General features: G+C 36.9%; 3 protein-coding genes and 1 long non-coding RNA gene across 8 annotated transcripts; 3 read left to right on the forward strand and 1 right to left on the reverse strand.

The window, feature by feature from the left end:
- The first annotated feature begins 11070 nt into the window (after window positions 1-11070).
- LOC122319341 (brefeldin A-inhibited guanine nucleotide-exchange protein 5) lies at window positions 11071-49277 on the forward strand. Of its 3 annotated transcripts, none has more exons than XM_043137364.1 (33): window positions 11072-11550; window positions 11687-11768; window positions 12100-12328; window positions 12846-12967; window positions 13047-13105; window positions 19725-19782; window positions 19882-19966; window positions 20151-20357; window positions 20544-20602; window positions 20713-20782; window positions 20891-20959; window positions 24385-24507; window positions 24604-24657; window positions 24769-24857; window positions 25042-25138; window positions 25254-25349; window positions 25453-25653; window positions 25923-26033; window positions 26191-26375; window positions 33364-33990; window positions 34187-34604; window positions 36150-36389; window positions 36505-36628; window positions 38063-38211; window positions 39445-39801; window positions 40379-40545; window positions 40618-40865; window positions 41122-41297; window positions 43400-43516; window positions 44418-44551; window positions 44653-44959; window positions 45724-45819; window positions 48905-49277. In XM_043137364.1, exons 1-33 carry the CDS (start codon window positions 11439-11441, stop codon window positions 48965-48967), a joined length of 5331 nt encoding a protein of 1776 aa, XP_042993298.1. In that variant the 5' UTR covers window positions 11072-11438; the 3' UTR covers window positions 48968-49277. The 3 variants fall into 3 exon arrangements, with proteins under 3 accessions (XP_042993297.1, XP_042993298.1, XP_042993299.1); XM_043137365.1 differs by having other exon boundaries at window positions 20160-20357; XM_043137363.1 differs by having other exon boundaries at window positions 11071-11550; window positions 20160-20357; window positions 24604-24857.
- Window positions 49278-51426: 2149 nt separating this feature from the next.
- On the forward strand, window positions 51427-52225 carry LOC122319342. Its single transcript, XR_006245062.1, has 3 exons — window positions 51427-51625; window positions 51719-51780; window positions 51997-52225. It is a non-coding gene; the product is annotated as an uncharacterized LOC122319342 (long non-coding RNA).
- Window positions 52226-55773: 3548 nt separating this feature from the next.
- Window positions 55774-60097, reverse strand: LOC122318094. 2 transcript variants are annotated; one of them, XM_043135231.1, is made up of 3 exons: window positions 59570-60097; window positions 59362-59478; window positions 55774-56542 (listed from the first exon to the last, which is right to left on the reverse strand). In XM_043135231.1, the coding sequence occupies exon 3, from the start codon at window positions 56489-56491 to the stop codon at window positions 56000-56002; it is 492 nt and encodes a 163-aa protein (XP_042991165.1). In that variant the 5' UTR covers window positions 56492-56542; window positions 59362-59478; window positions 59570-60097; the 3' UTR covers window positions 55774-55999. The 2 variants fall into 2 exon arrangements, with proteins under 2 accessions (XP_042991165.1, XP_042991164.1); XM_043135230.1 differs by having other exon boundaries at window positions 59362-59482.
- Window positions 60098-61652: 1555 nt separating this feature from the next.
- Window positions 61653-66922, forward strand: LOC122319202 (probable protein phosphatase 2C 44). Of its 2 annotated transcripts, XM_043137158.1 has the most exons (6): window positions 61653-61844; window positions 61949-62055; window positions 62972-63223; window positions 63564-63840; window positions 64047-64201; window positions 66424-66852. In XM_043137158.1, the coding sequence occupies exons 2-6, from the start codon at window positions 61987-61989 to the stop codon at window positions 66559-66561; spliced, it is 891 nt and encodes a 296-aa protein (XP_042993092.1). In that variant the 5' UTR covers window positions 61653-61844; window positions 61949-61986; the 3' UTR covers window positions 66562-66852. The 2 variants fall into 2 exon arrangements, with proteins under 2 accessions (XP_042993092.1, XP_042993093.1); XM_043137159.1 differs by lacking the exon at window positions 61653-61844 and having other exon boundaries at window positions 61984-62055; window positions 66424-66922.
- Window positions 66923-72089: the final 5167 nt, after the last annotated feature.

A 72089-nucleotide genomic window follows, 5' to 3' on the forward strand; every position in this document is an offset into this window, starting at 1 on the left:
CCTGACCGGCCTACCGCTGGAAACTCAAGTAAGGACCTTAACTCACAACAAGATGGTGAGTTAAATGCTTAAAACTCTGAAACTCCTGTTTATATACTTGCTCCATTTCCTTAAAGATTGATTTCCTTGCATAAAGAAAGATAAAGTTCCAAGATTTTAGAAATTTTCAAACAAGTTAGAATAAACATTCCTCTTTTGGATGCCATCAAACAAATCTCTGCTTATGCAAAATTTTTGAAAGATTTGTGCACTATCAAAAGAAAGTTAAATGTTCAAAAAAATGGCTTTTCTCACTGAACAAGTTAGTGCCATCATTCAAAATCACACACCCCCTAAATACAAAGACCCTAGCACACCCACTATCTCTTATATCATAGGAAATTCCAAAATTGACCAGGCTTTACTTTGTTTAGATTCAGGGGTAAATCTACCATCCTATAGTGTGTATGAACAGCTATGATTGGGTGAGTTAAAACCAACTTCCATAATTTTATAGTTGGCTGATAGGTCCATAAAAACTCCTAAGGGAGTTGTAGAAGATGTATTAGTACAAGTAGACAGATTTTACTATCCTGTCAATTTTGTGGTATTGGATATGAAACTGATTGCTCAAACTAACGTCTCTTCTGCACCAGTGATTTTAGGAAGACCATTTTTAGCAACTTCTAATGTCATTATGAATTGTAAGAGTTTAAAACTGAGTTTTGGCAACATGACTTTAGAATTGAACATCTTCAACTTGTGCAAGCAACCTCAAGAACTAGAGGAAGTGCAAGAAGTCAATGATTTGGAAGCAATTCTCTCTGAAGATTTTTTATTTAATACTGATCCTTTTGAGAATTTTCTGACAAATGATGCTAATGATGTCTCTACTGTCCTTGTTGTAGGAAGCCCAAGTCGCACCTAGTAAAGGCCTAAATTTGAACCTTTGTCCCCTATTTTATAGTCAACTAAGCCCTCAAGTGAGGAAAATCCAACACTAAAATTAAAAACCCTGCTAGTGGAGTTGAAGTATGCTTATGTGGGTCCTAAGAACTCTTTCCCAATCATAATCTCACCTCAGCTCACTGTTGAGCAAGAGGGTAAGCTACTTGAGGTTCTAGTGTAGCACAAGTCTGCCATTGGGTGGACCATTGTTAACATGAGAGGTATAAACTTACTGACTTGCTCTTATAGAATTTATTAGGAAGAAGGGACTAAACTCTCTAGAGAGATGCAAAGGAGATTGAATTCTAAACTAAAAGAAGTAGTAAAAAAGGAAGTCCTAGAACTGTTAGATATAGGTATTATTCCCTATAGAAAATAGTCAATGGGTAAGTCTCATTCAAGTGGTACCAAAAAGATCTGGTGTCACTATGGTAAAAAATGACAAAAGAATTAATACCTACTAAAATGACAACTGATTGGAGAATGTGCATAGACTATAGGAAGTTAAATGCAGCTTCTAGAAAAGACCATACTCCTTTGCTTTTCTTCGACCAGATCTTAGAAAATGTGGCTAAGCATGAGTTTTATTGTTTTTTAGATGGCTATTCTAGGTATTACCAAATCGAAATTGCCCGTGAGGACCAAGAAAAGACCACTTTTACTTGCCCTTTTGGGACTTTTACCTTTAAAAGGATCTTAGAAAATGTGGCTAAGCATGAGTTTTATTGTTTTTTAGATGGCTATTCTAGGTATTACCAAATCGAAATTGCCCATGAGGACCAAGAAAAGACCACCTTTACTTGCCCTTTTGGGACTTTTACCTTTAAAAGAATGCTTTTTGGTCTATGCAATGACACTGCCACTTTTCAGATATGTATGTTAAGCATTTTCAGTGACTTGATTAATGACACGGTTGAAGTCTTTATGGATGACTTTTCAGTATTTGAAAAAAGTTTTGATTCATGTTTGACTAAGCTTAAAGTTGTTTGGGCTAGGTGTGAGGAAAAGCAATAACTACTAAATTGGGAAAAGTATCATGTCATGGTACAAGAAGGAAAACTCCTTTGGTACATTATGTCTGCAAGGGGTATTGAGGTTGACAAATCTAAGGTGGAACTGATTTCAAACCTACCTGTGCCTAAAAGTGTAAAAGACATCAGATAATTTTTAGTCCATGCTGGTTTTTATAGGAGATTCATTAGAAATTTCAGTTTAATCTCCAAACCCCTATGCCATTTGTTGATGCATGATGTTAATTTTACATGGACCAAAGAATGTCAAAATGCTTTTACTCAGTTAAAAACTTTTCTCACTACTGCCCCTATAATTCAACCTCCTGATTGGACATTACCCTTTGAAATAATGTGTGATACCAATGATTTTACGGTTAGGGCTACACTGGGCCAAAGAAAGAAGAAACTGCCTTATGTTATATACTATGCTAGCAAAACTTTGAATAGTGCTCAGAAAAAATACTCTACTACAGAGATGGAACTACTAGTTATAGTATTTGCATTAGAAAAGTTTAGGGCTTATTTGCTTGTTCCCCTTTCATTATCTTAACTGACCATGCTACACTGAAATTTTTGTTAACTAAGAAGGATGCAAAACCGAGGCTCATAAGATGTATCCTCTTATTACAAGAGTTCAACATCACAATAAAGGATAAGAAAGGGGTAGAATATGTTGGAGCAGATCATCTGTCTCGGCTTACATTGAACTCAACTATTCAAACTCCCCAAATTTCTGAATTTTTCCTTGATGAGCATTTGTTTTCAATCCATGTATTACCTTGGTATGCTGACTTAGTAAATTTTCTAACAACAGGTCAAACTCTAGCCCACTGGACAGCTCAGGACATCAGAAGAATGAAAGTTAAGGCTAGGGGTGGCAACATGTGACACGACCCATTAACCCAACACGAACACAACACGATAATAGCAATTTTAGGTTTAGTCTTAATTGGTTCGAATCAAAACGGGTTGATAACGGGTTAACCAGTTTTGACACGTTATAACTCGTTATGACTCGTTAAGAAAGTTAAAATTATAATTATACCCTTATACCTAAATATAACATTTTTAGAATTTTAATTTCGATATTTTTATGGTTTGGATTGTAATTTTAAACCTGTAGTTAGTTTTATAATTTTTATAAATATTGTGATTTTAATATTTATATAAACGGGTTGACATAACACGGCTCGTTAGGTTAATGGGTCGTGTTAAGGTTTGATATTTAAACACGATAAGCTTAACGGGTCAGGTTCAGGTTTACCATATGATATAATATATATGCCTTGACATGACTCAAATACAATCCGTTAACACGATTTTACACCCTTAGCTGAGGCTAAGTTTTTTTTTTACGATGACCCTTACCTTTTTAAGTGTTGTTCTGACCAAATAATTAGAAAATGTGTTCCTAATGATGAGTTTTATGCCATTCTTGCTTTTTGTCACTCTCAGACTTGTGGTGTGCATTTTTCAGCTCACAAAACTATAGCAAAAAGTTTACAAGTGGGTTTTATTGGCTAGCAATGTTCAAAGACACTTACATCTTTTACAAATCTTGTAAACTTTGTCAAAAACTAGGGGGGATTACCAAAAGAAACATGATGTCAATGCAACTCATTCTAGTTTTAGAAATCTTTGATTGTTGGGGCATAGACTTTATGGGACCATTCCCCTTCTCTTTTGGATACCTCTACATTTTGCTTCCTGTTGACTATGTGTCAAAATGGGTTGAAGCTATACCTTCCAGAAATTGTAACCATCGATTTATTTTAAAATTTCTCAAAGAAAATATTTGTGCACGGTTTGGTATGCTTAAAGCCATAATCAGTGATAATGGAATCCATTTTTACAATAAACCTTTTGCTATTTTAATGAAAAAGTATGGGATCCATCATAAAGTTTCCACACCCTACCATTCTCAGACCAATGGTCAAGTGGAATTAGCCAATAGGGAAATAAAACATATTATTAAGAAAACAATTAGCCCTAATAAAAAAAAGACTGGTCTGTAAGGTTATCTTATGCACTTTGGGCATATAAAATTGCTTATAAAACAATTTTAGGAATGTCACCATATAGGTTGGTCTATGGTAAAACATGTCACTTGCCTGTGGAATTAGAGCATAAAGCGTACTGGGCCATTAAATAGTTTAACTTCGACACTGACCAAGCTTGTTCAACAAGGAAATTGCAGATTGTTGAACTTGAGGAACTCAGAAGAGATGCCTATGACAATTCTAAATTGTCTTAAAGATTGTATGAAACATTTTCATGACAAACATATCCAAATGAAGTCCTTCCACCCAGACCAGCAGGTGCTGCTATATAAATCCAGGCTACATTTCTTTCCTGGAAAGCTAAAATCTCGATGGAGTGGACCATATTTGGTAAAATCTATTTTTCCTCATGGAGCTGTGGAACTTCTTAACCCTCAGAATGGTAACACCTTTAAAGTTAATGGCCAATGACTCGAACCATTTTTCTCAACCTTTTCACCTGAAGAAACCACCTTGAACTTCCTTGATCCCATTTCTTTTCTAGATGATTAAAGTTTTCCATTACCTAAACGTATTAATAAGGCTGTTTTGTTTAGTTGTAGTTATTTTCTGTGCATTCTTTTCTTTCTTCATTCCTCCTCACTCAAGTAATGCCCTTACTTTGCTTATCTTCAATTCTACTTACATTGCTTATTCTACACCATTGAGGACAATGCTTATTTTTCATTGGGTGGTAGGACTCAACTTCAGTCTTACATGCAACTAATGATTGTGTTACATGCCATAATGAACCACCAGAAGCATTGTCAATAATTAATTTACAGATAGTAGAATTGGCTCATTCTTTTCCCTTTTGGATGCCTAATCAGACTTGATGAAATTTGGAAGCTTGCATAAATTTGGGTCAAGATAGGAGTTTATTTATTTTAGCATGTCTTTTAAACTAAAAATAGTTTGTATCTCATTTAAGGGTTTTTTACTGAGTATTGCCACCATTTACACTTAGACCACTTGGAACAACACTTCATAGTTCTTAAACTAATCAGACTAAGCAGTTGTTTAAGTCTATAATGAACTATATCCTATTGGTTTTGGAAGAATGTTGATGAAGTACTTAATGATACTTGAGAAAATGGATAAGCCAAGGATCTAAACGAGAGAGAGAGAGAGAGAGAGAGAGAGAGAGAGAGAGAGAGAGAGAGAGAGAGAGAGAGAGAGAGAGAGAGAGAGAGAAAGTAAGTGTCTGAGTATAATAAACTTAGTGTAATAGAAAAGGCTACTTGCTTCTGGGATTTGTTGTACAAAAATCTTTTAAAGTGTAGTAGCATGAAAGCCACTATTATAATGGTTTTGAATTAGAGCAAAATCTCAGAGTCCCACTTGAACAGTTTTATAAGTGAGATTAAAAGTTATATATTGAGGAAAAGGGCATTGCCTTTTGGACTATAAGTTTAGAACATAATTTTGATATTTACCTATCTATTCATGGGCTAACAATTTTGTCTTATATAGGTACTAAGGCCCAACCCTACACTAAAGCCCAACTTCACCAGGTAATAGACCAACTACTCGGCCCAACCTTGAAAGGCCTATTTCACTGTCCTACTCAAACCTACACTGCATCAAATAGTGAGGAGAAGCCGCAGTATCACAAAGGGAAAATTTGAGAAGGGCTTTCTTCTAGAGGGCATAATCACGAAATAGAAAGGAAACGGTTAGAAAAGAGAGAAAGAGAGATGAAGGAGAGGGAATAAAAGGAGTGAGGTACGATAGTAAGGGGGATCTATTTAGCATCATTTTTTGGGTTTTTCATTTGTAATTACAAGATGATTAAACGCTAATTTCTGCAACTAGGGTTGGAGGGGACAAGGTTTTCCTTCACTCTTTTCGAAAGTTGTTTATTGCTACGACACTTAGCTTATACTTGTTGTTGTATTTTCATTCACTATTCACTGTCGATTTGGAGGGATTTCTTGTTCTTAACTTGTTGTAGACTCACGGCTCAATAGGACCTTGAAATAATCAAGGATCCATCAGCTTAAGAGTCTTTAAATGAAAGAGGGTGTCAATATAGTGGGGGTTTTATTTCTTTCGATGCTTTAATCTTAGTATGAATGTTTGTATGGATTTAAGTGTTAATGTCTTGATTGATTTAGCACAAACATATGCGCCCAATGACCAACAACTTGATGGTAGAGGAAACCCTAACCCTACATCCCTAGTGTTTACTTTCTTAACAATTGCAGTTTCGATCTTTAATGTTTAAAATTTCTTTGTGTCACTTGCCTTCCCATATACTCATTTTTTGAGTATTAAAGTGGCAAACTTTATTTTATGATAATATTTTTAGAGTAACTACAACCCCTCATTTCAGATGAAAAATCACCAAATTATCCTACATTTTGTATAATTCAGTGCACATAGCTCACTCTCTTCCCTTAGTAAATTGCACCAAACTCGCTCAACAAAGGAAAATTTATTTTACCATATACTTCTTTTCTTTAATTGTTTTGCATTTGAACTTTGCTTGATTGACTATGTTGATATAGTTGTCCATGTGGAAATGACCTTGGACACTCCCTTTACATTTTAAATCCGCTTTTATACTTGGCAGCATTATTTGGTGAGTAATAGGCATAAATGGCAATTAGGATTTCGGATGGGGGAGCCACACGCCACTCATCATGAGAAAGGTGAAGAGACATTCGACCAAGATGCCAAGTGGCATCCATCCGGCATAACTTTTGTCTTTCCAAATATATAGGAGACGCCTATAAGAAGGGAGAAGCCGAAAAAGGGAAATCCTTTGGTCACTTTTTTTTTCTCGTGTCACACAGCTAACCATTCCCTTACTTTCAAACAATTTTCTCTCCATCCAAACATCACACACGCATTTACCGTATTCCTCTAACCAACATTTCAAGTACACCAAGGAGTAGAAATGCCATCCAAGGGGGAGGAGCACACGAGGTAAGGATCCGTCACTTGTTCCATACAAACAAACACACATGGCCAAAGAGATGAACAAGAATGTGATTTCGGATTCATGAGTTCTTTCACCTATACACGTAGACACACACCCTCGAGAAGGCTAGGGTTTCTCCTCAAGAGAGAGAGAGAGGCCCAAACCACCATTTGCCTTAAGGACATGAATATGAGACTTTGGAAAGGAAGGAAAGCCACAACCATCATTCTTAGTTGAGCTAGGGTTTCTTTCTTCATGAAGTTTCGGTTTTGAGAGTGAAATCCGAATGCTAAGGAGCCCTTCTTGCCATGGGAGTGGATTTCATAAGCCATATACACGACACACACACACGAATGAGATTACGGTTTTCGTATGTCCATGTCTAATGATTTTTAATATGCATTTTCAACTTGCTATTTGTAATCGTTGTATTTTTGTAAGTAAACATTCAACCTACCCTCCGATAATATGTGTATATGACATGTGAACTTGCATTTGCTTGTTATTTGATTGGATGAAATCTCTTTTCATGTCATATATTCGGTTTTACCTAAATATGTGATTGCCATGTTGATCGTTGGTTGAATAAAATCTTGTATGACACCATGTTTTGTATTCGGATCTATATAATTATGTTACCATGTTGTTTGATGATATTATACCGAATATGTTAGAAGTCATAAGGTCATGTTAAATTTAAAAAGTCATGCTTACAAGTGGTATGTGTTTAGGCCAAGGATAGTGAATCATGTTGTGAATCTGTTTTACCCTTTTGTTAATTGTTGAATGCCATTGTTCGTATGTGCAAACCAAGTATTCACATGTTTTAATCTTTTCAAACCATAATGTGAGATGTATATTGGTTATGTATGATTGCATGATTTTCGATGCACATGATCACATGATGTATGATTGCATGAATCTCAGCATATATGATTACATGATTCATGAAAATAACAAAGCATCATAAGTCCATGTTGCATGCATTGAGTTTGTGCACTATTTTCAAGAAAATGAGTCAGTAAACGTTTTGTCACGTCTCCAAATGCTAAGATGGGGGAAGCTCTAGTGGAACTCCTTTGTCCACTCTAGAGTGTTTAAAATAGAATGGTAGGCCTTGAATCGACGAACTACAATTGACGGATCTCGAATGGATCCTTGTGGAAAGCTAATGGGTGTCATGCAGTGAAGGCGAAATGTACAAATTGTCATAATAAGTAAGTTAAAGAATATGACGTAATCACCACGATCAAGTGGGCTGTTGGATAATGCGATAACTAGCGATGAACATATGGTGCATATGGGAGCCGTGAGGTATTTAACCGTATGTTATAAGAAATGATTAAGGTAATGAGCTCAAAGACATGATATGTGAATGACCAAGAACCCGAACTCAAATGATAAGTTATATGTTTAAGAACCAAATATGAAAAGATGGAAAAATATGTTTTCTTAAAAAGGTTAAAAGGTTTCTGCTACATGTTATTTTGAAAAAGTCAATATTGCATAAGTCAAGTTTTATGTCAAAATACAAATACATGTCCATGCATTCATTATGGTTTTCTCTTATATGCTTATATTATTTTTTGTATGTTGTTTATTTATTTACTAAGATTTCTCGAAATCTCACTGTGGTAGTTTTCACAACTATTTCCCACCTAGAATGGTAGAAGTTGTGGCAGGTACACAAGACCCCTTAGAACTATGAACGAAATTAACAAGTTGGTAGATGATAAGTTTACAGTAGACATTACAACTTTGTTGTCGTTATTTTGGAGTCTACAGCACAGCGCCTTAAGGAAATTTTTGTGATTTTTAGTGAGACTGACAATGGGACCTTACTACTTGACTCCGAAAAGATTTCTAAATGGAAGAGGGATATGGACTTCATGATGGGTTATCTCAAACAAGTTAGAGATTACTCAGTTGAGGCTTAGAAAATCGTTGCCAGCTTGGGACTTCTAGAGCCGGAGCCCCAGCAGATAAGGGGAATCTTTTTAAGTTTGACTAGTGATGGGACCTTGGTACTAGTGAGGTTTCCCGAAGTTTTTGTGGAATCAACTTTTGATGGTCCCTTGTTTTGGGAGACTTTTGAAAATAATATCTATTTTGGAAGTAATTTAATAGAGTAAAACTTTTGGGATGCTTACACTTTGGTACCATGTTATTACATTACCACCAGTCTTAAGTAGTAAAGAAAAATTTTCTGCTGTGATTTATTGCATACTACTAGATTATTAGGTGCATTGCATGTTATCTGTTATGTACAAGGGGTATGTAACCTTGATTTACATGTCTCAATGCTTCAGTCATCGTCTAATTCCAAACGTGGGCTACGGGCACCATAGAGCTTGTAACGCCCCAATAGAAAACCCAAACCACATGGCCTATACTCCAAAAGAACTAGTCAATGATACAATTGGAGTCCCATTAGAACATTATAAAAAACAAGAACTTCTACTTCCCAAGCATTGCGGGATGACATACACCACCTACTCTTATCTTTATCATATGAGGTATTACAATCTTTCCCTCTTAAATTCTCAACGTTCTTGTTGGGTCCTTTCGTCGTAAGTGACACGGTTCAAATCCCATATTTTTTGTTGGGATAGACTATGATATAATTTATAACGCTCCAGTGGAAGATCCAAATCACATGGCTTATACTCCGAAAAGACTAGTCAATGATACAATTAGAGCCTTATTGAAACTTTATAAAAAGCAAAAACTTCTCATTCCCAAACAATATGAGATCTTATACAACACATTCTTTTATCTTTATCAGTATTACATCTCTACTTCCATCCCTTTAAAAACCCACTTTCTCCCTCCCTCTCCTTCGATTGTTGGCCCCTCAACGAGAGACGAGACTTATTTTTCCATTTCTTCTTGGTTGGACAATGTATTTGCCTTGCATAAATAGTCTCAATCATTTTTTGAATTAATTTCTTTGTGATGTATATTTTAATTAGAAATTCAAATATTTTGAATAGACCCACATCTATTTCATATTGGCAGATGGAAATGGTGAATTTCAAACATGTGCCATTATTTATGGCATCTCAATTGGTATATCCAAGGGATTGGAATATCTCCATACAAGATTTGAGAAGCCTATAATCCATGGAAACCTTAAGTCAAAAAACATATTTTTGGATCGCAATTACCAATCTTACATCTTGACTTCGGCCTTCATCTTCTGTTGAATGTTACTACTAGCCAAGAAATGCTTGAAGCTTTAGCAGCTGAGTGTTACAAGGCTCCAAAGCTAATCAAAACGAAATATTCGAGTAAAAAGAATGATATATACAGCCTTGGGGTGATTTTACTTGAGCTAATTTCAGGGAGGGAGCCTATTAATAAGAACCCAACTCCTAGTGAGGATTTTTACTTGCCCAACTTCATGAGGAATGATGTCCTTGGACATAAGATCGGAGACTTATTTCATCTTCAAACACTTCTCAATGAACAAAGTTGGAACCAATTTACAACATGATTTTGTATGTGGATCTTTTTGGGAGGGGGTGTTGTGAAAGAAGATAAAGGGAGAGAAAAAGAAGATGGAAGATGATTCGGGGGAGAGCAGAGATAAGAGTAAAGAGTTGATTCTATAAACTAGGACCTACAATAAGATAAATAAATCTCATATCTATTGATATTCTATTGGCTGGTGTAAATATGTGAATGACACCCGACCAGTTGTTAGCTTTCCTCTTCGTAGGGGTGTAAGCCGATCGGTCTGAATTTGAAAAATCCACCGGACCGATCCATTCGGACCTGACCGAACTCTAGATCAGCCAGTTTCAGTCCTAAAAAGTGTAGACCGAATGGCATTCGGTCCGGTCTCGGGATCTATAAATTTTGGACTGGACCGGACCGAACTCTTATATATTTTTTAAAAATATGTTTAATAATTTAATATATTATTTTTATATAATAATTATATAAGTTAGTGATGTAATTTTCATTTAATTTATTATTATTGACCATATAAAATATTATTTTAATGAGTTAGTTACATAATCTACATTAATAATTTACTTAATTTTGATTTAGTAATTTAAATAAATTTTATTATTAATTTATTTAGAAAAAAAGATGAAAAAAATTAAATATATATATATTACACCGGAACGAACGGACCAACCGGCCAGACAGGAAAATGATGGATCGGATCACCCCGGACCGATTTAAACCCCGGGCTCTTCGGACAAATGCATCTATATCCGATCCAAATTTTGAAGGCTGAATTACGAACCAACGTCCATCCACGAATACACCTCAGTATCTGATGGCTCACCGTCGTCTTTTATCTCCACTTCACCCCACACTTCGCTCGCAGATGGCTAATACTTTTTGAATCCGTCTTGACACCCAAAGCAAATTTGCTGACCGCGTGAGCGTGAGATCCACGCCCCATCCACACTCGGCTCCGCCGTTACTCCGCACCGCATCTTCCAACGGTCCTCCTCCTTGGGCTCTAACATACGGCACCTTCTAAGCCTCTCCTCCAGTGTACAAAGGATTGAAGAAATGGCTGGTGGTGCCGCTGGGGGTTTTTTAAGTCGAGCATTCGAGTCTATGGTCAAAGAATGTTCAGGAAAAAAATATCCAGACCTTCATAAAGCTATTCAGACTTATTTAGGTTGGTGTTTTCTTTTTTGTTTCTCCCCAAGATCTCCCTGTCTTTCCCTTGCTGCGCCGATATAAATTGTTAGATAGAATATGCAAAATGTAAATGTATATTAATGTCCATTTTCTTATATTTTATGTTTCTTGAGATCACGCGAAAGAGGTCAATCAGACGCAGCATCCTGATTCCACTGACACAAATCAAGCAGTATCCTTGCCTGGAGATGGCAGGTCTATATCTCTTTATATTTCATCTGCTTCTTTTGTCTTTGTTTCGAATTTTACTGCTACAAATCAAGCGATTAAGTTTTTTATTTTTATTTTTTATTGCTGTGGATCAAATCACACTACTCTGAACACGACCTTTTGGTTATCAGATTCGACATAGATCCATTTTATTTCCACTTTCTTTGTGCTGTATGACATGCTTTTAATCTTCCCTGTGCTGTCTTAAGGATATGCTACTGAATCAATACCCTCAGATGGAGTTGGAGTCATGATTTGCTTAATTGACCTAAATAGATGGATTCTAATACTAAATTCTGACAATTTTGGTTTTTAGTTCCCTTGAAACCGATGGTGGAGCTGAAAAGACTGGAACAGAACCTGGTCGCCCACATACTGCAGAGGAGTTAGAGCCTGTGGGCAGAACTGGAACTATTACCACTGTCTTATCTAGAGCTGGGAACTCCCTTGAAGGAGCTCAGGCAGAACTTGTTCTGAATCCACTTCGACTTGCATTTGAGACTAAGAACTTGAAAATCATAGAACCTGCTTTGGATTGTCTTCATGTATGTTCTTCATCTCATTTTTGTAATGTAATCTTTGAGATTCTGTATAGACTACCTGGGCGAGTGAGCACCACCACCACCTAGTCACCCTGTCAAACAGCAGAATATGGCAAAAAATAAAAGAGAATTAGCCATCCAATCCAAAATTTCACCATCAAACCTAAAAATTAAACACTAAACCACAAGAAATCTCCAGATCACAAAAAAATTACATTTGGGACCGACACCGTTGTCATGGGTCTCAAATGCGATGTAGACGAGAGTGAGGGAAATGAGAAGAAAGAAGAAGGAGAGAGAGAGAGAGAGAGAGAGAGAGAGAGAGAGAGAGAGAGAGGCAAAAAAAAAAAAGAAGAATGAGTAGAGTTCTTTTTGGGTAGTGGATGTAGCAGGCTGGGCGTATAGATTGTCGCTCAAGGAAAGAACAACAACCCCTTGAATGCAAATTCCATAATATGATATTGTTGTTTGATATGCATATTAATCATCAACTTGTTCTGTTCATGTTATTTGAGTGCAGAAACTCATTGCATATGATCATTTAGAGGGTGATCCTGGTTTAGACGGTGGTAGAAATGCCCCACTGTTTACAGACATTCTGAACATGATTTGCGGTTGTTTTGACAATTCGTCGTCTGATAGGTATTGCTTTTGCATATTGGTTACTTTCTGCCACTATGTTTCCTGTTCTGCCTGTTTATTTTTAAGGAACAATGTGCAGCACCATTTTGCAAGTGTTGAAGGTACTTCTTACTGCTGTGGCATCCTCAAAGTTTAGAGGTATGTTGTTAAGGGTAGAAAAGGGAGTTTCTTATGGTAATTCATTTAAACCAAGTCTATTATTTCTGCTCATGTATGTGTTGGCTATATGCTTTATTATTGTGGAAGAGCGGACTCGTTGTTGCTTTGGAATATTGTGCATCTTGAGATGTGATCTAGGAGTTTTCTAGTGCAAAATGGTGCTTCAATGTTGGGCTTTGTTTCTCATATGTGCCACATAATTTTTAATGCAATGAACTTCACTGAATGTGACATCACTCAGATTCTTGGCTAGTGATGAGTTAGGTTATAGCTGTCAATCATCACAGAAGTTGTTCTGATATGAAATGACAGAGATATGGAACATAAAGAATTGAAAAGGAAAAGAAAAGAGAGGTAGAGTCTATTTTACAATGGTGATGTGTTTGAACTGTGAGACATGATCTAATGAGCTAGCTTTTCATTATTCTTGATCAGTTGGTTGGATTGGGGTACTATGAGAGCAAATTTCTTCACAAGGAGAAAGGCAGCTACTTTATATGCCACTGATGCACGCCCCTTTTTCCCCCTTACCGATTTTCTATTTTACCTTTATAAATTTTAAACCTCTCTATCTTTAGTCACATAATGTGGTTCTTGAAATGGGGCATGCACCATTAATTAGTAATGCCCATAAGGAGCATTTGATGCTCTGTCTACACATGGTAAATTTTTATGTTTCAAGTTTATTGTGTGAAACAAAGATTACTTACCCAAAGGAATTTAAAAAAGAAAAAAAAAAAAGACTTAGAATTGGTACCAAGCATCATGAGATGGCCAACTTATAAACATTCATGACATGCACTAGTTCATGATTTCTTTTATCGTAAGTTTCATATCATAAGCAGTTACTAAAAAAAAAAAAAAGTTTCATATCATAAGCTTTTTCATAACATGGGCATGGTGATAAATCTCATGACTTTCATATTAAAACTTTGATATAGTTCTCATAATGCAAATATAATTTTTGATAATTAATAAGAGATTTTATTACCAAGAATAGGCATAGCCCAAGTACACAAAAAGTATACAAGAGAATACAGTCAAGAAACTGAAAAAAGACTAAAACAAATTGAGAAAATCATCTCCATTCAATACAAGAGCCTTAGCCCACAAACTCAAAGTATTAAAGAAAAACTCTCTAAGTTCTCCCATCGAGCATTTTCTGTCTTCAAAACATCTCTCATTCCTCTCCAGTCATAAGCACCACATCAAATACAAGGGGATCATCTTCCAAATGGTAGCAACACGATGTCTTCCCTCGAAATGTTTCCAACAAGCAAGAAAATCCACCACTTGCTTAGGCATCACCCAAGCAATTCCCGTCCTACTAAAAATCTCATTCCATAAAATCTTGGCCACCTCACGATGACCACAACCATCTTTTTAACACATAAAGCACGAATCTACCACACAAAGTCCACGCTTTCTTAAGTTATCCGTGGTCAGAATTTTTCCAAGAGATACCAACCGATAGAAAAATGCCACCTTAACTTTCCAAATGCATTTCCAGGGCTAATAACTAACACAATGGCAGGGTAGTACCTTATAAAAGGAACTAACTGAAAATCTGGAATTTCCTGCATGAACCCACAACAAGCTATCCTCCCTTCCTTGAACAATCTTTAAATCATATAATCTTCCAAAAAACATATGAGACTACAGTCACTTCCTAGTCATGCACATCTCTTACAAATTCAACATTCCATTGAGGATTATTATTCAAGAAAGAAAGAGAATCAGCCACTGCAACATCTTGGTCCCTAGCAGTCCTAAAATGGGAAGGAAAAACATTCTTGAGGCCTGAATCCCCACACCATATATCATGCCAAAAATGTATCCTTGTCCCATCCCCCACCTTAAATTTAATATGTTTGACAAACTCCTCCCAACCCATCCTAATGGACTTCCACAAACCCACCCCATACACTCCTCTAACTTCATTAGAGCACCAACAACCCCACAATCTCCCATATTTAACATCAACAACATTCTTCCATAATGCATCCGTCTCACCATGATATCTCCATAACCATTTCCCAAGAAGGGCTTTGTTAAAGAGCCTCAAATTCCGCACCTCAAACCGCCGCACGAAATTGGTTGACACCTTATTCCAACTTACAAAGTGAAACTTTTCTCCTCCCCTTTACCTCCCCACAAGAAATTCCTATAAATCCTCTCGAAGTGGAGAATCTCGGCGTCGAAATGCAATGCATGATCATGCCCTTCCGTTGGACCACGTAAAATCCCCCACCAGCCATCGGTAAATCAATCAAATCTAGTTTGAAAATCAGATCTAAAAAAGCAATCATAGCATGAGAGAAATGAGTATCCTCCACACGCTTGCTAGGAAACCTTGTAATGTTGAAATCCCCTCCAAAACACCAAGGAACATCCCAACAGTAGCTAACACTCGCTATTTCATCCCATAAAATTCTCCTACTATTATCCATATTAGGGCCATAAACCCCCACAAAAGCCCATTCAAATTTATCATCCACTCCCTTAAAACAACAAGCCACCAAAAATTCTCTCACATAATGATGTAGTAGCTCCGCTACCCTGATATCCCAAATAACAATAATACCACCCGAAGCCCCATTCGAAACTAATTCAACCCCATTCAAATTCATCATACACACTCCTAAAACAACAAGCCACCAAAAATTCTCTCACATAATGATCTCGTAGCTCCATTACCTTGATATCCCACATAATAATACCACCTAAAGCCCCATTCGAAACTACTTCAACCCACCCCCCACAATGAAAACTCCACAAACTGTTGAAAATTGTTTGATTAACAAATTTCAGCTTGGTTTCTTGGAAACCTATAACATCAGCCATCCTTTTCCGGATCAAATTCTTCACCCAAAGACATTTTCTATAATCATCAAGCCACCGAACATTCCATGAAATAATCTTTGGTTTCATTGATAACTATCGGCAACTGTCTCCTTTTTTGAAGCGGATCCAACCAAAGATGGTTGACCAGCCACAATTGCTATAAGAGGTGCTCTAAATAGTTCCTCAAAACCGTCGCAAGAAATTCCCATGCAATCCTTGATTTCATCCACTTTACTCAACATCCAATCTGAGGATTTATTAGGCCATTCAGTTTCAAAAGGGATGGAACACAACGGATCAGGATCCATTTCGTCTTATTCCATCAACTCCCTTGACTCACTTGCCTCAGAATCTTTCCCACCACCAAGAACCATCTGCTAATCGAAGCTATTGAGCTGGGTACAAAGGACCCCAAAATCATACTCCTCGATGGACTCAGAAGTGTTAACTCTCAAATTCACTTCACCAACCTCATCCTTCACATCCACGCCCTCTGATACTTGCTCAATACCCGCATAGCATAACTATGAAGAAGATTGTAACTACACCGACCCTTCTCTACCCTTCTTGAAATGAAAATCTCTCTTTAAACCTCGGGATCAGAGGAAGACAACTGCCTCCCCTTCATCGGAGTGAGACTCACCACCTGAGTACCCCCAGAAGAGTCATCAACCGTTGTTGACCCTTTCTGTGATGAAGACGCATCCATCTATGCCGTTGAAGATCTGATTTGAGCCTCCTCACTAGTCAGATTCATCTATGTAAATGGAGAGTTGTCGTTGGTGAACTTAACGTCAGAAGACCTCTCAGAGGTTCTCTTGCCATGGAAAACCCTTTCTATGACGTCAAAACACCTGTCGGAACCACCAAACCCTTGGGCTAAGCCTCAACTCCTATTGGGCTTTTGGAACCCAGCTTCCCACAAAATGGCTTAGCCCTCCATTGAACATGCCTGCTTACTAGGCCTCTAGCTAGTCCATCTCTCTTATTAGCATTAGAACCCCTAGGTCCAATTCGTGTCCCCATCACCCCCTTCACCACTTCATTGTCCACTGATGTTTGGACAAAAGCCTCAACTCCTATTGGGCTTTTGGAACCCAGCTTCCCACAAAATGGCTTAGCCCTCCATTGAACAGGCTTGCTTACTAGGCCTCTAGCCAGCCCATCTCCCTTATCAGTATTAGAACCCCTAGGTCCAATTCGCATCCCCGTCACCCCCTTTAGCACTTCAATCCACTGATGTTTGGCCCAAGGCCCCATCAACTTTATTCAACAATGAATCCAACCTCTCCTTCCATCCAATCAACTTTGCCTTTACATGCCAAAGAGAATGTTCGACTTCTCCAAATTTTCTCAGCGCCACGGAAGGCCAACCATCTGACCCACCATCAAGCTAATTCCTTCGCGAGGCAACATTCATACCATCGTTCCTTTTGCTAACATCCAACCCTGGCTCATCCTTCCTAATATTGCCATTTCCATTATTCTAGCAAGAACTAGTACCTCATACACTGGATTCATCAATGCCGACATGTAGGAAGCTTCACAAAGGGGGACATCACCTTTGAATGACGTATCCGATATCACCTTCTTACCTCTAGAATCCCGAACAACACCGCCATTGTTTGGAGCAACTCTATTTTCAGAAATAGAAACAGAGGACTTAGAATCAGCCATCTCTCTCATTATCCTCACAAAACCTGGCCAACCACACCCTTTCCTCCCTTCTGGAATCATAATGATACCATTCCCCATACCAGTGCCAAACTCAATCAACTTCACAACCTACCATACGCAATATGACACCTTTGAACCAAAAAAACTCTATTTCCCTCCCTTCTAGTCTGGTAAGATTCCATTTTACCCGATGACCTCAAACAATCTTCCACCACCTTTGCCATCCAAAAAACCATTCCTTCACTAAGATAAAGGGACTTTGACAACTTCCTGCTCTTCTCAGTAATACAGAAAAAGTTGTCACCTTTCCTACTAAACACAAACCTCTTAGCTTCTATCCAAAAACTACGATCCATCTTCATCTAACTAAAGATTTAACCAAAAGAAAGAAAAGAAATCGAAACAGAGAAACAAGGAAAGATTAAGGATTATCCCCGGCGAGGAGTGCGGGGAATGGAAGACGAAAGGTCGTACCATTCATCTTGAAGCCACCTGAAGAAAGTTGCTTAGAGAGAATAAAAATATGCAAATATAATTATGACATAATAAATAGCACATGCATCACATTAAATCATTTGCAAACTTGGCTTGCATAACATATCATGTCGTAGGTGCATATCAACTCCATTGTAAGGTATCATACACTTTATGGGGTGAATTCTTTAGGCTTGTAAGATTTACTTTGGTGATGCCTAGAAGAGCTGTGGATCTTTATTACTCATGGAAAGGATTGAGTGGAAGTCTGCAGATAATAGCAGTATGAAAGATGATTCGTCATGCGCCTCATTTGGTGCCTTTGGAAGGAAAGAAACGAAAGAATTGTGAGGACTGCGAAATGGACATTTGTGGAGCTCAAAATTCTTTCTATCAATATTCTTCTTGTGGACTATCTCTATGGAGTTTAATGGGAAAAATCTACATGACTTCGTTTTATCTATTATTTCCAATTGATAGGTGTTACGTTTGTATACTCCCTGTCTACTTGGGTTACGCTTTTTGTACTTATTAATAAATTTTACTTAAAAAAGTCACATCATAGGTGCATGCTACTAACAATTTTTCTCTTAGCCTCATAGTTCTACTCCCCTTCAGCAACCTAAGGAAAACACTCATTGTCATTATATTACTACCCTAGCAACTCTAATATTAGTCCTATACATGCTTTTTATCATAAGAGTGGATCTGATTTCCTTGCCATAACTTGCTTCTTTTTCAAAGAAATATGATTCTTTCCATGGTTGATCACATTATGACTCATGTTTAATAGTGATACTCTGCTCTTTGTGCAAATGCATTTTTTGGGTGTACTAAGATTAAATTACCTTAGAGCCCACAGGTCAGATCTGGTCTTGGCCCAATATAAACTTTTTTGGGCCCGTAAAATTGGTGTGTGTGTGTGTGCAAACTGTAACCAGCTTAGTGTGGGTGAAGTTTTCACTTGTTTGAACTCTGAAGTGTTTTTCATACTTAGGGATTATGAATCACTGTAAAGATGACTCATTGGGGGTTGAAATCAGGGGATAAAATTCCAGAACAGTCACTCAAGATAGGCCAAATGGCAACCCCATAGGGCTGTCACAGTCCCACAGCGGTCCCTATTTCTCTTTTCTAACTTCTAATGTGCACAGGCCAACTCTATCCTTCTAGCCATTGCATAATGTATGCATAAGCATGTGAAATAATATGATATTTTCATAAACATGCTTTTAGAAACAAAGTTGCAAAGAAATCAGTTACTTTCGCAATAAAGAACTTGTATGCTAAAACAACTTTGTTTCTGATGATCAGCCTATCACATATCTATCATGGCTGAGTTGACTTAAGTTGATTAGGGCCTTGTTGCTTAGTGTGCATACAAATATATAGCTTTTTGTCAATGACTTTATATTTGCTTTTTTCCCTAGCTAGGTGTTTTCTCTTGTATACATCCAGTGTACTTCGCTACGCTTGTTGATACAAATAAAGTTTTACTTATCAAAATAAATATTTGCTTGTTTCTCTTTTTTTCTTCTACTTTTTTTTGTTATGTTTGCAATTGAAAAGTAATTATGTGTTGTTATACTTGTCTCAATTACAGTACATGGGGAACCTCTGCTGGGTGTTATCAGAGTATGCTACAATATTGCTCTTAACAGGTACTCTTTGGGTTTGTCCCTTGGGTTGCTGATATAAACAAGATGTATAGAAAGGGTATGCTGATATAATCTCTTTGGATTTGTATTTTGAATATCTAGCAAGAGTCCTGTGAACCAAGCAACATCAAAGGCAATGTTGACACAGATGATGAGCATCATATTCAGGAGAATGGAAACTGACCCGGTGTGGAAACTATATTCCTTAGTTCTAAATGTTTTTATCAATTCTCATATAAAAATATTATCATATATACACCTTGTATACTTGATGATACCTATCCATTCATTAATAAATTATACTTAACCTTAGCAAAAAAATGACTAGCAAAATCTTGTATGTATGCTAGAAAGTTTCTATTGTCTGACAGGGAATTCAGATCTGCTCTTCAGCTGGTTCTGCTGGAGAATCAGAGGCTGTTACAGTGGAGAATTCAAACACAAAGGTTGATGAAGCATCCTTGGCAGACCAAGATGAGAAAGGAATGACTTTAGGAGAGGCACTGAACCAGGTCAAAGGGTCCTCTCTTGCGTCTGTCGAGGAACTCCCCAATCTAACAGGCAGTGTTGATATCAAGGTGCTTGTTTCTCTATTAAACATATGTTCATCAGTTCTCTCTAGTTACTCAAGTTCAAGTTCTTTGGTTTGCCCCCGCTTAATATGTTCCCAACCTTTCTGACACGACCAATACTAAGTGTTATAATTATCAAGTATTCTTTTGTGGTTTATACGGGCCCTAATATTGTACTTATATGTTGTATAGAGTTTAGAAGCAGTCCTTGACAAAGCTGTGCATCTTGAAGATGGTAAAACAATAACAAGGTATGACATCGTATATATTCTAGTTTGAACATTCTACATTTTTAATTAGGATGATAATTGCAGTGCATTTATTTTCTTTGCTCAAAACTGTAACTTTGAACTCTACTAAGAGGGATTGACCTGGAGAGCATGAACGTAGTACAACGTGATGCTTTATTGGTATTCCGCACCCTTTGCAAGGTTTGTTTTCTCATTATACTCTCCACAATGTTGTTAAGGTTTTTGAGCTTCCTTTACTTATAAAAAAATGAGCTTCCTTTGTAACTCCTTGAAGTATAATGTCTGTAGATGGGAATGAAGGAAGACAATGATGATGTTACAACAAAGACAAGAATCTTGTCTCTTGAGCTTCTACAGGTCAATTTTATGAATTTATGTGTTTTCCTGTGCTTACTTTAATTGGCCAATGAAGCCAATGCGCTATGTTCTTATCCAACTTTTATTCTTTATTTATTCTTTTTTTTTTTTTTTTTTTTTTTAGATTGTTATCCATCTTGGGGTGGCATATCAATATTATTTCATAACTATAATGTTTGAAATCCGGGTGGCTAAGGACTTGCTAAATTGTATAAAAGCAGCATAGTTACTTTTTTTTTATCAGTTTAGAATGGTGGTGATGTCCACTGGAGTTTTAATTAATCCATGAATATTTGACTTAGGGTGGTGGAATCATCTGTGATCATTAAGTGTAAAACTTTCTGGATTTGCCTAGGTCTCATGCTTGGTCTCAACAAGGACGTTCTGGCAAAAAAGATGTAAGGGAGAGTAACAAACATTTTAAGAGGCAACACATCTAATACCACCTTTTCATCTGTGGCGTCAAAATTTTACTATCACTATTGTTGAGTAGGAATATTGAAGCTATAATAAGTTCTCCCAAGCACAACTTCAATAACAGATGTTTGTTTTGGAGAACTTTAAGAAATAACATGCTAGAACATCATAGAGATGATGTAAACAAGTCCATGCTGATTATTCCAGTCTCATATTTTTCCATATAATCTTGACTTTTAGGAACTTTGGTATGGATAGGCTAGGCTAGGCTTAAGCTTGAGCTTTGATGGTTAGATTGTTTTATTTTTAGATAGTTTGTAATAAATCTTATATTTAATACTTCAGACAAATATAGTTTTAGACTATCCTCCTAGAAAATCTTGAGTCTTTATCCTCCCATGCGTTCCCCCAAGTTGGTCCTACTTTCCCGTAAAGGAGTATTTTGATACATAAGGTGCTTTCAAGTTTCAAGGGTAAGATTTTTTTCTGGATGGCAGCCTTGTAGAAGATGTTAGCATGTGATAATTTGAGAAAAGAAGTGGTTTGAGAGATGGAGACTTGTTTTGGTGTTTAAAAGATATTTGGGATACAAAATTGGGGAATGAGTTCACTTTCTCTCCGTTCGCTTTAATGACGGATGATATGCTTCAGTGACTTTTGCTAGAATCAGTACCCTCAATTGTTTACTGCTTACTTAGTTATTACTTGTCAACATGGATGGGCTTCTTAAAACATTTATTGATAGAAACAAAGGTGTTTGTTTTATCGTCGGAAGGGGGAAAAAGCTTTCGAATTATTGAGAGGAGTAGGAAGGTTAAAAAGGAGATGGTGCTAAGCCATGCTAGTGTACGTTGGTTTGCAAACACGATGGAAGAATGTTCATTATTGAAGGGAAGGAGAGAATCTGCAAGATTTATTGCGATGGTAACAAGGCACTTTTCACTTATTGGTGTTCTAATGCTTTTGGGCGTTATCTAGAACTAACAGATTACGGTGGTAGTGGGTGGCAAGGCCTTCTAGCGATCCCAGAAGGATTGGAAGGAAGAGGGTGGAAAATTTTGTCTCTAGAGATAAAACATGCTCTGGCCATGCTTGTCATCCCAACAAACAAGGTTCAAGCTTTGTCTTTACGTCTAGACGGTGTGGTAGACACGGGGAAGGAGGAGGGGAAGCAAATCAAGTCGTATGTTGAGGTAGCGATTGGTGACGCAAGGAAACTGGTGTTGGTGTCATGTGGTACGGGCCACTCATCGGCGTTGCAGCAAAGTGGAAAGGACAAAAAGGGAAGTGCAACAAGGGAGGGTATGTTGCAGAGAAGTATGGTCTGAGGCGGTCTATTGTACCAAAAACTAAATCCATACTCTACATAAAAGAGGATGGTGGTATTCTGTCCAACGTTGGCTTAGCAAAAAGAGAGGAGCAAGGAGTCCTTAAATGCTTGAAAGAGGAACGGAGATGTTGAAGAACGCTATAGAACTTTAGAAGGCCTTAAATGTAAAGTGGATATGGGCTTGGGCTTGGGCTTGGGCCAAGGCAAATGCAATAATGGGCTGGATAGTAGAGATAGGGTTGAATACCAATGGGTCGAAGCTAATTAGGCCCAATAAAGGCAAAGTTAAAATTGCAGTGGGCTGGATGCTTTCAACCCTTTTACCCAGGATGAAATGGATACTCAAATGGGTCGTGCTCTCTTCCTTTAGAAGGAGCTCCTCGTCCGCAACAGTGAACGTGATGCTAGAACAACAATGTTCAATGGAATGTAGATTTCATTTGGGTAGCACAAGATTGGGTGTTGGAGGCTATCATCAAGTTCTTTGCTTTACTATATTCTATCAAAGTGACTAAGAGTACCATAGACAAGATGAACTGGAGCACCTCCAAGAAAGGTAGATTCACAATCAGATCATTCTACCAAGTTCTAACGAGCCCAGGTATGACCACTTTCCATGGAAGAATATATGGTAGACGAAAGCTTTTCTAAAAGCAGCTTGTGTTTTTTTTTTTTACAGCCTTCTTGGGCAGGATTTTTAGTACAGATAATTTGAGGAAACATTAGATAATAATGTTGGACTGGTGTTGAATGTGTAAGAAGAATGGTGAATCAATATATCATCTGCTTCTACATTACGAGGTGGCCAGGACCTTGTGGGATGATTTTTTTGTAGGAATTGGATTATCATGGGGTCGTGCCTTTTAGACTGGTGAATTTCCTAGCAAGCTGGAGAGTCCTCCAAGGTAATCCGCAGGTGGCAGCAATCTGGAGAATGGCTCCTATATGTATGTGTTGGTGTATTTGGCGGGAGAGAAATGGTAGAAGCTTCAAGGATCGCAGGAAGACAACAGATGAACTAAGTTCTCTTTTCTAAAACTTTGTTCTTATGGGGGGTCATTGATTTTAATGGACTAAATGTCCATGATTTTCTACTTTCTGTTGTAAACCCTAGTTAGGTACTTCTCATGTATACTTCGTGTGTACTTGGGCTATGGCTATCTTTCTCATGAATAAAACTCCTTGATTACCAACTTGAGAAAGAAACATGTAGTAGTAGACTGGTGTTATATGTGTAAGCAGAGCAGAGAAAGCATTGATCATCTTTCACTTCACTGCAAGGTAATTAGGCATTGCAGGAAAAAGAGCTGCTATGTTCAATTTCCCTTCTGTTTGTATGTCTGTGCACAGTTGCTTTATATATATATATATAAGTATGCACTATTGTTTTTTTTTTTTTCCTCTAGTTTCCTAGATTTTATGGAATTGTATTTTTTTTTTTCTGCCCTAGTTGGATGCTTCCTATTGTATGTTTCCTGTGTACTTGGGTTGCATCCCTCTGCACTTTGACCATGATTTAGTTACTTATATAAAGATATAAAAAGAAAAAGCATGTTTATAAAAGGAGAATTCGGCCTAAGTAAATCATCAAGCTGATACGCATTCAACCCTCTTAAGGACCTCTGTTAACTCAAGGCAATTATAGTTTGTGTATTAAACTCTCAATATGGTATTTCAGGGTTTATTGGAAGGAGTTAGCTATTCTTTCACAAAGAACTTCCATTTTATTGACTCAGTGAAAGCATATCTTTCATATGCTTTGTTGCATGCTTCTGTTTCACAATCCCCTGTGATATTTCAGGTTTGATTGCATCTAGTGTTTCTTCTTTCCATTTTCTGATCTTACCAGAATCAAAATAATAATTTTGTTGCTGATCATACATTTCTTTCTTGGCAGTATGCAACTGGAATTTTCTCAGTGCTTTTGTTGAGATTCAGGGAAAGTCTTAAAGTATGCAATTCAATATTATCTTGCTCGATTATTTCAGCAACTTCTTTTGTTGGTGAGAGTATTTGCTTTGATATTCCTCTTTTTTTAATCTGTACCAACTTTTATTGTCAGGGTGAAATTGGCGTCTTGTTTCCCCTAATAGTTATAAGAACATTGGACGGATTGGAATCTCCAGTTAACCAAAAACTAAGTGTGCTTAGGTAAAATTTTCTTTCTGATTTATTGGATATCACAGTTACCATGCAGATAAGTATGTAGCCACATTAGTTTGCTTTCAGGATAAGTATGTAGCCACATTAGTTTGCTTTCAGCTTTTCTTGGCTTGTCATTATGTTTTTTGGTTCTTTTCCTTTCGAGTCTTTTGTTCAAGAGTGAATTTTGCAGGATGCTTGAGAAAATATGCAAGGATCCTCAAATGCTTGTTGACATATTTGTGAACTATGATTGTGATCTTGAGGCACCAAACTTATTTGAACGCATGGTATGATCTTGCATATGATTCCCATAGTGATGGTTATTAATGCATTTTGGGTTTTATATAAGATGCTTTGTTACAGACTTAACAGATATGTGTTGTCTTCTGACATATCATATAGGTTACTACGCTATCAAAAATAGCTCAAGGAACTCAAAATGCTGATCCAAATTCAGTTGCCGTGTCACAGACATCTGTAAAAGGATCGTCGCTTCAGGTAGGTTAATTTATATCCGGGTTTTTAGAAATCAGCTATCTAATCATACTATATTTTTTAGCAGAGGTTACTGATTGAACCCTTCTCTAATTTACCTTTCCAGTGCCTTGTGAGTGTACTTAAATCACTGGTTGAATGGGAGAAGCTGTATAGAGAATCAGAAAAGCAGATTAACGAGACCCAGTCTCCGGAAGAAAAGTTTTCTGTTAAAGAATCTCTTGAGATTAAAAGCAAGGATGTTATCACCAGTAACTTTGAGAAGGCAAAAGCTCACAAATCTACAATGGAAGCTGCTATCTCTGAGGTAATTGATCATATTTTGGATGATAACTTGTCATGTTAGGTGGAAATATTTGTACAATTCAAAACTTTACCATATGAGCTTTATCTCAAAAGGCATATCCTTCCCATGTATGAACAGGATGAAGGTTTAGGCTGTAAGTTTAGAACTTACAGGGTAGTGAAATTTATCTAAAAGGAAGAGCAAGTTTAATTTTTGGAGTTTTTTCAACCTATCCTTAATTTGTCTGGCTGTAGTCTGGGAATGACTTAATGATTTTAATCGTCTTTCAGTTTAACAGGCAACCAGGAAAGGGCATAGAGTATCTGATATCAAATAAGTTGTTGGAGAATACACCTGCTTCGATTGCCCAATTTCTGAGAAGCACTCACAGCTTGGACAAGGTGGATTTTTTTCATATAATCCAGAAGGAAATTTCATGCTGGAGCAAGACCTAAGCATGAATGTCAATCTATAATCACTGGCACAGTTGTTGACGTTTTATTTTCTGATCAAGCTAAGTCCTTTTGTTTCAACAGTGACCCTTTTTTGTTATTTCAGGCAATGATTGGTGATTATTTGGGTCAGCATGAAGAGTTTCCTCTTGCTGTGATGCATGCTTATGTAGATTCCATGAAGTTTACAGGAATGAAGTTTGATAAGGCAATCCGTGAATTTCTTAAAGGATTCCGTCTTCCAGGGGAAGCTCAAAAGATTGATCGCATTATGGAAAAATTTGCAGAAAGGTATTTGGGGGTGTGTTATGTGTGTGTGCTAGTGTTATAGATATCATCATTTATTTGTTAGTTCCCCGTTCCTATCTTCTGTCTTCAATGTCGAGAAACAAAAGAATATTGTATACTATTTTATGGCCTTCCTCTATTATTTTGATTTTTAAAATAAAAGAGCAAAAATCTAAGTAGAAATGAATAAGAAAAGGTAATTTGGAAAGTGGTGACTTGCCATGCATGTGAAAGCATTAAATTGCCACCTTTGAATTTTTGACCTCTTGGAGCATCGACACAATAGGGATGGAGAGAATATTAATCTATGGATCTTATTCTTCATTTGTGTAGAAGTTCTTTTGAGACAATCTAGTTATATTTGACCGTGGTTTAGTGCCAAAGTGGAAGGAGCACACAAGAAGTCCAACACGACACTTGTTACAAGCTTACATCGTACATGTGAAGTTTGACTTTGACCTTGTTGACATTTGCATCTTGTTGATCTTCCTATGAGTGGAGGGGATTTCACGTGGTCTAATGGGAGATCATGGTTGAGGCTGGACAGATTTTTCGTTTCCTCTTCTTGGGAAGTCCATTTTCCTGATATATGTTAGAAACAGCTTCCAAGACTATGTTATGATCACTTTCCTATTCTTTTGGATTGTGAGGGTATTAATGGAGGGCATAGATATTTTAAATTTGAAAATATTTGGTTGAAGGAAGAGGGTTTTGTGGAGAGGGTGAGTTTGAAATGAAAGCTCAGCTGAGTCAAGAGTTTGGAATGAAAGATCTAGGAGAAGCACGAAAAATATTGGGGATGGAGATTAACAGAGATAGGGTGAAAGGTACAGTTCACCTTACTCAGAAGTAGTATTTGAAGAGAGTACTACAACGCTTCAACATGGACTCGAAGACGAAGCCAGTAAGTACTCCAATGGCCCTATATTTCAAACTTAGTACGCTGCAATCTCCTAAAAGTGATGAAGAGCAGGACTATATGAAAAATGTCCCGTATGCAAGTGTTATTGGAAGCCTGATGTATGCCATGATGTGCACACGACCTGATATCTTCCAGGCCGTCAACTTAGTCAGCCGATATATGCATAATCCTGGGAAGACACACTGGCATGCAGCTAAATGGATTCTACGGTATATTCTAGGGATCGTAGACATTGGTTTGAAGTTCGAGAATAGTAAAGATAGTCTAGTAACTGGATATATTGACTCAGACTATACAGGTGATCTTGACAAATGCCGGTCAACAACTGGATATGTGTTCACTATGGCTAGTGGACTAGTCAGTTGGCGATCAACTTTGCAGTCTACAATTGCACTATCATCTACGGAGGCTGAATACATGGTTGTAACAGAAGCGGTGAAAGAAGCTATTTGGTTACAAGGATTGGTAACAGATTGGGCTTTAAACAGCAAAAGATTACCGTTTACTATGACAGTCAGAGTGCAATTCATCTGGCCAAGAATCAAGTGTATCACTTTCGAACAAAACATATAGATGTCCATTTCCACTCCGTACATGAAATATTGGAAGAAAGGGACCTTCTACTTCAAAAGATTGGCACTGAAGATAATCCAGCAGATATGTTGATGAAAGTCGTCACTAGGATCAAGTTCCAACACTGCTTGGACTTGATTAATATCTCACACTGCTAAGCACCTACGGGTGCATTGGCGTCTTAGGGCTTATTTGATAGCGGAAATCTTTCATGGCAAAAACAAATGAACATTTCGATGAGGGGGTGCAATCATTGGAATGATGCAACATGTAGTATCCTATTATGGCACACTTGGGTGAAAGGAGTGATTGTTGTGGTCCACCCATGTGCATTGGAAATAATTAGGCATCTCCAGCATTTCTCCAGCTCATATGTGTCCCTCTACTATATTATGTTCTGTGGAGGGAGAAGCTCAACCTCTCCTATTTATAGGAGAGAATTGCTGAAGAGAAAATCATCTAAGAAGAGGAGTTCGCTTCTGAGTGTGAGTTTGTAGAGTGTCATTTGAGAGATAGAGAGTTGTTTTGAGAGTGTTTGTAATTTTGTACAAACACATTAAATATCAAGTGCCTCTCGCAGGAAGCGAGGCTAGGCCATCCGTCGGCAGGAAACTGCCTCTCGCACTGAAAATTATCCCGTCACCCTCAATCTTGGCCAAGAAGCCTTCAGCAGTGATCCAGTTGGCGGAGACGAAGATGAAGACAATAGCATCATCAATGATGATGGCATACCAAGAATCGTGCCACGTCGATGCCACATCAATGTGCATCGGAGATCAGGCCCAACAAGGATAGAAAATGGTGATGAACATTAGGGAAGAGCCCTCTCTTGAGATTCAAGTGGCATATTCTCCTGCAAAGGATTCCCAGCCTCTGGATGTCGCCCATGTGTTGTTCTTAGTGCATGGGAATGGCGAGGGAGAGGCTTTGGGGCCATTTCGGTTTCCAAAGTATGGAAGTGGCGATGGGGAAGGTTTTGGGGCCATCCGAGAGGTCCTTTCTTGATGAGGATAAGATAGGGTTGTTGATGCATCACAGTGGGCAGCAATGGAAGATTAGGAGAAGGATGGGGAGCCTTTACCTCTAAAGGCTTTATCACCAACTCAACATATGGTTTGTTCATACATCGAGTTTCTGCCAAGTTTTTGACGGGTTTCTTGATGGGTGACATACATCAAAGTACTACTCACATTTCCCATTTGTTGTTTGCAAACGATACCCATATTTTTGTGAGGTAGAATTAAGTCAAATTCAAACTTTAAGGGCATTTCTACTTTTCTTTGAGGCTGTCTGCGGGTTAAAAGTGAATTTATCCAAGTCAAAGTTGGTTCCAGTTGGTAACGTTTGTAATATCTAGCGGTTGGCTAACACTCTTGGTTGAAAGGTCTCTTCCTTCCCTATGAATTATCTTGGCCTTCCTCGGGGGGCCGTCTCTTGGGCTAAAGCTATCTAGAATACAGCAATTGAGAAGATTGAACGAAGATTGGCAGGTTAGAAGTGTTTGTATCTATCAAAAGGTTGTAGGATTACACTAATAAAAAACACTTTCCAACCTACCTACTTATTTCTTATCCTTGTTCCCAATCTTTGCAAGTGTGGCAACACTTATTGAGAAATTGCACTGTGATTTTCTGTGGAGCGGACCTGGGGATGAATTTAAATTCCATCTAGTTAAGTGGGACAAGATATGTTCCCCAATCTCTTCTAGTGGTTTGGGAATCAGAAATCTGAGGGTGTTCAACTGGGCTTTACTTGGGAAATGGCTTTTGGTGTTATAATACGGAACTTGAAGCTTTATGGAAGTCGATTATTTATTACAAATATGGAGCTTTGTGCGGAGGTTGATGTACTAAGGAGGTAAGTGGAGCTTATGGTGTGGATCTTTGCAAGCACATTAGACGAGGATGGGGAGAAGGCTCACAAATTTAATTCTGGCATGACATATGGTGTGGAGATCGAGCTCTTAGGGACTCATTCCCCACAGTATTCATACTTGCATGTGAGAAAGAAGCCTCTGTGGCAAATCTTATAGAGAGGGAGGGTGATTTACTTTAGTGGAATGTGAGTTTCACTAGGGTGGCCCAAGATTGGGAAGTCAACAATTTTATCGAATTCTTTCAACTCTTATACTCTATGAGACCGAGCAATCAAAGAGTGGATACTTTGAGGTGGTTATCTGATAGAAAACGTATTTTTTCAGTTCGCTCTTTTTACAATGCCCTTATACAACTGCAAAGGAATCCCTTTCCTTGGAGAAGAATTTTTAGAAATAAGGCCCCTCCTAGGGAGGCAGTTTTTGCATGGACAGCATCTCTGGGAAAGATTTTGACGATGGATAACTTATGAAAGCATGGGATGATAGTGGTGGAATGGTGTTGTATGTGTAAGCAAAGTGGAGAGACTGTGAACCATCTTCTTCTACACTGCAACGCTAGAGCATTATGGGCCAATGTATTCCAACAGATAGAGCTAAACTAGGTCATGCCAACTACGATAGTCGAACTTTTGGCTTGTTGGCTGAACCTCAGCTGCACTCCACAAATTGCAGCTGTGTGGAAGATGATCCCTATCTGTATTCTATGGTGTATTTGGCAAGAACGTAATGAACGGCCGTTCGAAGACAGGAGTGCTCTTTGGAGGAATTTAGATTACTGCTTATTAGAACTCTCTTTCTTTAGGCCAAAGCTGTTGATTTCAATGGCCTTCATTCTCATGCTTATTTCTATTTCTTTCCCCTAAATAGGTTAATCTCTTGTATACAAAATGTGTACTCGGGCTTTACCTATTCTTATTAATATAATATAATATAATCGTTTACCTATCCAAAAAAAAAAAAAAATGGCTTTGGAGAGAAATGGTGTACTTGGATCAGACATTGTATCTCTACGGTCAGATTTTTTATTTTGGTGAATGGCTCCCCGGCTGGATTTTTCACTAGTTCTCGAGGCTTGAGACAAGGTGATCTCTTGTCTTCTTTCCTATTTATTATTGTTATGGATGCTTTGAGTAGAATGATTGATGCAGCTGTGGAAGGGAATTTCATGTTGGGTTTTTTGGTGGGTGGAGTCTCTTGTGATAGTATTAGGGTCTCACAAGTCACATCTTCTGTTTGCTGATGATTCTCTTACTTTCAGCGACCCTAATTATGACCACCTTCAATCATTGAGAGCTCCTTTATTATGCTTTGAAGCTGTTTCTGGGCTTAGAGTCAACTTGTCTAAGTTAGAAATTGTTCCAGTGGGTCCTGTCTCGAATACTAGGGACTTGGCAAACATTTTGGGTTGTAAGATCTCATCTCTTCCCATGAAATATCTAAGCCTTCTTTTGGGGGCCCCTTATAAATCTTTTGGGAAAATGGTTGTGGAGATACCATAAGGAATGGGAGGGTTTATGGCGAGAAGTCATAGATGCCAAGTATGGGAGTATGATGGGGGGATGTTGTTCTAAGTTAGAGGGACACATGGTGTGGGCTTGTGGAAAAATATTAGAGCCGGATGGGGAAGATTCTCCAAATGTTTCAGATTTGCAATTGGAAGAGGTAATAGAGTTTATTTTTGGCATGATCTGGTGCGGTGAAAAGGTCTTAAAGCAGGTATTTCCCATGCTCTACTAGATTTCTTGCGAAAAAGAGGCTGCCGTGGCTGACTTAGTGGTAATATCTAATGGTGCTGTCCATTGGAATGTAAGTTTCTCGAGAGCTGCTCATGATTGGGAGTTGGATACGCTTGCTGATTTCTATGACTCATTATATGCAATATCAATGGGCAGTGAGTTGGAAGATAGAATGATTTGGTATTTGAATGGAAATAATAAATTTTCAGTGCGTTCTTTCTACAAGGCCTCTTTGGGAGTATCTAATGATCATAATTTTCCTTGGAAGGCTATATGGCAATGTAAAGTACCTTCTAAGATCGCTTTCTTTGTATGGACTGCATCTCTTGGGTGGATCCTCACGTCAGATAATCTGAGAAAACGTGGTCTTATCATAACAGATTGGTGTTTTTTGTGCAAGAGTGATGGGGAATCAGTGGATCATCTCTTGTTATATTGTGAGGTGGCCAGGTGTTTATGGAATGAGATTTTTAATAGGACAGGGGTGCCTGGGATCATGCCCAGAAGAGTTAGGGATATTCTGGGGTGTTGGACAGGAATTAGGGGGAATACACAAATAGCTGCTGTGTGGAGAATGATCCCTCACTGCATTATGTGGTGCTTGTGGCTAGAGAGAAATAAGAGGTGCTTTGATGTTTTTTTATAGATGTTCATGATTGGGAAGTGCCGATTGTTACTGTCTTTTTCAGTAGATTGTATGACACAAAAATGGTGCAGGGAGGAGATGATAGAATGCTGTGGAAACATGCTGGAAATTCAATTTTTTCTGTTCGTTTTTATTATAAAGTGCTGACATGCCATTGTGTCAACCAATTCTTTGGGAAGTGTATTTGGAGATCCAAGGTTCTGACTAAAGTTGTTTTTTTCTGCTGGTTGGTGTCTCTTGGGAAGATCTTGACAACGAATAATTGGAGGAAGTGAGGTTTAATTTGCTTGGACCGGTGTTACTTGCGCAAGAAAGATGGGGAGTCGGTCGGTCATTTGTTTCTGCATTGTGATGTGGCAAAAGACTATTTGGGATGACATTTTCAGCAGGTCGGGTGTAGCTTGGGTGATGCCCAAGAGAGTGGTGGATCTATTGGCTTGTTGGGAAGGATATATGGGCAACCAGCATGTTGCTGATAATTAATTAGAAGATGATTCCTCTATGTTTAATTTGGTGTTTATGGCTAGAAACTAATGGATGCTGTTTTGATGACAGAGAACATTCGTTGGGAGAATTTAGGGAGTTTTTCTTTTGAACTATTACTGTTGTTTTATTTATCAAAAAAAATTTTTTCTTTTGAACTCTGTTTTTGGGCGAAAACTCTTGTACTGAATGGGGACATTTTAAATGCTTCTTTTTTAGACTTTGCTAGTCCCTAGTTCATAGCTTGCATTTAGGTGTTTCCTTTTGTATACTTTCTGTGTACTTGGGCTATGCCTATCTACTTGCATTAATAAAATCTCTTATTAATTATCAAAAAAATATAGAAAAATTTTTGTCATGTACTAGAAGTTGTAAGATCTAATAATCTCTGGACTTTTCATCCAAGCTAGAAGCTGCAGTTACTGTCTGTTTTGTAGGATTACTATTGTAGATCAGAGTTGCTTTTCATCCATGCTGGGTTGTGGCCATTTGCATTGTGGACAGTTTTAATATCTATGCTTATACTTACCGCTTGTGCCAGTATAAATTAGCTGCCAGTTTAACAGTGCTACACAGTGATCGAGTTCTAAATGGTGGAACGAGAGAAACCTAGTGAGCTCATTTTGAAATTAGAACTTTGATCGCATGGTTTCTATCTTTCTGGCAGTGGAAAACAGAGTTTATTTTCTTGCCATCCGCCTTCTACGGTTTATTGCTGATTAATGACTCAGGTTTGTATATGTTGTGTCTGTCAGGTATTGTGCAGATAATCCCGGTCTTTTCAAAAATGCAGATACTGCATATGTTCTTGCATATGCTGTCATAATGCTGAATACGGATGCTCATAATCCAATGGTGTGGCCTAAAATGTCCAAGATGGATTTTATACGCATGAATGCCATGAATGATGCAGAAGAATGTGCCCCTACAGAACTTCTAGAAGAGATCTATAATTCTATTGTTAAACAGGAGATAAAAATGAAAGATGACTCAGTCGGTATTGAAAAAAGCAGCAGACAGAGGCCAGAAGGTGAAGAGAGAATCCGCCTTGTCAGCATTCTTAATCTGGCCCTCCCAAGAAGAAAGTCATTGACAGATGCAAAGTCTGAGAGTGAAGCTATTATTAAGCAAACGCAGGCCATATTCCGGAGTCAAGGAGCAAGAAGGGGAGTTTTCCACACTTCACAGCAGATTGAACTTGTAAGGCCCATGGTTGATGCTGTAGGATGGCCTTTGCTTGCTACTTTCTCCGTTACTATGGAGGAAGGAGAGAATAAGCCGAGGGTGATTCTCTGTATGGAGGGATTTAAAGCTGGAATACATATCACACGTGTTCTTGGGATGGATACCATGCGCTATGCTTTCTTAACATCTCTGGTCAGGTAACATAATCTTCTCTCTCTCTCTCATTTGTTTTGTTTGTTTTTTGGATCATAGTTAATATCTCATTCTGTTTCTTATTTTCTTGTGAAAAATCTTTTGCGAAAGTATGACTAACTTTTTACTTGATGGAAAAACAGTAAAATTTTTAATCTGTGCAAGATTCTAGAACTCAATACTTTTTTTTTTTTTTTTCAGATTTACTTTCTTGCATGCCCCAAAGGAAATGCGCAGTAAAAATGTGGAAGCATTGCGAACATTGTTGGCACTTTGTGACTCAGAGACTGACTCCCTTCAAGACACATGGAATGCAGTTTTGGAATGTGTTTCTCGACTTGAATTTATCACATCAACTCCTGGTATTGCTGCTACTGTCATGCATGGATCAAATCAGATCTCAAAAGACTCTCTCCTTCAATCCCTACGAGAATTGGCTGGCAAACCTGCTGAACAAGTATTTGTGAATAGTGTTAAACTGCCCAGTGATTCTGTCGTGGAGTTCTTCACTGCTCTCTGTGGTGTATCAGCTGAAGAACTAAAACAAAGTCCAGCTCGAGTTTTCAGCTTGCAAAAACTTGTGGAGATCAGCTACTACAATATGGCTCGTATACGCATGGTATTGCTTCATTCTGAAAAACCAACTAAATTTGCTCAGTACGGTCGATAATCGTTTCTCTGATGGACAGTATTGTGGGTAGTAACGTGATTCACCTATTTGCCTGTCCTTCAAATGCTTTTGGTAGGGCAAATACTTTTCCTACCTATTAGTATCGTCACTAGATGGGATGGAACGGTTAACATAAAGAACTAATTGGGCAGGCAGATTTGAGAGAGTACTCTTGCTGTGGGGTTTCTAGTTTGGATTAGAAGTTACTTTCCATAATCAAAGATTCCTTCAAAAATGAATATGAGAATGGAACAGGAAATGTTGAAAGCTAGGACTGTATCATCATCAACCCCCTCCCTCCCAAAACCTTCATTGCTGGAGCCCCCACCCCTAAAAGAAAAAAGAAAAATTCTAACGGTCTGGTTTTTGTGCCCATGTTGTTTATTTTTAATGTTCTTTTCAAAAAAGTTCTATACTTTTTTTATAAGTACATTCTAATCAGCAAAATATGCCATACACCCAATGTGGTTTGGAATTTTTGGATTTCAAGACCCTAGTTTCAAAAAGTGAGGATTTTAAAGTTATCCCCATTGGTGGCCCTCCCCCCTCTGGTCTTAATCCGGCACCCACCCACCCCACATGGGGTGGGCCACCAATTTGTGGGGGGCTTTAGCACCCCCCCCTACCCCCCCAAGTGCGGGGTGGGCGACTAGGGGTGGGGTAGATTCCCTAGTAGAGGGGCAGCAGTTATCTCACTCTTTGAAACAGTTATCTCAAAACCTAAAAGTATTGAACCATAGGGATGTATAGATTGTTTTCCCTTTTTAACCCATGCAGCATTTGGTCTCATGTGCTATATTTTGGCATAAAATTCTACATATGAGATGAGTGTTGTTTTTGGGGAATCCTTTGAATAACTAAGGCTACGAAGTTGAGTAGTCTGCCCAACCAAGTCTGCATATTTGAGAGTTTTAAGAGCTCTAATTTAGGTCCATGTAGTGATAATTTGTCACATGCTTCTTTTTACAACGGATTGGTGTTTTATGTGTAAAAGAAATGTAGAATCGATGGATCATCTTCTCCTTCACTGTGACGTGATTAAGGCTTTATGGGATGAAATCTTTACTAGGCTTGGTATTGCATGGGTAATGCCTAGGAGGGTGGTAGATTTATTGTCACGTTGGAGAGGAATTAAGGGCAATTGTCAAATCATGGCTGTTTAGAAGATGGTGCCTTTATGTTTAATGTGGTGTACTTGGAACAAGAGGAATGGTCACTGTTTTGATAATAGGGAAAGTTCAATGGGTGGGTTTAGGGATTTTTTCTTTCATACATTGTTACTTTGGGCTTCGGCTATTGTATTGAATGGGATTAGTTTTAATGACTTTTATACTGTTTTTCACAGCTCTTAGCTTGCAATTAGGTTCATCTCTTGTATACTTTCTTTGTACTTGGGCTTTGCTTAATTTTGTGGATTAATAAATTCTTTTTGCTCATCAAAAAAAGTATATTACTGAAGTACAACCTAAAACTTTCGTCTGATATCTCTTCCAGGTCTGGGCTAGAATATGGTCTGTTTTAGCAAATCACTTTATTTCAGCTGGGAGCCATCATGATGAGAAAATTGCTATGTATGCCATAGACTCTTTAAGGCAACTTGGTATGAAGTATTTGGAGCGTGCTGAACTTGCCAATTTCACTTTCCAGAACGATATTTTGAAACCATTTGTTGTCCTTATGCGAAATACTCGAAGTGAGTCCATAAGAAGCCTAATCGTTGACTGCATTGTTCAAGTATGTCTACTTGGTTAGCTTTCCTTGATGCATTATAAATCAAAGTCTTAACTGTTAATATTTACTATGCCATCAGGCAGTTTTGTTAGAAGTACTTTTTTGGTGTCTATTGCAGATGATAAAGTCTAAAGTTGGCAGCATAAAGTCCGGATGGCGAAGTGTTTTTATGATTTTCACAGCTGCTGCAGATGATGAATTGGAATCAATTCTTGAAAGAGCATTTGAAAATGTTGAACAGGGTAAGAACCAGCTTTCTTCCTTTTCTTCCTGCAGTAATCCTTGCCATTGTATATTGATGTTATCCTACATTCAAGGAAAACACCATTTGGGACGTAGTGTTGGTGAAGATTGAGCATAGGCTAGCCAAGTGAAAAAGAATGTACTGGTCAAAAGGGAGTAGGATTACCCTAATAAAGAGCACACTTTCAAACCTACCCACATATGTCTTATCCTTATTTCCTCTTCCTGCTGGTGATGCATCTCAGATTGAGAAGCTCCAGCTTGGTTTTTTGTGGAGTGGGATATAGTTGAGGAGTTTAAGTTTCATCTTGTGAGTTGGGACAAGGTGTGTTCTCCGATTATTGGTGGCTGGTTGGGGATTCGCAACTTGAATGCATTCAATAAGGCTCTTCTAGGGAAATGGTTGTGGTCCTAAATTATGAGAACAAAGCCTTATGGAAGGTTGTGAAGATCATAAGTATGGGGGTGCTAGGGGGGATGGTGTTCTAATAAAGTTCAGGGGGCACACAGAGTGGGGTTATGGAAAAATACCCGGAGAGGTTGAGGGTCTTTCTCTAGCCATACCAGATTGGTGGTGGGGGATGGCTCCAGGATTAGTTTCTAGCATGAGTGGGGGATAGGGCCCTCAAGGATGCCTATCCTACAGTTTTCATAATTGCACAGGAGCAGGAGGCCTGGGTTGGTCGAATTAAGAGAAATTTTTTCTGGCTCACAATAGTGGAATGTCAGCTTTATTAGGGAGGCACATGATTGGGAGCTTGGTTTACTTGTAGACTTTTTCAATTTTTTGTATTCCTTTTTTGAAGTCAGTAATGAAGAGATGGACAAGATTGTTTGGACTCTTTTCTATCCTTTATACACTTATTCTATGAGGCTCTTACTGCTGAGGATGACAATTACTTCCCTTGGAAGAGTATTTGGAGAAGGCGCCTTCTTAAGGTGAAACAATTTGAAACAGCGGATCACTTATTCCTCCATTGTGAGTTTGCTAGGGCCTTATGGAATGATTTTTTCAGCAGAGTTGAGTTAATATGGGATATGCCTGGGAAGGTGATTGATCTTCTAGCTAGTTGGAGAGTTCTAAAGGGCATCCCCCATATTGTAGTTGTGTTATTTGCTTACCGTGTTGCATTTGGAGGGAAAAGAATCATCGGAACTTCGAGGATCGGGAGTGCTCTTTGGAAGAGCTTAAAAGTTTCTTCTTTAAGACCATATGGGCCATAGCTGTAGATTTTAATGGTCCCAATTTCCATGATTTCCTTGTATCTTTTAGACTATTTCTAGATCTTAATTAGGTGCATTCTCTTGTGTACTTCATGTGTACTTGGGCTATGTCTATTTTCGTATCGATAAAGTTTCTTTTACTTATAAAAAAAAAATGCTATCCTTCTTATTGGAAACTTCAGTATATCTAACACCAAGCACGTTTGCAGTTATCTTGGAACACTTTGATCAAGTAGTTGGAGATTGTTTTATGGACTGCGTCAACTGTCTTATCAGGTTTGCCAATAATAAAAGTTCACACCGTATAAGCTTGAAGGCTATTGCACTCCTACGTATATGTGAGGATCGTCTGGCAGAGGTTTGTTATCTAGTCTGCAGTTTCATTGAGCATATGACTTCTATTAATCCATGGAGATGCAAATAAATATTGGATATAAGTTCTACCTGTAGCAGCTTGTATGGCCAAACCATATAATAATCCCACTTGAATTCAGTTCCTTTCCTTGGGTACAGATGGTTGCATATCCTTAATGATTCATGCCATTATTGAAGTTGGTGAACTTCAATTATCAGTTCTATCTTTCTTCTCCAAAAAAAGAAAATAATAATTTAACGGAAAAAAGAACAGAGATAGAAAGAGGAAGAAGAAATGTTTGGTGAGCAAAGTTTTGGTGAACTTGACACTTGCCCTTCAGTATCGATGTTGATGTGAAATGACATGACATTGATATGTATAGGAGACGTCTAGGACATCAACAAAAAACTGAGTTGAAAGGCGAAGAAGATAAAACAGAACTAGAAAGGAAGTTTTGTACTGTATTTTCTTAAGAATTCTCATCACCAGTGTCAAACTTGATAAAGGGCTATGTTGTTATAATAATGGGTAGAAGTAATGAGCAAGGTTAGCTTAGAAAAGACATGGCAGAAAGTATGGCCTTAAACAGGGTTGAGCAGTGTCCTTCGGGAGTTGTAATGTTAGCTTATGACCACTAGGGATGAATTCAGTGTTAAATGCTTTGATCCTTATTTGTTTTTATTTTTTTAGTCAGTATATATCCTTTCACTTGAACTCTATCTGTACATGCTATTTCCTTCTCAATATGCTTTAAAAGACTATTGGAAGGGAGGACATGTGGAGAAGGTAAACCATATGTGTCAAAACGAGACATGCAAGAAGCATGTTTAGCACAAATTACACACTGCAATTGTCATGCGTTCATCATATTCCTGTGATCTATCAACTGCTTCAGATCTTTCAATGCAAAATATCTCCTTGTCAGTAAAATCTATGCGTCTGCTTATCCTCTTCTTCCTTGAATGCACTAGCATCATGTGAGGGATGACAAAAGCAATATCAATATGAAAAATGTCATTCTGATTTCTGTTATAGGTATGGAGCTTTGTTATTGCCTTTAGAGTTTGTACTGTACGTGTTTTATTTTTATTATCTGGGTATACTAGCAGCACCTCTAGTTGCTGTGGTCTCGTGTTTGCTTCAAACAGTATGTTGGGGGTTCATTTATCTTCCACAGAAGCGGTTATTTTGATTTGTGACCGAATGTCTTGGTGCCTGTGTGTTTGTCAATTTTAGGGCCTCATACCTGGAGGTGCACTAAAACCCATTGGCGGTAATGTGGATGCAACCTTCGATGTGACTGAGCATTATTGGTTCCCTATGCTGGCTGGATTATCTGATCTCACATCAGACCCAAGGCCAGAGGTCAGAAGCTGCGCACTAGAAGTTTTGTTTGATTTACTGAACGAGAGAGGGAGCAAATTCTCTTCATCATTTTGGGAGAGCATCTTCCATCAAGTCTTGTTTCCGATTTTTGATCATGTAAGACATGCTGGAAAGGAAAGCTTGATTTATTCTGATGATGAGTCACTTCGTGAAACCAGCATCCACTCACTTCAATTGCTGTGCAACCTTTTCAACATTTTCTACAAGGTACTTGTTATTGGTTGTTTTAAACAGTACTGCCTCTTAGTACCAATTAGTTAAGAGAGGGATATGTTGATACTGATCCTGAGATTTAATAGAGATAAACGGTTGTTAAAATTGATATGTTGATTGAATTAAGAAAAATGTTCTGCTATTCTTGAAGTTGGTTTTGGTGCATATGTAACAGGAGGAAGGAAGAAGAAAATGTATGCCTTGGAATATGCTACGTTGTAGACCATGACATTATGTTATACTGAATATTGTTTTGCTGCACACACAAACAAAATGATTACAGACAAAATGATTATTACTTGAATGTTTAGAAGAGATGTGTTAATCTCATTTACGTATTAATGGATGTAACTGCCAATAGCGTGAATGTATATGTCTCTGGTGGTGAGCTTATTGAAAACTATTTCAAAATAAGGTTTTCTATTGAAACAATCACGTATGACAATGTATCTTGAGCGTAGTAGTTTATGTATTGAGCACCTATCATTTAAAGGCTGTGAGATGATCTAGTTTTAATTATTTTTTAAGAACTTATTTGTGATGGAAAATTTATCTTCCTTCTTTTGTGCAGGAGGTATGTTTTATGCTTCCACCATTATTGAGTTTGCTGTTGGATTGCGCCAAACAGACCGACCAATCGGTGGTTTCAATATCTCTGGGTGCACTGGTGCATCTTATAGAAGTTGGAGGACACCAATTTAGTGAAAGTGACTGGGATATGCTGCTGAAAAGCATAAGGTTCACATCTAATGCTTCCTGAAAATATTTTTTAATATTCCATTACTAACGTTTTTCTGTTTTGACCACCAGAGATGCTTCATACACAACACAACCACTTGAGCTGCTCAATGCTTTAGGTTTTGATAGTGCTTCCTTGAAGTCTTTTGACAACGAGGAAGTGGATGGCCATCATTTTGATGTCAGGGATAATGGAAAGGAGTCTCTGTTGCCATCCCTAAGTAATGGTCCTGATGGCACTGCAAGGAACCCTAATGTAGCAGTCCCCCTAGATCACTATCAAGAATCAGGTTCACAAGTTAATGTGGAAGGATCTGAAGGTTAGCTGTTGAAACATTTATGGGAAATGCGTAATTATAGTAAGGCTTGTTATTCGCATTCAGATAACTTAAAATCTGCTATCCAACAGATTGAAACAATAATCTTATAAATATTTTTCCCACTGATATCTTATTATGATTGAAGGGTTAAATTTGCACTACCTTTACCTTTATAGTTGTCAATGTGAAATAATAAAACAAATATCGGAGAATGTATTCAATGGAAACTTGGGAAAATTGAATTTTATTTTTGTAGGGCTTCCATCACCTTCGAGAAGAGCTTTGAAAACTGCTGATGGAGGCCTCCAACGGAGTCAGACAATTGGCCAAAGGATTATGGGAAATATGATGGACAATCTCTTTCTCAGAAATCTTACTTCTAAATCTAAAGGCCCTGCTTCAGATGCTTCCATGCCATCTTCTCCAGTCCAGGTATCTTACTTGTAAATAATCATGTCCCAAAGGCCATGTGGTATCTGCTTTAGGCAGTCAGGAAAAGACAGAAAAATTCTTCTTTAGATGTGCCACATAGATTCACAACCAGTTAAATATGCCTTTCTAGCTTTGTATTTTTATTGCCTTCAATTTAAATTTCTTAACTATCACACTTCAATTGAATGCTACACTTTCCATGGGTTTTTTTCTGAACAATTGTAATATTGAGGAATTATCTGCAGTTCATTTGTGCCAAAAAAGAAGTTCTGAGACAGGTAGACCTGCTTTAACTTGATCTCACTTTACCTGCTAACTGCTAAGAAAGTGGCCAATTTCAGATCTGGCTGTTGTATATAGTTTTTTGTTAAGGTTTTGTTGGAGTGGAGGTGTTTGTTCGGTGGAACTTCAGGAAAAGTGCATATTTTAAATTTTAACCGAAGTGGTTTTCTGAATAGGGAAGTTATACTGCTTGACAATGACCATGAAGTAATATTCTAAGATATTTCAAAGACAACTAACACGTTTCCTTGCCAATTTATGATATTTATTCTTACCAAAAAATAATTAGCAATATCTTGCTTTTCTTATACAAGTTTGTATGTTACTCTGATGTTGCTTACCTTCTGTAAGATTTGATTTCAAATTCATATATCAACATGACCACCTAACTAGACATATAATGCTTGTGGTTTGCCTATCTTTAAATGTTTTTGGCTGAAAACTCTTGTGCCCAATGGGGATTCTTTAAATGTTCCGTTTTTAGACTTTGCTAGCTCCTAGTTTCATTGCTTGTATTTAGGTGTTTCCGCTTGTATACTTCCTGTGTACTTAGGCTATGTCTATCTACTTGCATTAATAAATTTCTTGTTACTTATCAAAAAAAATAATAATAATGCTTGTGGTTTGCTCGATTTAAATTGTGACTTTAAGATTCGTAATGTACTTTTTACGGTACATGTAGGTATGGAATACCAGTATGTTTGCTTTTCCTCTCTCTCTCTCTCTCTGTGGCCACCACCTGGTGGTCTAGTGGGGAGGGCATTCGACTGACTTTTTCTGTCTTTGGTTTATTAATTTTTTTTAGTAAATATAATTTTATGATTTAATTTTAATTTAATTTAATTTTTCAAATAGGAGAAGAGAGTTATCCATGTGGCAGTCTTACAGACTCCACATGTTTTTTCTTAACTTCGAGGTCTTATGGATTGCCTAGTGTTTTCTGTTAATTAGGATCGATGAAATTTGTAACAGGGGGCTGATCCACAATTTGTCATAGCACAGGTGGTTATTTCTTAAAAAAAGCATAGATGCTGAATCTCAACCTGACCAAAGTACAGGTGGTTATTGATGAAATGTTTCAATGACAATTTTAACTTTGGAGAAAGACGGGAAGCTAGTTCCCTAAAACTTTAGTCTAGAATGTCAAAAACTGCATTTTGAATCAAGCAGCTCTGTGGTTTCTAAATGTCCTTTCCATTATTCCAGCGCAATGCAGCACAGATTAAAATCTTAACCCATTGTTGCCCCTATCAAAAGCAATCTCAATGATCCCAGGTCTTAGGTTTGCAGATTGAATTAGATATGAGAGTTTGAATACAAGTAGTGCTACATAGTTGAGGAATTTTGATTTCTTCATTAACCGATCAGGCTGTTGGGGTTAAAAGGTTTGCTAAACTTAAGGTTTCATGTCCTCCTAACTAGTTGTTACCTCTTGTATACTCCCCATATACTTGGACTATACCTATTCTTATTAATATAATCTTTACCTATAAAAAAGAAAGAAAAGAAAAAGAAAAGTTCTCTCTGTTTCAAATATCTAAGAGAAGGGGTATTGTTTAAGGTTGTAAATAGGGAAAAGGAGGAGGTTCAAGGGGCTACTATTTTACGCAAGTTTCTTTTAATGAGGGTCTGTACATTAGCCTTTCTACAGTATTCCCATTGTATTTGCATATCCTTCTTTGTAAACCCACCTAAGGATGATCGAGGGAAACTTCAATACTTAATACTTCCCCTTTTTTCCTTCTTTTAATATATCTGGATCCCCATGCCTTTTTTTTTCGTTTATATTTGTTTCGTTTCTTGATCTCCTGCCACTCTAGGTCCCTGACGCCATGGAGTCCGATGTTAAAGATGAGGTAGAAAGTCCACTGTTGGGAACTGTGCGAGGAAAGTGCATCACTCAATTACTGCTGCTTGGAGCAATTGATAGTATCCAGGTTTAATTCTGATTATTGTATATTTTCATTAGATATGACCCTCCCTTTAATGAATGCATTTTTTCTTAATTATTATAGATCCACCTGAAATCCAACAGGATGAACTTTTGAGTTATTTGTTTAGGAGAATACAGTTGGAAGGCCGCATGGTTGGACAGATTTAGTTCTCCAAATAGCTTGGGCCTATTGCTATTTCCATTTCTCCGTGACCTATTTAGTAGGTGAGGCCTGGGTAGAAAAATTAGTGGTGGAGAATGTAATGTTCCACCCTGTGCACGAGTGGGTGAGAACTTGTCTCTTTTTTTTTCAGAGCTTGGGGTGGGGCGGCGGTTGATACCTCATATTGAGCAAGTATAGGTGGAAAATGGGATCCCACGGATCCCACATTGCTTGTAGGGGAGAAGTCTTGCTCTTCATAATGATTCCTAGGACCCTGATTGTACCATCGAATAGTCCTTTTTGGAGTATGGGTCCATTCTAGCCTGGGCATAGGATTGTTACAGATGGTACCAGAGATAATCTCAACCATAAGTGTGGAACTTTGAGTTGTGCTACCTATAATAGAATGGCCTGATGAGGAAGTCGATAATTTAAGCAGGGGAGGTTATGATATCCCATATTGAGTGAGTATAGGTGGGGATGAGATCCCATATTACTTGGAGAAAGTTCTTGCTCTTTATAGTGATTTCAAGGGGCTCCGATTATACCATTGACCAGTTCTTTTGGAGTATGGGGCAGATGTGGCTTGTTCCTTCCTTGGGTAGTTAAAGGGGGGTGAGTGGACATTACAAATAAACCGTGCATGCTGCATGAAGAGAGAGGGAGAGAGCGATAGATTTGACTAATGTATCATTTAATTGTTGGGAAGGTATCTGAAAATTGTTTTCCTGTCAATTTGTAGAAGAAATACTGGAGCAAGTTGAAAGCACCACAAAAGATTGTTATAATGGACATATTGCTACCTTTGTTGGAGTTTGCTGCTTCTTATAATTCATATACCAACCTCAGAACGCGGATGCACCAAAATAACATTTGGTATTCAGAATCATTTTTCTTCTCCTTCACCAGTTGCCTGAAGAATTTCTTATCCTTGAAGCAGAAGAACGTTTTGTCATTATTATTTCATTTTTGAACAGGCCACCTTTGAATCTTCTGCGCCAGGAATTAGCAGGAACTTGCATATATCTGGACATCTTACAGAAAGCAACTTCAGGAGATTATATGGATGAAGAGAGATATCCTAATAGTCCTGTGGATGTTGATACTGCTTCAACTGACAAATCTAGTACAGAAGAAAAACTTGCAAGAGTAGCTGAGGAGAAATTGGTGTCTTTCTGTGAACAGGTACTCAGGGAGGCATCTGATCTGCAGTCCAGTGTTGGGGAAACTACTAATATGGACATTCATTGTGTGTTGGAGTTACGTTCTCCAATTATTGTTAAGGTATATAAATTGTTGTTTCTAAAAATAGTGAAAGTAGGGCATGTTGTGAGATATTGGATTTTTCATGATGATTTATTTAATGCCAACACTTTTGCTGCTGATTATTATTGGAAACATTTTGCATATAGGATAGTACATATACTTGCTTACAAGGATTTTGTGCAACTGCATGCCTGATTTGTAAAGCACTTTTGCTTCCTCGCAACTCCTATAATGTGCAACGTCATTCCATTCTCTTGTTGGAGAACACAACCCTACATTGAGTCTCTACACATGCAACATTCTAAAAGCAGGACCAGACCACTTCTGGTCCATTGAGTCTCTTCTGGCATCAGTTATAGTCCATTTAGAGCCATCAGACCACTTTGTTGTCAGAAAATGGATTGGCCCGGATGTTTGGCAGCCATCTTTACCTGGCAATAGAACTGTCAAAAATTGCATTAAGAAGGGCCTTGAACTCAAGACATCCTGGGTTCAATCCCACATTAGGAGTTCCCCATAACTTACATGATTTACCATTCTAGTGTGTGGGGTCATGCATCTGGGATTTTATGGGTAGGCCCTAAGAGCCTTGCCTTAGTGATGATCCACGTCATCAAATGAATAGGGACTGTCATTTTTTCTGACTTGGGAGCTTTCAGCGTCCAATGAGAACAAAAGGACCAAGTTACAAATCTACTTAAAGCCTTGAGTCTTTTTCTCATTCACTTTTATAAGTTGTAGTGATAACCAAGCTTTTCTTTCTCCAATACTTGATCTTTCAGGTGATTAAAGGCATGTGCTTTATGAACAGTCAGTTATTTCAAAGACACGTGCGAGACTTCTATCCTTTGCTTACAAAACTTGTATGCTGTGACCAGGTAATTTCCTGCTTCCTGATCCTTTTTTTTTTTTTTTTATTCTTTTAGAAAAGCACCTACAGATTTGTGGCAATATCTCTGCCCTTGCAGAAGTTCTTTATTAGCCCTTAATCTTTCATAGTCTTGGTCTGTCCTTGAGCTCCATGTTTGAGTGTCAAATTTGTTTGTTGCATGAATATGGCTTGTATGGCAATTGCTATATAATAAGACCCCCCCAGCCACCATGCCTCCACCCCACCAAAAGAAAGTAAAAGCAAAGATAATTTTTTTCTTGAATCTGGCTTGATCCACGTAAAAGATGTTTTATCTATTTTTAAATGACATGGATGAAACTATATGATGTTATTTCTATTAAATTAGCCAGATTGATAGGTTCTTTTCTGTCACTGAACTAGTCAGTTCTTAATCCGTATCAAACATGAAATTCTAAAAAGGGATTGTGCAAATGGTGGTTTGTATCACCTCAGCAGCATCTTGAAACTATGCTTTAAAGTTGATTTCTTAGCATTTTATTGATTCAACTTGTTTTTCTTTTTTCTTTTTTAAAAGTGAAATTTCATTGAAGCTCAAAAAGTGGTGCAATCCAATTCACTGGAACCATACTAGAGATACATCTAATAATGCTTGGAAAATAAATAAACCTTTATCATAAAGGGGTGTTTACCAACCTTAACACACACAGACACACGTGCACAATTGCTTTATCAGTTAGTACCTGAGTCGATATTATGGTGTTAAGTCCAGTCTGCCATTACCATGGTTTCTTAGGTGGTTTCAGCTGGCCTCTTCTTTTGTCTGGGGTCCCACAGACGGATTTCTTTTTCTTTTTTTCTTTTTTTTTTAATGTCGGGGAACCTCTCCATGGCAAGGCCCTTCGGACCCATCCCTGCAGAGTAAACCCCGGTCCCGTGCACCGCACCCTCGGAAGTTTACCTACACAGAGCTGGTTAAATCGCTGGCTTTTCACCAAGAGGTTCCCCGACATCAAAATAATAATAATAATAATGTGTGACAACTTATATCACATCACAAAACAGTTAGAACACCCTGCATGCATATACTAAAAAAGGAATTTTCATTTTTTCAACTTTCCTGGTCCATGTAGGAAGGTTAGGTCTGAAACTTGTTATTTGTTCTTAGTGAGAACGTATATTCCATAGTTATCTATGCAGTGAATCTCCTATGGAAAGCTATTGCTGTAGCCCTCAAACTATCATTGCCAGCCCATGAAGGCTGGCAATGGGGTGGGGTTGAGAGAGCAAGCCTGATCCTTATGCCATGTGAGATATACAACTGGTCCAAATGCCATTTGGCATGGGACCTTTAAAAGTATCAGTGTGTCAATTGGCCCCAGTGGGGTTTTACTTTGAACCACTTAGGGATACATAACATACTTGCTGACCATTTTGTTTGGTAATTGATGAAGGAAAAGCTTTCCAGAATTTTATTTCTTAATTCCTTAGTTCCTCCCCAACCGCCTACCCTCATGTTTAAATGCTTTTCTTTTACAAGTCTCCTTTTTTTATAACAAGGAATCCCAAAGACATTGCAAATGTACCATGGGTCTTACTTGTTTATCATCTAGAAGTGGAGAAGAACGGGAATTATATTTCTTATTTACTTAAAATAAGGTACAATCTGAATGTGTTATAGACTACAAGGATAAGCTAAAAGGAAAGAATGACAATTGCTAACAAATCTCCTAGAATATCTCCTAAGAATATATCCTAGAATATCTTCTAAGAATATTTACATAATTACAGAAATTTCTCGTGTAATCAAGGAGAGTTGACTGGATAAATTTGAAAACTTTCCAACATTTAGACATTTAGACCCCGGGCCTGTGTAAGATGTCTCATCACAGATCAAGCAAATCATTGGCTTTCACTGATAGGACGTAGCCTCAAGAAATTGCTTGCATCCCGAGGGTTCAAACCTTAAACCTAGAGGGAGCATACCCCAAAACCAAAGCCCTTACCACTTGAGCCAATCCCAAGGAGTTTAAGTCACTCCTTTTAAAGCATGTATACTCAACAACTGCGGAATGGTCAGTGAAAGCAAACTATTTAGGGAGCAAACAATGTACATGATGTCTATGCAGCGCTGGGGAAGCTAGTATAGAGGACAAACCCCTGTTTTTTGTTTCTCTGCGATCTTTATTTATTTGTTTCTTTATTGCCATCTTTCCGTATTGATTTTCAATTGAGTGATTTCCTAAGGTAGGGAGTAGGGTTCTTCGACGAAGAAGGTCGACTATCTTCTCGCTTCATTTTTAAAAACTAGGATTCCCATTTCGACTTTAAAAATCAAGTCGAGAAGCACATGGCCTTCGTAATTGATGTGGGACAGATTTATCTTGGTCTTCCTTGGCATCAAAGCTTTAAAAAGGACAAAATACAGTTTGCACCCTGAAACTGTCATCCCTCTTGCAATGCAGGATGCCCAACTATTGCTTTTGGCATATTTATGACCATTAGGATGGATTATTAATCCCATTCTTATTTTGTTCCAATACTGAAATTCTAGAATGATATTGTGCAACTCACTGCCTAGAATGTGATTAGTAATCTCTGTCCTAACGGTCATAAATTGGACAAAGGAGGGATAGTTGATGAAAAGTGATGGTTTGAGGGTGAAAAATATCAAAAGTGATATTCTGGGTACCACATTGCAAAAGGGGTCATATTTTTTAAGTACATATTGTATTTTTCCCGCTTAAAAAATGACTGCCATTAGTATTGTGCAATATCTTAATCACTTAGTTTTATATATTTTTTATTCAGTCTTTGTAATACCGGATTTCTGTGAGATCAAGCTGCCAAATAAGTAATAAAAAAAGGTTACAACTCACTCAAATGGTATTGGTATTACTGACCGAAATGATATTTGCAGTCATATAATGTATAAGCCTCGCACACTCCTTTTGAAAAAAATGGGTAAATCCGAAACCCACATGAGAAAATCATTTTTTTAATAGTGAACCTCCACTTTTTTTTAAAGAGAGTACACGAGTCTTGTACATCCTAAAACTATATCTAGCATTACTCGTTTTTCTATAGACTAATGATATAGATTATTTTTACAGATGGATGTTCGTGGAGCTCTTGGTGATCTTTTCAGGGCACAATTGAAAGCTCTCCTGTCATAGTTTTGTTTCAGCCACTATCAAGTTCTTTTTTGAAATGATTCTTGGTCATTGCAAATAAGAAGGCAGATCGTCTCATTGTTCAGCTGACATTTTTCCCTATATTGAAAACTTGATATGCTCCTACAAAGATTTTATTTCCTCTCGCTGTGTTTTGGTGAAAAGAGGGAAACAAATTATATTTCCTTCTTAATGAAGGCTTTGCTGTTTGTAGTTGTACCCTATTGCTGATCCTAGAAACATCAGTAAAAAAGTTGTACTCTGAGCCTGAGGGATTTCTCGATTTGTTTAGTTATTAAATTTTTTTAAGTAATTTTTATTTACTGTCACTAGTGGTTGACCTGCAAGTAAACACTGAATAAAATTATGCACAGAAAACAAGGTATTTGCAGGTAAAATTATTCACTGCTATCAAGATGGAAACCAAGTGATATGATAGTTGAAAATTGAATAAAATATTATTATAATATTATTTTTTAATATTATTATTATTTTAAAATTTAAAAAAATTGAATTGTTTATTATATTTTGTGTTGAAATTTAAAAATATTGTAACGATTAGATAAAATGAGTTTGAGATCCAAATTGGTAGGACTGTTTATCCGAACTGGATTTTATCCAGTCCGGTCCGGAATCCGGAAAAACAAAATTCCAGTTCCGGGTTCCAGACCGGATTAAATTCGGGCCGAAATCCGGATTGCAAAACTCGGACCTATGCGGTCTAGCTATGGATTTAAAATCCGGGTACCGGATCAAAAACTCGGTATCCAGTTTCATTTATTTTTTTTTCCCTCCCTCCGCTAAATACCTCTCTCTCTCTCTCTCTCTCTCTCTCTCTCTCTCTCTCTCTCTCTCTCTCTCTCTCTCTCTCTCATCTAAGATTGAAACCCTAGCTACTGCTGCCACTTCGCCTCATTCTGTGTCTCTCTCTGTCTGCTAATGCGAAAACGCCAAAAACCATCTCATTTTCATCGGCTTACTCTCTTGTTTTTGTTTTCCTTTCTCACTTTCTTTACCCTGCCCTCATATCTCTGCCCCGAAAGCCCTCTATCAGTCACTCCGAAACCCTAGGCGTTGTCTCTCTTTCAATCTCAGCCTCTTCGAAGCCCTATCTGTAATTCTTCCCTCTCAAGAGCTCAAGGTTTGTTCTTTGCTTACTCTCTACTTTATCGTTAAATCTTCTATTACTTGGGTCTTCACTGAATGATACTTATTTGCTATAATCTTATGCAAGATGAAGTGGCTAAGGTTTTTTGGTTTTATATTTTTAGTGCGTTGTCTATTGTCTGTTGTCTATTTTCTGGTCTTTTGAAGTGGTTTTATAACATTACTTTTAAAACATAATATATAAATGGTTATACGTATATCATTACTCTTCAAATATAAGATTGTACTGATCAACTCACTCCATCTAAAAGGGTCAACGTCTATGCACTTAGATGGTAAGAACCACTCGTGCTAAGCCACCATGGGTGGCCGACCACCCTCTCAAATGGGGTAGCCTGCAAACCCTCTCTTGGAATGGCCAAAGTCAAACCACCTTCACCTTTTATATTATAATGAACATGAGTTATGAGAAATGTCATTAAATTTTAAAACTTTTTTTATTATAAAATAAATTTAATATATTAAGTCAAGTCATAAACTTTTTTTTGTGATATTTGCATATAAACCTAAGAAAATGATAGTATGTTCTATGGTTTTGCTCCCTCATTTTGATTGTATTTTTTTCTTTAATAATTGAGGAATTAATATATTTTTCCAGAATACTTAAAAAATGAAAAAATATATATATAATTTGCGTTAGAGACACGCCTAACGCTGGGCGATACAATAGTAAAATCCATCAACCTAATACTTCTTATGTGTTATTTTTTGTTTAAATTCATTTTAGTATTGTAATAATAAATTTTTAGAATTAAGCAAAAGGATTTCGTAGAAGCCTCGAAACTTTGAGGAGATCCAACCCAGTCAACGTCTGGAAACTAAACTCCAGATTACCTGTGAAGATCTTTGTGGATGTATTTTCCCTTACGTTTGGTTCCGGATTTTATTTTTGTTTTCCTTTCACAGATCAACGTCACAAATAGCATTTATCCCTCAATATTTATTCCTTTATTCATGTCGATGTTCTGTTTGGCAATATAGGTTCTAAAGAAAACCTTCAAGAAGTTGGACCATGATGTAAATATAGAGAATTTTATGTGTTCAAGGTACTATTGTATTGATCAATCTGTAAATTTTATGTGTTCAAGGTACTATTGTATTGATCAATTTGTAAATTTTATGTGTTCAAGGTTATTTCCATCCATTGTCTTGAAATTTTATGGTAATCTTATTCCTGCAAGTTTTCATTTTAACTGAAATATCTGAAAATTTTGATGCTGTAGAAAGAAGTTTCAGATGTGGCGATAGAAGAAGTTCAGGGTGATGGTAATCTACTGATTTTCAATCAGGTGAGATCAAGTTTTAGCTTATTCTTTCTCAGTTGTGTCCAGTAGCTAATCTCTTCCGACTCTTCTGAAATATTGATGAAGAGTGAGCTGCTCTGTTTCTGTTTACTCCTCAAATCTGCATGATTTAATCCAAGAACTTCTTGACCCCATTTGACTTGGCACCCCCTTATTTTTCTTTTTTTCTTGCAGCCCTCAAACAATCAAGGTACAGATTGTTTACCACCAGTATCTTAATACATTATTATTTGGATTCTTTATTTACTCGATTAAGTGGATTGTGGGTAAATACGATGTGCAGGAATTGAGGAATCAATTAAGGGTATTGCAAACTCAACTTACAGGAGTATAAAAAAGACTGAGGTGCACCTTATGGGCTTTTTTTTTTTGAAGTACTGCTTTTTCTTTCGGTTCTTGTGGATCGTATTGTTAGTGTTAGATGGATACTGAATAAAAGCTCAAGTGTATTTACTGCTGCTTATTAGAAACTCTCTGTTTTATTGTTTTGATGAGAATGTTTGAGTAGTTACAAACTGGGAAGACTAAAATGCCATTTTCATTCTATTTTATTTTTTGCAGGATCACTTTGAGGCCAATCACTTTGAAGTTGCTATTTGTTGTGGAAATTAAATCGTTGATTTTGTAATTCATATATTGTAATTTAGTATTTCGTAATGTAATGTATAAATAACAAATAATATAATATGTAGTGGATTGTATTGTAATGCATGCATACTTGCATAGATGAATATTGGAATTTTTTTTTGTTTTACATGCATTTTTATTGGGAGGCAAATTAAGTGAAACTTTTATATAGGAGTGATATTTTTCAACCTCTAAAGTGCACAATCAAATTTATTTATTTTTTATAAAAAAAAAAAATCAGAACTATATGTGAAAATATTGGATACATTTAAGCTTTTAATAATGGGGTTTAAAAAAAAAAAAACCGGGTTTAATTCGGAACCCGGAATCCGGGTTTTGAAAAACCCGGATTCATCCGAGTTCCGGCCCGTTTATGACACGGACTAACTGGTCCAGGTTCCGGTTTAGGTCTACCCAGATTCCCGGGTTGAAATCCGGATGAACAGGCCTACAAACTGGGTGCTGAACATTTTGTGCCGCTAATTTTTGGACCCATAAACACATGGACGAGGATTTCCGGCTCAATCGAGAGAGTAAAATGACGATGATTTTTGGATAGTCCATTCATCTACTCAGAAACTCTGCATGAAAAACGTTTCCAGGCTTGGGAATGAAGGCATTTGCCCATAACCTGCCAAAACCTGAACAAATACATTTGCATTACTCTGGATTTAATAATTTTTTAAGAGTTTTGCTATATACAAGCAGAGTCGCGCACTAATCTGTGTACTAACACTGATTTATTCATACTTAAAATTTAAATTAACATTATTTTTAATAAAATCTACTTTTTGACCAATCACATCATATTGATGCACAGATTAGTGTACAATTGTGCTTGCAACTATACTTTTCCATTTTTTAAAGAACTCATGCACGAAATTAGAAATAGATCAAGAAGTCCGCTTTGCAACGGTCGGTCTGTTGTTAAGCCATCAACAGCCTTCTTCACATAAGCAAGCCCACACAAAAGTCATAAGAATCAATACAGTAGATAATTTATCTCTATGTACTCTGCTCCAAATCCATTGAAACCTTGGTCACTCTCTCTTCCTTGCTCATTTTTGCTTGCTAGCTACTTACGTACCTACCTCGGGACCTCGCTCGCTCTTCTTCATTCTTTTTCTTTCTCTTCCCCATTGCTCTTCTCTACACCCCCTCTTCCACATCTTTTCTTCACAAATATTGGCTATGGATCTTCAGAAGTTAGATTTGGATTAAAGAGTTTGGATATAGAGGATCAAACCTTGATACTGTTAGGAAACCATGTAAAAAACAGATCTAGATCATGTATAAAATAGTAGTGGTACTGGTGGCATGATGATAGTATAGACGAAGACAGATAAATTAAAAGAAGAATAAAACCAATTTTGAGTTGAAAATTTAGCAAATCTTCTTCTAGAAGGTGCGGTACTGGTGGCATGGTGCTAGTGTAGATGAAATTAAAGAAGAACAAAACCATTTTTGAGTTGAAAATTTAGCAAATCTTCTTCTGGAAGGAGCTGCAAGGTTATCTCCTACAATGCATTGGGACGGACTCTGGAAGTTTGCAAAAGAGATGAGGGGGAGTGAGGGGCTACATGGCACTCATTTATTGGTGGACTGTTTTTTAGTTGAGAACGGACAGACCGCTTATAAGATTCTTTCATAGATCAAATCAGGTACGATTGATTCATATACAATTCAAGCTCCTTACGTGATCCAATGCTCAATATTGATAAGGGTGATGCTGCTCCCACTCACCGATTAATTTCTTTTTTTCTTCTTTATTTTCTAACAAATTTTTTAAACACTTTAAACCTTTTATAAACAAAAAATTATAAAATCATTAAAAATATTTTTTTAATCTTTAAGTGAAAAAAATATCATCGATACTCGCACTCAGATGGGTCCTAGGCACCAACAAAACTCACATAGAATCGGGTGATTCCAATAAAGATGTTTCACGTGAGTCAAATCTTGAATATGAATCACAATTAAATAATGGTGTGTTTATACTGGGATCCTCCTTCTTTTACATGTCGTATCCCCTCATTTTTAACCTTCCATAGTTCAATTAATGCTCATACATATTAAAATGAGAGAAAATGTGTTATAAATGGTTTGACTTATAATGTTTTATGACGAGAAGAGAGAGGAAAAGTAATTTAAAAATATTTTGTTTAGAAATTTAAAAAAATTATAATAATTAAATGAAAATTTTAAAAATTAAAAATTAAAAAATATTTATATATATAATATTTAAATATTTAAATTAGATAAAATGAAATAAAATGAAATGAAAATAGATGATAAATCTCTCCATCCAAACCCCGTGCTGTATTCCCTTGATCTGCACAGACCATCAATGTGTTGTTACTCGTCCCATACGTGCGTGCTTACGTCGGCCTTATTTTCATTAATGCGAGTTTGACACCCCAACTGTACTATCATTAATGCCCGAGGAAGTGCTTAGCTGCCCACCCTTTTGATATCAGGCAGCATGAATTGGGAGCTCTCTCTTTCGTTTTGATCGCCTCTCTCTTGTGACTTGCCCACTTGGTACCTCACCTCTTTGGGCTAACATGCTCTTGAGGGATAATTCGGTAGTCACGTCCAACAAATAAACTTTGTCAATTACAAACTTGATATGGCCCAATACAAAATTAGAGGATTATGGTGGAGATGTGCGATCTGCTTAATCAACAAATCGACTTAAAATTGACTTATATACAATCTAAACTTAAAACGATAATACGAACATATAAACTAAAACAACTTAAATTTAGACTTGCTTCAGGATAATTGTTACACTTTTTAATGTTTCTCTTTTAACTGCTATTAAATTAATTTCAATCAATCATTATTTTTTTGTTTGCATCCGACTTTATTCCATTTTCACCCAAATACAAAGGTATAGTTGTTTAATGTATTGAATCAAGAATTTGATTTTATTATTATTTAAATAAAAAAAAGTTGATTTGATTGTTATCTAAGTCAAGAAATTAATTTGATTATTATTTAAATCAAGATATTTAATTTCACAATATGAACAAGTTCTATCTTATCAAGAAGTTTGGTTTACCTAATGACAACATACTTTCTTTATCCTATCTCTATGTAATTTTTTTATAACTAAATAACTATTTTCAATTATGATAATGATAAAAAGTTAGTACTTAGACTTCTAAAAAAAAATTGTCTAAAAAACTTAAAGAGTAGTGCTACATCCTCGAGGGATGTAGCCCAAAGAACTCATAGAAAAATGTAAAAAAAAGTTTTTTTATTTTTTTATCCATTTTTTTTATATTCTTAAATATTTTTTTAAAAAAAATACAACATTATTAAAAAATACTTTCTTAATCATTAAATAAAAAATAAATATATAAATAAATAAAGTCTCTTTGGGACGGCCCGGCTAGCAATAGCATTATAGCAGCCCTCCATGCATTGCATGCCACATCAGGAATTTCACACTAAGAGTATTGGCAATAGCTAGTCATTATCAAGTCTAAAATTTAGCTAGAATATTGTGTTTTGGTCATAATATGAACTTCTAGCTAAATTAGTCCACATTGGACTAGCTATCCCCAAATCTAAAAAATAATATAATATTATTTTTTTTATAATATTACCAAAACAGTCCATTATAACCAAAACAGTCCACTATTACCAAAATAGTCCACAAATTAGAAATATAGTCCACTAATATACCCCAAAACAGTCCAAAAATTACCAAAATAGTCCACTATTATCAAAATAGTCCACAATCCTACCAAAAACAGTCTAGAAATTTATAAAACAGTCCACAATCCTACCAAAAACAGTCTAGAAATTTACAAAACATTCCATTAATCAGTAGATTAATTTAGTTGCTACCCAGCCACATGTTTATCCAGCCTACATGTGGCTGGGCAACCACTAATAATCTCAAAAAAAAAAATCAAAGCTACCAACATTAGACACATCCATAAGGTGTCGAAGGAGATGTAGATGTACCCCCGATATCCTTCCTCCATTCCTCATAAATTTTCCATTGAATATAGTCAAAATATTCTTGTTGCATGGCATTCAGGCCACTTAGATCTAGCAACATCATCTTTGCCTCCCATTTCTTTTTTTTAAGTTCAAATGCTGTTGATCTTTCTAGGTCTGCCTTCAGAGTCGCATTTTTACGCTTTTCCATGGTCGTCACTCGATTATCGATCATTTTGGCCAAAGCAGTCTTGATCTCACTATCGTTGCCTTCCATAGACTTCCGCTTCCTCTCCCTTTCTTTCTCAGCTTTTTTGCCTGGAGGTCTCTCAGCAAGAACCTCTATGTCCTCCTCAGCTTGGTCAACATCAACAACATTAGTCACTTTTTCAGGTGACTTTCTCTTCTTACCAACGGTGGAGATGTGTTGCTGCCATTTTGATTGGTGTCTAAGAAGACACCAACAGTACTCCATTGTGAAATTACTCCCAACAATCTCTTTGTATAACACCTTCGCTTTCTCAATCTACAAAAATTTATTAATTTCTATTAGTTCATAAGTAAGTCCACAAAATAATTAAATGAAAAAAGGTTTTAGGGTACATATATTGTCTTACTCCGTTGCACCACTTGGGTGCAATGACTCTACCTGTTCTATACATGCACAAAATTTCTCCGTCCATTTTTTAATCGTGGACCACCAATTCATCAAAGACCCTTCAGAACGATTGGCAATATTCGGTTTTTTATATTCATGACAAAATGTGGTAATTCTTTCCCACATTTGAGTGGACTTTTGGTTAATACCCCTTATCGCATCGATGCTAATATTGAGCCAAGCTGAGAGGAGGAGGTTATCCTCTTCAACGGTGAAAGATGCACCTCGTTGAACTTTTTTTTAAAAGATGCCTCTTTTCACCGTCATTTGGAGTTGCTTGGATAACAACATTATCATGTTGCGTTGGGGTGCTATCACAACCTCCTCCTCCACTTTGCAATAGAGTGGTGAAGAATGGGTCATCATCAAAATGTGTGTCCATCCTTAAAAAATATTAATATTTCAAGAAGTCAGACAAGTTGCCCAATAGTTAACATCATATTGCAACTTCTCAGTCCATATATCATTTAAAGTGACATCATTTTGTAGAACCAAATGAGAACATCATTTTGAGATCAAAGGAGAATTTCATAATTGATACAACCAAGACATTATCAGAAACATGGCCAGAAACAGAAAGTTTTGAAGAAAGAATACTAACTGAAACAAGGAAAGAAAGAAAGAAAAAAAAAGGGTAAAAAAAAAAACTGCAAACTGACAGAAAACAGCTTATGCATTATTAGAAACATGGCCAGAAATAGAGAGTTTTGAAGAAAGAATACTAACTGAAACAAGGAAAGAAAGAAAAAAAAAGAGTAAAAAAAAATGCAAACTGACAGAAAACAGATTATGCATTATCAGAAACATGGCCAAAAACAGAGAGTTTTGAAGAAAGAATACTAACTGAAACAAGGAAAGAAAGAAAAAAAAAAGAGTAAAAAAAAAAAACTAACTGACAGAAAACTTCCGCATGCATTATCAGAAATATGATACAATTACAAACATCAATGAAGGATTCAGAAACATATAGAAAAAAATAAAAGTATGGAAGAAAAGGCAAAAGCTGACACAACTAGCTTCCAAAGTCGAAGCTTCCCAAAAATATCCTGTCACAATAATAAAATGCTTTCAAATGAATGGACGCTAGTTGCAAATTTGAACAGTTCATACCACCTTTCAAGAAGACAAAAAGGAAGATGCAAGAATTTTCGTCTTAGGTTATCAACAATGACATACACTCCCACCCTTCAACTTCTTAGAGTAGGTTACAGGAATTAACTTCACGAGAGTTACTATTGACTATAACTTCAAAGGAGTTACCATATCAAAACATATTTAAAGAAGCATGGGAAATGCCTCTCCATATATTGTCTACAATAAAATTTTTTACATCTCTAAGTTTTCATGAAAAAAATAAAATCCATAAAAATATCTCGTCAAATAGAAATCTATCTTGGGGAAGAAACTTCAATTTCTAACACCAAATAGGAGCATATGTACACAACTCCACAATGTAAAAAAAGCACAATTATAACTGCATACTGAAGCTCCACCATGCAATGGTTCACCCTTATATTTCTATACTGAGTAGACCTCCCTTTGCAATGGCAATCCTCAACTGCCATCTAAGGCATTAATTGTTGAGCCCCATGAAGAGAATACTATCAACTACACATATGCCGCCATTGCAGAATGCAGCGAGACATGATTATCTATCCCACATCTAGTCTTGCGCATGCAACACTAATCTTGACATTTGACGAGGTTTTCAACAATCAAGATCTAAATCAAAGCAACTATTCACCAAAAAGAAAAAAGAAAAAAAAATATACACACTTTTGTAGGACCTCTGCACATTAGGCACTCTTCTAACAAAACATAGCATTTAGCAAATCCTCTGAAAGTCTTGACAAAATAGGAACCACCAAAGTTTCCACTACTTAACCAGTGAGGTACTATATCCTCTCCTCTGCTTGAATATGATTCTATAGAAAATCAAGTACAGGAGTAATTGACTCTAATTATCAATCTTGGAGCCAGTGGGCTATGGACCAAGTAATGCGCTCAGACCAATTTGACTTAGTGTGGGTACTTTCTAGCTAGGATCCTTAGGCAGCATGTGCTTACTAATGATATGATTTTGGTGGGTGAGTTAGGGTGTTCTTTCTTAACAAGTAAACATTTCTCCGACGTTGATGATATAGAAACAGAACCTTGTGGGATTAATTTCCAAACAATACCAAACAATCAACAAGGACTACCTCAAAAATAAATCAGCCAACCCATGGTATATGGATGAATTGATCTAATGTGATAAAGCAGATGCATGGATTAAAAAAAATAGATGCACAGATTACTTTCCCAAAAGAAAAGGCAGAGGGATTGGGTTTAAGTTTCTTATGCAATTGGCACTTGTTAGGAAAAAAATAAAAAAATAAAAAAGTGATTTTGCAATTGGCATCCGATGCCAATTTTGTCACTCTAATTCAAAGATCTCACACGTGAGTTCTCACTATTTGTGTTATTACAATAATGCTGCACTTAATTTCAAAATTTTTTAAGTAGATCCAGATTCTTTGTTTTCAGCAATTTAATTTCAGATTAGAACAATAGATAAATTAAAGTACATACGAATTAAAAAATACAATAGATAATTTCCACAAGGCAGGAAAAAATACAAGCAAAAAGTTGTTGCTACCATTTCATCTTAAAAAACAAAAAACAAAAAAAAAAAACTATGCATTTACCCAAACAGATGCGACCGTAGTGTCGGATTTGTGGAGGAAGAACTGTCGGCGTGAATCGTGGAGCAAGCCGATGCCTTCCAATCGTGGAGCAAGCCAATGCCTTCCAAGTGATTCGACCTGGCTGGGCAAAATAGGGCACGATTTAATTACTCAGTAAATCGGAGAAGAGGGAGAGACGAGCGTGAAAGAGAGAGAAAGAGAGGCTTACTGTCGACAGCTCGAAGACGAAGGCGTCTGCTGGAGAAGGCGACCGGTGGACCTGATTCGAGGCTGTGGCTGACGAAGAAGGCCGAATGGGAGAAGCACTTCATTCGGGAGAAGTCAAGAGGAAATATTGTGATGTTGGGGAAAACGAGAAACTGAGGGAAAGAAGGGAGAGCGGGTAGAAGAAAAATAATAAATATAATCGATGGACTCGATACAGTAGCTCTCCAAGTCTGGCGAGCAGCTTATAATTACTATAGCATTTATGTCAAACTTTTAAAGTTTGACTAGGCCATTGCAGATAATTATTATATAAATTTTATCTATTTTACACTTGCATATGGCAATGGCCAATGCTCTAAGAGAAGTAGACTCCACCACACAGGAACGTTGAAAGCAGCCTCACTATTTTCGCCCAAGAGCGGTTCAAGTGACGAAGCCCTTCCTCTTCCTCATTGCAAATTCCTCCACTGCCACCATCTCAGTCCGACGCCCAAGATCACACCACCCCCATCTCTGACCAACCGTCAGTTGCCTACGTTGGTTTTTTCAATTATCTGAACACAGATTTCACACCATCTCAACCACACGAATTTCACTTTTTACTTTTTGATTTTTTTTTTAATTTAATCTCTCCTATTTTTGTTATGGTTTTGGACCATTGCAAATTTGCTTTTCAGGATGCATCCCATCTAGATCAGTGAAATAAATGCCTTATTTATTTTTTGGGTTGGTGATGTCTCTGGTATTTTTATAAAAGAAGTCATTGATGGATTCAATTCATCCTTGCCCAAAATTTTCTACAAATTCAAGGATCAAAACAAAGGAAACGTAATTTAATGTGTAAATCGTAAGTTTTTATTACTCCAAAACTGGGTGTGAGGACGAAGCCGAGAGGTGGTTGCGACATCCCTGGGTGCGAGAGGGGAGTGGAGAAAGGGGGGGTTGCAAGGGTTCTATAATCCAATGGAGTGTAAGCCCAAGATGACTATAGTGGAAAGCCTAGGTTGACATTAGTTATTAGTGGACCGGCTTTAAGAAGCCCAACCGTTTCTAAGGTTAACTCATAAACAAATAAATAAATAAGATCGGGACCACATTCAGTGGTTTAGCATTTCTAAAAACAGGTTCTGCTTGATTACTGAGAATTCTCAGATGAGAATTTTGAATTTTAATATTAAATATTAAAATATTATATTTTAATATTATTATTGTATTGGGATTTGAAAAAATTAAGAAAAAGTTAAATTGTTTATTATATTTTGTATGGAAATTTGAAAAAGTTGTAATGATGAGATGAGAATTTTATGTTTGAGATAAAAATTCCTTAAGGCCAAGCAGAACCTAAAATATCGGTAGGCTATATCAAAGACCGGAGGGACATCAAAGAGTGGAACGGGTGGATAGCGAATGTCACAAAACGTCGGAAGCTTCAAGGAAGAAGCATGGAGGAGCATCAGCAAAGGATTGGAGCAATGAGTCAAAGACAACAAAGAGCTGAGTAACCCCACCTGGACCCCGCGCGGAAATTGGTCCATAATTTCGTCGTTCCACTGTTACTATTCAACCTTTCAGCTTCAGGCTTTTTCTACGAAAATTAAAAATGGGATTTTATTTGTTAACTTATTCCATGACAAACTAAATATAAAAAATATTTATATTTTAAGTTTTTTTCTAATTTATAACTGAACAGTAAATCTGCAACAGGGAGCCATTTCATTTTCATGACCAAGCCCATTAGTAAACGTATCCCTCCCATGTTATCGAGATGTTCCCAACAAATAAAAAAGCTGCCGATTAGGTATGGTTTGATAATAAAAAATTTTTTATCTCATATTTAAAATTTTTATTTTATCATTATAATTTTTTTAAATTTTTATATAAAATATAATAAATAATTTAATTTTTTTAATTTTTTTAAATTTTAACCTTAAATTTAAAATTTTCATTCCAGTTACCAAATATAACTTAAAAATAAATAAATAAATGTAAAAGCAGCACCACCCACTAGAGCCGTATAGAAAATTCCAATACGCGTATTGTCATGTTCATGGTCAAAGTTTCTGCCCATAACCGGTTCTATCTAGTCGCGGTGCAGATGATCACGTTATAGGAGACTCACCAGATTTTTCAACGTACGGTACCAAAATCTTTTTCTGAAATTTTTATATTGTTTCTGCAGACCAAACGACGACCATCCTCTTCTGGTGACGGCCAGACCCATATTAGTAAACGTTCTCTTTCCTATATGATCCAACAGCAAAATCGGGGATTTGTTAGTAAGATATTTCTCTTTATTGATATAGAAGAAAGAAAAGGAGGCGGATTGATTGATAGATAGATAGAATCATACAAGTCTCTGGCTTTCTTTTTTCTTGTTAAGGTGCCAAGGAAGGAGATACATGATTGAGAATTTGAAATATGAGTAAACAGGCAGTTGCGGGTGCTTCTCACACCGGAAAAGGCATCAGCTTCCTTGAAAAAATCAAGGTCAGTCTTTCTTTCTCTCATCTTCTGTTTCCTGATTCTTGAATTTAAATGATTAAGTAATCAATTCATCAATTTGAGTTCCGGATATTTTTGGGTTTACTTTTTGCGGATGTTAAACATGCGCCAATCCCTTCTCGTCTTTTCCGTCATACACCATGCCGTATTTCGTGGCTGATTTACTGGCAGTACTTTAGTTCGACTTCAATTGTTGGAAACTAAGGCCTTGTAAGTTTAATTGTCTCCCCCAAGCATAATCATAAATGCCCACCTCATGTTCTTAATGAATACTTACTAAAAAAAAAAAGTTCTTAATGAATTCCAATCTATTTCAAATTTAACTAGAAACATACAAGGCCACCCCCCCCCCCCCCCCCCCCCCCCCCCCAAAAAAAAAAGAAAAAAAAAAGAAAAAAAGAAAGAAAGAAGTCAACGGTGGTAGTGGCTTCGTTTGGATCTTTGAATGAGCTCACAACTCATCTCAATTGGGTTTTTTTTTTAGACATATCCCAATATCCAAACACACAATTTCCAAATCACTAAATATTATTCAATTCAAAACCTCTTTACACGTAGAAGTTACAACTTTTTTCAACTTAACACCTCTTTATAAGTAAAACCCACAACCTTTTTCAACTTCCCATAAATACATCTAAACTGATCTTAGGTGGACTCCACAAAACTTACTCCATCATCTCAACCCACTACTATTAGTAAAGAACTCAACTCAACTCAACGTTCAAACATAACCTAAAAAAGACTTTGGAATTTCCTTATTTTAGTAAGTAAATTTCAAAAAGTTAGTTTCCTTAATATTCAAATCCAAATAGCAGAAGGTACTTCAAAAAAAAAAAAGAACCACTGGGTTTTTTAAACGTTGGGTCAGGATAATTAATCACTAAAGTTATTGGCATTGCAGAATGCTAGTTGCCTTAAATCCTCATCTGCGGATTCTGGAAAAGGGACAAGCAAGTCATCGACTAACAAAATAGCCCATGGGTTCCACTTAGTTGAAGGTAAATCTGGTCATGATATGGAGGACTACCATGTTGCTGAATATATAAGATTGAAGCATCACGTGCTTGGATTATTTGCTATCTTTGACGGTCACCTAGGAGATCGTGTCCCTAGCTATTTGAGAGATAACCTTTTCAACAACATACTTGACGAGGTATCACTTTCCCTCCAGTCCAAAGTCATTTTTCTTTCTTGGAAGCATTTAGTTGTGTACTAATTGTTTGGTTGGAGAATATATCTGTGTGCTATTTTTCTACATTTGATCATCTATCTAAAAAAGTATTTGGTCTTTAAACCGAAAGCTGGTACTAAAATATAACCAGAACATAACTTAGCCAATCTTGTGTCCTTATTTATGCAGTAGTGGTTGTTTTATGCAATAGTGTTTCTCTCCTACTCCTGTAGGGATGTCAGTCTGGTTTTTGCTGAGGAAACCTCTCATTCATTTTAAATATGATTAAATCTTTATTTCCTTCTTTAACTATGTGTTCCAGCCAACATTCTGGAAGGACCCTGAGATGGCAATAAGGAATGCTTACCGCACCACTGATAAGTTTATTTTGGAAAACTCCATGCAATTAGGGCCAGGTGGCTCAACTGCAGTAACCGCAATAGTCATTGATGGCAAAGACCTATGGGTGGCAAACATTGGTGACTCAAGAGCCGTTGTTTGTGAGAGAGGCTCTGCCAATCAAATTACTGTAGACCACGAACCACATAGCGAACGAAGAAGAATTGAGAAGCAGGGTGGCTTCGTGACTACTCTGCCTGGTGATATATTTCGTCTAACAAATAAATTCATTTTAACCTTGTCACTCTTATCACTATTTAATATAAAACTCATTTGCTTGAGAGTATCGTAGCATATGATGTTCATAACCAAACATATTTACTCCGGGTTACATTTACATTTATCCATTTGTTGTATTATTGGTTTGTTTAAATTATGAGGACTCTAAGACTGCAATTTATTTCAGGAGATGTGCCTAGGGTCAATGGTCAACTTGCAGTTGCACGTGCTTTTGGGGATCAAAGCCTCAAAGCACATTTAAGTTCAGAGCCTGACGTAAGACATGTGCCCATAGACTCGAATATTGAGTTCGTTGTATTGGCAAGTGATGGATTGTGGAAGGTCAGTTACTATGGTGACATGTGCATAAAAAATTCTTCTATCAGCCTCTATGTTTCGTCTTTTCACTTGGTTTCCCTCATTTTATTCAGTAATTTGTCAAAACATTGGAATAGGTTTGCGTTGTATTCTGTGATCCTTCACTTCAGTCCGCATTTTTCGGTGGATATTTAGATTTCTCCCAAACAATTTGAACTTTAAATGGTTATACTCTCAATGCTATTTTTAAAGACTATCTTGTTGTTAACATATCCTGAACAAAATTGTGTACAATGTGATTTTAGTTTGCATCACATTAAACAATATATTATATGAGTTTGTGCATTTAAGCAATTGAAATTTTTGACGGATAACTTGAATATGTGCTAATGCTAATAAAGTTATGTGTATTTGTGTACAAGGAAAAGAGAGAAATAATAACAAAGAGCATTACAATGAGTAGAATTCCCTACTTTATGCACGTGTGTTCTAGAATTTTTTAAGAATTTCCCTCGGTCTAGCTGCCTCAATGAAGAAAATTAAAATATTTCTTGAAAGTGCCATTTGTATGTTAAAAATTCTATGCAACATGCCTTGAGCAATATATAATTCACAAAGAATCTCCACAGCCATTTTGGTAGTATAATCCCTCAAAGCAATCATGTTACATCTAAGGGCCTAACCTGCCACTCTGTTGGTCTTTGCTTGGTTGGTCAATAAGTTTCAATATAGTCTTATTCATGAACCATGTGGCCTTATGATGAAAAAATAACCACTGTGATTCCTTGGCATTTTCATTATCATACTTTTACTTTAAACATTTGTAAGCATATATTGGCAGTTTCCTAAGGCTTGAAATGGTATACATGGTTTCTTACCGTATGTGCACTTATTGGGGCAACAATACTTCTTGAAGGATGACTCTTAATTTATACTTCAGGCTTGAAATTCATTTTGACCGGTTGGCTTAGCCATCTTAACACTCTTAGTTCCGATTTTACATTAAGGTTAGAATCTTTATGAAGTTGATGTGAAGGATTGAAATGAATTATAAGAATGTCCATAACCATCATAGTATGAAACCCACTTTACAGGGCTGTAAAGTGGGTGCTCTTCTTTGGGCATGAAACCCAGTCTCCACCCATTAGTACATGGACTCCTAATGGTACAGGGGAAGAGGTTCTGATCTTCCGAAAGCAATCACGTTTCCTCTAATTTCCTGAGTTTGTGCCCAGCATTTCCATTTTATGGAATTCAAAGAGTTGTTAACAACGAGGAAAGCACAAGCCACGTTTGGGCCTATACTTCAAAAGGATTTAGATCACCTAGAGTTGTTACCCGAACTTTAAGGCTTAGAGTAAGAGAAATGTAGACACGTAATGTGGGCCCTATAGTATTTATAGCTGCCCAAGTGAATTTCTTAGGCAACATTAAATGCTCAACAAATGCTGAAGGACCACTTCACTCTCTCTCTCTCTCTCTCTCTCTCTCTCTCTCTCACACATACGAAATCTGGGGTATTACAGATACTCTCAATAGCATGTGGTCTTCGGTATGAGAGCTATAGTGCATAATAATTTAGAGGAGTGCTTGTTTTACAAAGAGATTTCACAAAAGCAAAACTCACAAAATCTACTTTACAATGAAATAGCATTGTAATCTAATGCACCACAGCATGAATTTTTGAACTTTATTTTTGTGAGACCTCTTTGTGAACCAACATTTTTATATGGTTTATTCCAAATCATTGCAAAACAATTTAAAAACTTGGTTAGTTAAAAGAATCAAGAGGTTGTGCAGGCAGGTGAGGAACTAAGTACTGGGTATGTAAGCAATAAGCATGATTGATGTAGTTTGATATTAGGACGAAAGTGGTGATCTTGAGCTATGTGCTTTGTTGGAGAGTTCATATTCTTGGAATATGTAGCCATGGGGTTGAATTCTGTTGATAAATCTGGCTTGAAGACTTGGTGCCGATTCTGCTGCAGTCTTAGTGTGATGTTCACAAATGTTATCCTCATAGCAGAGTAAAAGTATAAATTACATTGTGAAAAATCAAGGATCCAGAAATTGAATTAACCTCCCGAATAAGATTCTTATGCCAGGTTTTTCAAGTTACCGGATGTTAGTTTATTTATTCATGTTACTTTTACTGACACATATACATATTTATGTCATAGTTATCATTTGCTACTCGTTTGTAGTTCAATATCATTGCTGGATATTTGGTTTACTCTGGTTGGCAGGTAATGAAGAATCAAGAGGCAGTTGATTTAGTGAAACCCATCAAAGATCCTCAAGCTGCAGCTAAACGTTTAACGGCTGAAGCACTGGCAAAACAGAGTAAAGATGATATATCATGCATTGTGATCCGTTTTGGATGATGCTGCTGAGAAAGTTGCTCAACACTGCACTTTTGTTGGTTTTGTCCTCCTAGAACTCTCAGCCGGTGGTTTCCATTAGGAAGATGGAAATAGGAGTACTATTTGAGTTCTCATATGTTATGAATTGGCTTTCTTCGTTGTGATAATCATGTTAGAGATAGCACAGATAACTATGTCATGCATTTCTTATGCTACGTCGTAAAGAAATTTCCTCTTAGTACATGAACTCTCGCCTTAAACAGGCGTTCACATACAGTAGTGTGCTTGAGTTGGTGCAATTAGTGGCTGTAATTCTGTGTATACTGTGGCCAAGGGAGGCAGAAAAAAAAAAGAAAAAAAACAAAAGACAATTGTGTGGACAGTTGCGTACATAAATGATATGACATGAAAGCCCACGGTGTAGTAGCGTTTCTTATGATTGTTGCGTTTCCTCCATTCCCTTTACAGCCGTGTGTTTCCTCACAATGGTGATTGTGACTGCGTTGAAAATTCGAAAGAATGACGTGAAGATAGGCGTCCAAAAGTTGCACATGAAACGGAAAGTTGACATGTTGGGTAAGAAGGTAAGCAAGTTGTGATGAGCAATTAACTACATACTGCACACGCAGATGGCACCAACCGAAGTAGGAGAGAAAATTGCGGCAAAGAGAACATTATCTTTATTATAACGAAGTCGCCATTATCTCTGTAAGTTCATTTAAAACATTGGGCTTTCAATTTTTCTCAGTATTCAAATAGATGGATAATAGGCTTAATTCACATATTCCAGTACCAAGGATCCTTTCTTGAATCCAGACTTAAACGACTCGTACGGGAAAGGACCATAACATCGCTACAAATGTGTAACTCTCTCTTCTTAGCAAGCTGGGAGACTGATCCAGTCTTTCTGCAGCTCCGTTGCTAAGGATGCTTATCTTGCAAGTGCTGAAAAACATTGCTACACATTTCCAAAAAAACAAATTACAGTAAAGACAGGTGGAAAAACGTATACATTTGACCCCTAGATCTAATTAACCTAATTTCAGATGATAGTTAGTATCTAAATTTTTTAATAGTAACATTATGGTTAAATCTCCAAAAAAAGACTCCGTACTAACAAAAAAAATTGTCAATATTTTTTAGATATTAACCTTTAATGATACCAATATTACAATCTCAACGATAACAAACAAAAGTATATTATAATTGAAATATTCAAATAAAATTAAATGGGTTATACAAGTTGATTGTGGTTAAGCAAGTGATCTATTATTGACTCGTTTATTAATCGTATCTTATTTAACCAACCTGTTTTGACCCGAACCCATTTAAATCAAACTTGCTTTATTTCGTATTATGTTTTTGTTTGTTTTACAGGTTGTTTATTCGTGTCACATTTTGTCACCCCTCTACTCTCCACTCTAGAGGCCAATTTGATTGGGGATGAAATTTTCCTTACAGGTAGGGGTGTAAATTGGTCGGTTCGGTCTAGGTGATAACCAAAATTTTCAATCCATCATTTTTCCCGGACCGAACATCCATAAGGACCAAACCAGACCAGTAGCTATCGGTTCGTTCAGTCCGGTCCAATTATTTTTTTATTTTTTTCTTCTTTTTTCAAATAAATTAATAAAAAAATTATTTAAATTACTAAATTAAAATTAAGTGAATTATTAATGTGGATTATATAACTAACTCGTTAAAAAAAATATTTTATATGTTCAACGATAAAAATTAGATGAAAATTACATAATTGATTATATAATTATTATATAAAATAATATATATAATATATTTAAAAATTAAAAATATATATTTTTCCAATTGGGCCTATCTAGTCCGGTTTGAGAAAACCTCACCCCGGGATCGAACCGAAGACAAAAGTTGAGAAATCCTTAGACCAAGACCGACCCGTCCAAGCTTCGGTTCGGTCCGGTCCGGTTGGTTTCTCCAGTTTGGACCAACTGGCTTTCTACTTACAGGGGAGAGTTTCCTAGAGAGGGGAGCTTTTTAAGAATGTCATCAATTTGACATGTAAAAAACCCCTTTTTTCATGTTTCTTTATCTATTAGCAATGCTATAATTAGGGTTGAATAGGAACCGATCGAAATTGGCTGCCAAATTTCAAACCGGCCAAAACCATGGAGAGTCAGTCGGCCGATGGTCCAAATAACGTGAAACAGACGTAGGTCAGTTTCAGTTATGGTTTGAACCGTGTTCAAACAAGTGAACCCATCAATATAATATATATATATATATATATAAAATATCCGAGAGTCCATGGATAATGTGGAGAGTTTTGTGGTATAATCTGGTAATGTTTTCCTCATTCAATATTCATTTGTTTTTATAAATTAATTTTAGTAGTTTTCATCATCCAAGTTCAATAATATTTGATGTTTTAATCTTATTAATGTTTCTATATAGAGTTGAGAGCAAAATCAAGTGTTACAACTATTGAAAATTGAAGACCAAAAAAGATCAAGAATTATTGCAATTTATTTATCTTATAATTTTTAGTTGCATTGTTCCTTATGACAATTTGTGTTTGTAATGTGTATTAAATATTTAGTGGAGTTTTTATTTTTATTTTTTAAGTTATCTTGTAATCGGTATAGTAGTATATATTTAGTAGTTACTAGTTAGTACTTACGCCATCATGGGATTACTATTTTATTATTTTTAATTATTATTATTTTTAACCTAAGGCTAACATTACAAATGACACTAAAATTAAAATGAAATTGAATATTTAAAATGGATTCTAAAAACTCAGCAAATTAGAACTTAAAATCAACTATAAAAAAAAGTTCAAAAAGATCTTGAATCAAGCCAAAAAAAAAATGCCCAAAAAGATGTTGAATTGAACAAAAACAAAGGTCCAAAAGAAGTAGCCCAAACCGGCCGAGATCCAGCTAGAACCGGTCGGACCGGTTTCACCCCTCTATATAGGTCGGTTTCAATTTTGAGCTGATGTCATTTTTTATTCAGTTTTGGTTTTAGTTTTCACCCCTTATAGATATATATATATATTTCTCTTATTAAACAATGCCATTTAACGTAAGTTAAATGTTGTTGTTTTATAACAGTTTGTTACAAAAAAATAATTGAAACAACATATTTTAGTTTAATACACCAAATGACATTGTTTGAATTAGGGCTAAAACCCTAACCTGTGCTCCGCCTCTCCACTCTCCAATGCCATTTCACTCTCTCATCTCTTATAGCTCTCTCAATTCTCCCTCTGGCCACTGCCTGATTGTCCACATATGAGACTCAACTTGCTAGCCTCGTCACCCCAATGCTGCCTCTCTCTCTCCCTCATCTCCCATCTCTCTCTCTCATCTCTCAAACCTTAATTTTTTGGTTGAATCTCAAATATGTTATTTGATAATTACTTTGAATATTTGTGTTATTTGAATCTTTGTTTTGTGAATTCAATTGTGTTAGCGTTTGTTGAAAGAGTTGGAGATGTAGCTCTATTTGTTTGCTCAGAAGATGTGATCAAAGAAATAAGGTCTAAACCAACCCATAACACGCCAAAACAACAAAAATCAGTCTAGCCAATTCTCTCTTGTTAGGTGGTCGGTCCGGCTAGTTTTGGGCAAATAAGTAACCAATAAGTTCAGTTTCGATTTTGGACCGAAACTAGCCCTAGCTACAGCTTTACGTGATCCCTTATTGAGAAAAGAAAAGCACATATTTGGATGATCAAACCAAAAAATTGGTAAGTTTTCCCAATTCTTGTGACCCAAATATATTTACGGTTAAAAGACTAATAAATTAATAAATACAAAAATAGTACCATGTTTTGCAAGAGAGATGACAGAGTCAGATGAGATAAGATATGGGATAAGATGTTTTATTGAAAGTAAAATAAAATATTATTATAATATAATTTTTTAATATTTATTTTATTTCAAAATTTGAAAAAGTTGAATTAATTATTATATCGTGTATAAAAATTTTAAAAAATTATAATAATTAAATAAGACGAAATAAAATTTGGAAACCAAACCATCTTTTTCATTTGTCCCTCAGATATTTCTTTGTGACTTTAATAAATATTATACAAAACGGGACAAACAGAACTGCTACATACCCCCGGGGAATAACCCCGCCGCGGCCCCGGGGTTGACGTGGCAATTAAAATAATAATAAAAAAATAATAAGCTTAAAACAGAAACAAGCTGCGGGAGGAAGGAAATTATTTTGATGAAACATTGCAGAGAAATCATGAAAAGCAGAGACATCGAACGCCGTCGCTAACGTGCCGTCTTCCGTCGCTTAAACCATCCGATTGTTGAGGTCGCCGTCATCACGTACCCATTGCTCTAAGTCGCAACAGGGTGGGTGAGAGATTTAGTCGGCATTTCTTCTGGGTATTTTTTGGGTCTTTATCAGCATTACTGGGTCTTGATCGGCATTTCTCTGGGCATTTTTCCTGGGTACATATACGATCATTTTTTTGTTTGTGGGTCTTCTTTGATGGATTTCACAGTAGCTAGTCTTTTGTTCTTCTTTAATGGATTTCTTGTTTTTGGGCACACTTCAATGAGAAGTATTAAGTCTTTTTATGTTTAGTTTAAGTATCTTTATTTTTATTACAAAAATGTATGTTTTTAGTTCTTGGGATATTGATTGATAGAGATTTTTTTAATAAATAAATTAATCTTCTATCCATTCGATGCTTTTGGAAATCTGCTGCATAAAGCGAGCACAAACTAAGCAGTGAGTTCCTATGAGAAAGATGAACTCATGGGCTTCACAGTTCACATTACAGTAGAAGCCTACGTATCTAGAACCTTGAACTAAAAGCTCCTGAAATACTCTCAAGATTGAAAACGCTACTGAAGTCACTCAATAAACCGTATCAAGATTCAATAAAAACACACCGAAGAAACGGGACCCTTCCAACTCCAAGGCCTAGACCAACTTATCGACCTCCACAAGAAACTTCCCAGATATTGTCCTCATCCTTAGAAAAATCCCTTCAAGAAAAATCCATAATTTTTTTTTTTTTGCATTCTTTTTCGACAAATTGATGAATCCCATTTCAGAATGTCCTTCACTGAGACGTTAATTCTATCGTCTTCAATCTCGCGATTTCGGCCCCAATGGGTTAGTCTCTTTACCATTGACCCAGATAAAACAAATCCATGGTTTTTTACTCCACTGGGTTTTGGGTTTTGGATTTTCTTGGTTAATACACAAGAAAATATTGTTCTTTACTCCACTGGCCATATCCTGCAGCTGGGCGACGGTGAACGTACGGCAAGAGGAGGATGGGTAGCTTGCCGAGAAGTTGCTTAATGTAAAAGCTGCTCTGCTTTTTACCAGTAAAAACAAAGTTAATTGGTCATGTTCTGTCTTACCGTGGAGGAGCAGTTGGCATGAAGATCAACGGTAGATGGTTGATTCCAGACGGTGGTCCATGGCGTTAGCTTCCATGTGTGATGGTGGCATTGGCTTCGCCTGTGGCTGAGGAAGGAAAACGTGGAGGCTACTGGAAAGTTGGCAAGCTCTCGGTGGTTGACATGAGGCTAGGC

Source organism: Carya illinoinensis, chromosome 8, assembly GCF_018687715.1.
Source record: "Carya illinoinensis cultivar Pawnee chromosome 8, C.illinoinensisPawnee_v1, whole genome shotgun sequence".
Lineage (NCBI taxonomy): Eukaryota > Viridiplantae > Streptophyta > Magnoliopsida > Fagales > Juglandaceae > Carya > Carya illinoinensis.

Bases quoted from the DNA above. Each gene is read 5' to 3' on its own strand.
- LOC122318094 (XM_043135231.1), bottom strand. From the start codon at position 56,491: ATGGAGTACTGTTGGTGTCTTCTTAGACACCAATCAAAATGGCAGCAA.
- LOC122319341 (XM_043137363.1), top strand. From the start codon at position 11,439: ATGGCTGGTGGTGCCGCTGGGGGTTTTTTAAGTCGAGCATTCGAGTCT. The intron at 25,654-25,922 runs GTAATTGATCAT...ATCGTCTTTCAG, and splicing joins TGGAAGCTGCTATCTCTGAG to TTTAACAGGCAACCAGGAAA. The intron at 43,517-44,417 runs GTTTAATTCTGA...GTCAATTTGTAG, and splicing joins GAGCAATTGATAGTATCCAG to AAGAAATACTGGAGCAAGTT.
- LOC122319202 (XM_043137158.1), top strand. From the start codon at position 61,987: ATGAGTAAACAGGCAGTTGCGGGTGCTTCTCACACCGGAAAAGGCATC. The intron at 63,224-63,563 runs GTATCACTTTCC...TATGTGTTCCAG, and splicing joins TCAACAACATACTTGACGAG to CCAACATTCTGGAAGGACCC. The intron at 63,841-64,046 runs GTGATATATTTC...AATTTATTTCAG, and splicing joins CTTCGTGACTACTCTGCCTG to GAGATGTGCCTAGGGTCAAT.